Consider the following 72089-nt stretch of genomic DNA (forward strand, 5'->3'; position numbering starts at 1 on the left):
TGGCCAAAAAGGAGTAGAATCAAAAACAATTATTTTTTCCTTTGCTCAGTCCAATCAAGAATAATCAGTGTCTACACATCACATCAGATGGGGAGTTTTCGCGGTTTTCATGATAGACAGGTGAAGGGGGTGTGGCCGGAAAAATTTCTGATTAATCATGGAGGGTTGATTGCAGCAATTGAACAGAAATAGTTTTGAATAGCTTTACGTTATAGCGCCCATGCGCTCCTACGTTCGGGATATTTCGCTTAGCACTTTTACCATCAATTAGACATTTATCACATATATACAGGCCGGACTAAATAAACTGAGTATGCGATGACATACTTAGATTGCGACGATTGCCGTGTCTCGTCAACTGCACGTGCGTGCGTCATGGGTGACCTTGCACATTCTCATTTCTCGAAGTGACGTTTCTGTACTTCGCATATCTTACAAGCTTGCGATTTTGTTCTCAATGTCAAGCGCTCAACACACGTGTAGTTTTCTATTATAGACACGTGCAAAGTGAGGGAAGTCCACCTGTCATATTATAAAGAAATGCGTGGCCGATGGTGGGATCCAACCTCTGTCTTTAAGCAGTACAGCCGAACGCCCTAATCATCAGGCCACAATCGCACTCATGCTTCTTCCGGGCCAAAGTAGCTCGTTGAGGTGTCGCGCGCGTGTGTTACATGCCAGTTTTTCTAATTATTCCCTCGTGACAGCTATTACATTGAGACGCCTTGTTAGACTGACTGCCTCGGGATCGGCCGAAGTTTTCCGTTTGATACCTTCAAAGTCAGTGAACTTCACGTATGATGCTAACGCATAAAAATAAAGAAAATAATTGAAAACAAAGAGAAAAAAGATAAGACGAAGGCGTCTGCGTATACTAATAATTCTCAAAATTTAATAATGCCTATTTCGCCGTTTGATTGTAAAGGATTTTCAAGAACTTCAGTGGGAAATGTGTGCCTGGCAGTTCCACATACCGGTACGTCGGCAGTGCCATTTTCTTTCAGCAGAAATTTTGGCCCTCAGGATGTCATTGCGCCAATCTACGAATTCGTAATTGCTAGTATGTCTCCCAAATGTTAGAGGAAAACTTTTGCGTGTCATATTTATTCTTCAGGAAATTCAGTTCGGCCATATTTAATTGACATGAAGACAACGACGAAAAGGTCACAGTTTTATTGCTCAACGGAAGCGACAGCGAAAATTAGAGCCCATTGTGGGAAAAGGAAATAACGTATCAGGCACTACAAATCCAGAAGAAACTGTAGAACGGGCACAATACCTCACAGCATAGAATTATTTTGAGAATCTGCCACACCAGGGGCTGCAATTTTTGTACCACGCATGTAAAACACTTGATTGGGGTAACAAGACAATAAATATAGTATATCACATACTGATGATGCTGGTTATATTCATTTTCATACTCTAGCTTTAGGACTCTGGAGGGTTGGGCAAAATGGTTTTCGATTACGCACGGAGTCGTAGAAACGTTTTCTCACAGCTTCTGTCAGAATAAAGCTAGCGATAAATGGATACGAAGAAACAACTGCTTATATACAGTAGGAGCTAACACCGACTGGTAATTTCGGTGTTACTACACGGGGGCTCTGGTCTAGAGTTGTGATATAAAGGAAAGTTAATAACAATGTATTCCGTTTACAACAAATCTCACTGACATCTCATGTTTTTTATACTCTAGACTATACGTGTTGGTAACGCTTAAGGTAAATAACTGACGGAGTACGGTGCTACATTATTGAACATTCCGAAAGGTCCGTTTAGGAGTGTATTAGGTATGGGGCTGGCAAGAAGGTCAGCTCATCGAGTTTTGCAGGCGTGAAGCTACCTAAGCCTTGTGTGACAGACTGTTTCGCATGCGGTGCCACTTGACGGCCTGTTGCAAGTGGCCGTAGCCAGATCGGACCACCATGGCGTCGATGGTGCGACGAAGTTGAGGAGCGATCTTCGCCGTGGAGATGTAGTGCACTTCTGGCATGGGAAAGCCGTTGAAACCACAGGCCAGCACTAACGTGTAGGCGCCCATGTTATCCATTAGCAGCCACTCTTCCACGGAGACTTTGAAGAATGGTACCTTGCTCAAAATGCAGTCCATGGGATTGCAGGTGGCACCCCACAGAGTGGTGAGCACTTCTGGAGGCCTCTCATAGGGTGGCTGAAACGCATGGATTGCAGAAATTCGAAGGCCAGTTCAGTTAACAAGACCGTGGAAGGAAAGAGCGCCTAGCAGACATACATACAAGGCAGCAGCAAAACGTAAGAGCTGTGACGGCTAAAAAAAGAGGTAGGTTGACAGTAATGCCTTTCTGCAACGCAGGAGGTTGTTTTTGTTACGTGCATTCAGAAGGCAGTGGCTACTCTGAATAAAATTTTCTTCCTCATTAGCACTTCTGTCTTACTTCTCAGCTTCTTGTGCCCAATTCTTCCACACTTATAGCAATATTTGATGCTTGTGTTTATAACGCATAACACAAAACGATGAAACAACTATCCCGAACTTTAGCATTCAATAGCTCAAGTATCCGAGATATTGGCTTAAGGAGGTACAGCCTTTGTCAAAAATATATGCGCCGCGTTACCTGCGACCGCGAAGCTGACTACAGACTTTTTCAGAGAGTTCCTGTGGTCTGCTATTTTTTCCGACGCCTTTGAGAAAGAAGCCAACGCTCGTACTCACCACCTGTAGATCTCGCGCATCGGCAGCGCAACGTGAACCACACCACACAGACGAATGACATGTGGTGAAAACGCAGAGCAGCCCGTATACTTTCGACAAAGGCTGTACGTTTACTTAGCTTGGCGGACTTTGAAAGAAAATTGGCAGGTCATCGCAAGTCTTTAGCGTTCAGATAATTAGCGCAGCTTCTTGTCGTCCAGCTGGACAGGGGCAACTTTGCCAGCCGCCATAAAGAGCGCGCGCACAAGACCGTGGGAGGCCCGAGAACTTTCTCTCTCTTTCTTTTTATTCCTTAGTCCTTTGGTAACTTTAACTTGTGATGAAAAATAATGCGGTTTTCTGTTCGCATAGAATATATGTTCAGATCAAGCATGTGGTGCCACCCGTAACCTTTCACATTGGGGCGCACAGTGATAGATGGGTTATTGAGATGTTAATAGCGTAGAATGTTTTATTTTGGAGCACTTTCCATCAACATCATATCATCTATGATCTTTTAACATCTACTGGTCGGTGGAGGCTTCCGGTATCACACTAAATTCTAGCCTTCTTGGGAGTTAGAATGGCCATAGAGGAGCCTTACTGTCAATGATAGGAACGTGGCACAAGACTCTGGCTACATTCATAAACACGGTTTTAATAGTTTGATTTCTTCAAGTCGGTTAGCGTAGCTAAAGCAGGAGCATAAATAAACTAAAATTATGAGTTTTGCAGAGCACCAATATGACCAGGCGCACTATTCCCCACCCCCTAACGTACGATGATGATGAAGAAGAAGAAGGACATGTTTAATTAGCATCCCCTTTGACATAGGGTGGTGAGAAATAGTCACCTAGTTAATCAGGTGTGCTGTACACGCTTTTCATTATAGCCTTTTGTATATATATCCGCAATCTTCTATCTCTTCCTTAAAACTTTTATATCTATCTTGCAGCGCTACCTATGCCTGTAAATATTCGGATCCAGATATCCTATTACACCTGCACCTCCTTTTATTTTTCTGTTCGTCCCGAAGAAAATTCAGTCTCTCTAAGGCACACTATCCACCTCGAACCCTTGCCAGTCACCGACGTGTTTGTAAAGCCGATTAGAAATATACTGCAGTAGATACATATGTAAAAATAACTGGACGTGAAATCTTACGCTATTTTAGCCTTTTAACCACATATATAAATCTCCTGCTTGATGAAGGAAGCGTGCTGTTTGAACAAAAACGTATGCGCGCAGGTGCCTGAAAATATATAGAGAAATACTTACATCAAGTGGTCGGTAACTTATGTCCATAAACTCGTAGAGGTCCCGAGGAATGCAGTTGTATTTGCTTTCATTTATGTACACGTTTTCGTGCCTTTGTGTTAGGCCTAGAAAATACGAAAGTAGAGAACATGAACAATATGTCAAATTCCGTCTAACCAACAATTTTAAAGGTTCCTTAAAAGGCAAGCTTTTTGTAGGTAATATTTTGACAGAAATCTGCCTGAATGGGTGACATATTAAATTGGACTATGTATTCTGCAACCAACTTACCAAAAGAAATTTTTGAAGTTACAATGCCGGTACGGCCTCTTTTTCAGGAAGGACTAGCGGGCCATCGCAGGGACAACAGCTATCAGTGCCTGCGATTTCTTTTCTGCTATTTCGTTGTTCTCGGCCTTGTCACGAAAGGCCTTGTGCCCACATGCTACGTAGTAACTACGAGTGACCTGCTCATGCTCCGAGACTTCGATACAATCTGCCAGTATTCTAGAAACAGCTTCCGTACATTGAACTGCAGATTCGTGCTAGAATAAGGTGGATGAAAGTTCTTCCCTTGAAGGAATTAGTATTATTTAGTTTCAGTTTCAGGAATTAGTCAAACCCCGCAAGCGCCGTGGAAGTCAAATGTCGTGGTCGCATTTTTTTCGTAGTGTTCTATTAGAGCGCCAAGCTCGGCTTCTAACTTCTGCGCATTCTTTTTCAGGTATACGGGAGCCTTTCAACTAAGGTCTTCTTTTTGCCGGCATGCGTGGTAGGAGTAGGGTTGCAAACCGTCCAGAGTTTAGGGGGACAGTCCCGACTTTCGCGTAAATGTCGCGTGTCCCTACTTTATCGAGTGGCGACGGCCGAATGTCCGGACTTCTGCTTTCTATTACTGGACTACAATGAATGGACCAGATGTCCTTGTTAGAATGCCTGACAGCTCATTTACACATTCTCTTTTTGTTGCGCTCCGTTGTATTGTAAGAAACATAATCACCGTTTCAATATTGTCGAGGTTCTCGTTGTGTCGTACGCCCTAACCGTTTACAGTATTTTGTTAGATAAGGCAAACATACTGCACCTTGTCGCAAATGGCGGCACGGTAGGACTAAAAAAGTTGTTCAACTTTGTTGCACAGGCACACAGGCGGCTCCTAGCACTGGCAAGGTGGTCGTTGCCAGCGGGCCCACGTTCCCGAATTTTTCCACTCGAGAGTTGGGAGCCCTAGATATGTAGCCGGTGCAAAGCACCGCCCCGGGGAGGTATTTTTTTTCTCTGAAAGTGGTCCTTAGGCGTCGGCTTAGGTCCTTAGGTCCTTAGGCGTCGGTCCTTAGGCGTCGGCCATTATCGGGTTTCTGCCACTTTGAGTCGGACACCTTCCTTCCAGAACGTCATTAAAACCTGTTTGGTTGTCGCGTGGTTGTAGGGTATGACAATGAATAAATCAGTGCAGAGGAACCTTAATGGCACGTGTAAGCATGGCACGCACATCCGAATGTTCCGGGACGTGAGCCTGCAAGTCATTCCTTCCACAGCCACACTGGGCTACACATTATTTTTTTCAGAACACACGGCACGCATTTATTGTAGCCCCCCAAGGCTTGCCGTTGTCAGATTGGAAGGGCGATGCCAATGAGCGGCGTGATCGTCTATAGAGAGGAAAGCTTAGTAAACTTTACTGCCGCTCTGCTGAATGTGGAGGGAAATGTTTACAAACCAGTTCAGACATAAAAAAATAGACGTAAACTAACCGTCAACGACGAGTTCCTTCGTTTTCTTTCCGACCACTTTTGTCAGCAAAGTGTATGCGGATGTGACGAAAAATTGTCCCGGTTCACCAATAATCTCCACGCCAGACGAGGCAGGAAAAAACTTGTCGAGAGAAGATCGCACAGCTTCGCAAACCTATAAAGAGCACAGCAGTGCAATAGAAGCATAACTGGCGATTCGTCCCTGGTATGTTAATAGTAATAGTCGATATAATATCAATCAATCAATCAATCAATCAATCAATCAATCAATCAATCAATCAATCAATCAATCAATCAATAATTTGTTAATGTGCCCAGGAGCAAAACTGAGATCTGGATGCTGGTGCACAGAAAAAAAGGTAAAAATATAAAAGAACTGCGACTAAAAGTATGGAGTAAAGAATAGAATGAGAAAAACCAAACTAAGAACGAACTCGATAAACAGCTACACAATGAACTATAATATAGCAATAACACTTAATTGAGAAACGGAGAACATCTACAAAAGGGGAAAGAAGATATGAGAAGTCTAGTGTAGCTAGAAAGAAGACATAAGAGAAAGTTAGAAGATCAGAACAGAAAGAAGGCAACACGCTTTGAAAGATATCCAGGTGAAGAAAATACTGGTGCCCATAAATGTAAAACTAATAAAAGTAATACGTACTTGTGCACTTAAATATAATACGCAAGACCTAATGTACCGAGAAGAAAAATATGGTAGACAGAACAATATGAGGTAGAGAAACAAATACAGAAAAAGAAAATGAGGAAGCGGGTGTAACAAAGAGTTCATCACACAAGATGTTCATCTACGCATATACGAAACACAGGGAATTAACTCCAAAATATGTCAATACAGGCAGAGTACTTACTACATCTTTTTTTTGTAGCCGAGCAGGCATAGCACAGTCGCTGCTAGTACAAGGTCATGCAGAAAACGCGAAATGCTGCCTGGTATACTTTTGCGGCACAAAAGGTTCTGTATCATTCAGAAGCTTTGGCCAATGTATAGCGTCATTGACCACTTTGTAGAGGAAAAAGATGTCTGATTTAAAATGTCTTAATTTTAGGAAGGCGAATGGACGTATGATTGAGAGGGCTGGACTATGGTTGTCAGAATGGCAAAATCGGTGTTGCAAATAGACATCAATTCTTTCGCTGCGTGTTCAATGAGGTCAGATTTAGATCGGCACGTCCCGCCCCAAACTACAGATGCATACTCCAGTAGTTGAAGGCCCATAGCGAAATACAGTTTCAGAAAGGCAGCAGGGGAGTGGAAGTCATGCTATGTACGACAAACAATACCAAGAGCGTGAAGGGCACATTGCTTCACACATTTAGCGTGTGAAGAGAAGCATAGCGTTTGCTCGAAAGTACACATCAAGATCTTTAATTTCATCGACCCTGGGCAATTGAGCATGATGATGAGTGCACGAAAATCGCACGTGGTGTTTTTTCCGCGTATAACCTAATACCATAGTTTTGGAAGCACTTAAGACTAGCTTATTGGTCTTTGCACAAGTTTGAAAGGGAGAAAGCAATCAATTAATAATTTACTGACCATGTCGAGGAAAAACACTGAGGTCTGGATGCTAGTACACAGAAAAAGAAAAAGAAAGGTAAAAATCTGAGACAGCTATGACCAAGAGTTATGTGATAAAACAATTGAATTAAAAAGAAAGAAAAACAATAAAGGACTGGATAAACAGCTGCATAATGACCAACGATACAGAAATAACACGCAGTTGAGCGACGGAGTACACCTATACGGAAGAAACTATGAGAAGACAGCAGATGATCGTAGCTAGAAAGAAGGTTCAAGAGAAAGTGCACTGCTCGGAACAGAAATAATTTTCAACAAGTCTTGAAAGATATCAAGATGAAAAAATCACCATTATAAACACTGTGCATTGTGTGGAGCTATAATACAAATAAATAAATAAATATATAAATAAATAAATAATTTACCGTTCCAAGGAACAACCCTAAGGTCTGAGTGTTGGCGTATGCATGCGATAAAAACAGAGACAGACAAACAAACAAAGAAAAAAAAAACTACAGGAGAATATAAGTAAAAATATCAATAAAAAGAAGTTTCGACAGAAGAGTGTACATAAAACAAAGCGCTAGGTGAATACAAAAAAGAAAAAAAATTGGTGGAAAAGGGCAGTTGAACAATGTATAAAACTATGACACAACAACGCAAAGCTTGGAAAAGAACAGTGCCAAGGAGTTATGAAAAATATCGAGATAATGAAAATAACCGTTATACAGACTCTCCATTCTGTGGACGGTTGAGTGTTGACGATGATATGCAGGAACATAGAAATATCTAAGTTTTATGGTGATTTTGCGTGGAATACGAAAATGGTATGACTGTTGAGTTTGGGGCCGGTGTGGACACCGGGAAGCACTTTGAAAATAAACAGAGGTTCAGCGTAATTATGTAGGCCGCGAAGTAAAGGCAATGACAATAACCCAACAGTTCAAGAACAAGTTTCAGTGCCTGTGTTAGCAAAGCGGTGATGATATATTCTTAGAAACATTTTCTGGACCCCATCTACTGTTGTATAATGTAACTGTTGCTTCTATAAATGCCCTTTCAGATGACCGATGCGTATTCGAGTTGAGGAGGACAGATTGTTGTGTACAACTTGCGGAACGGTGTAGGAGAATTGAATTTTCTCTATAGTCTGCACACAGAGCCAAGACAGCGCATACCCTACATTGCAACACGTTTAGTGTCAGCTGAAAAGTGCAAGGTTGTATAAAAAAGCACAGAGAGATCATTGATCTCACAAGCCTTACACAATTGTACAGAATCTAAAGAATAAGAAAAAGAAATGCTTGCTGTTTTGCATGTGAAGGTCATGACTTTGTTCTTAGTAGCATTCAAAGTGAGGTTATTTGCACCATTTAGAAAAACAAAACAGGTCAGACTGCAGGATGCGACATTAATAAACCGTGTGAATTTCCTTAAAAAGCGTGTTGCCATCCGTATCTATGCAAAAAAGAATTCCGAATAGCTGAAAAAGCTTCATTATTGTTATTCATCATCTTTTTCTTTTTCTTTTCATTATTATTATTAGCAATAAATTACACATTTTTTATAGTACCCATGAACAGCTATGAAGTTTTGGCACTGATGCACTTAAAAACTAATACATAAAACAGTGTGTACAGAAAAGACAAACGTGGTCGACAAAACAAGATTACGTAGATGAACAAACAGCAGGAAAAAAAACGAGGGAAGCGAGTTAATCTTTCAATATGATGGGTAAACAACATGATTCACAAAATAGCTTACAAGTGAATGTGTAACAGTCAGTGACATTCTGATGAATCGCCATTAACGTCCTGCGTACTTACTCCAAGGTTTTCCTGCAGTGATTTCAGCAGGTCGATAAAGCCCGTTTCGGAAACTACATTGCTTTGCTGGAAATTGTGCAGTAAAACCAAAGTCCGGCATGCAACTTGCAATGGTTGCTAACGAATGGTTCGTCTGGCTGTTTTGCTCAAACAAGTTAACTTTTAGGTAATGGAATTGTATTAACTTCTGAGTTCAATTTTCTTAGAAAAACAGAACCATTTTACCAAATCGGCCGCTAGTTTACGCGCTGCTTGCTTTCAAGGGGAGAGGTACTTACATACAAATGTGAGAGACTCGCGAGTCATCATTCGCAAATTAATATTTTGCGATGTGCCGGTTTTACAAACACGCTATATCGACGGCATCTGCACACAAAGTTTCATTCCCACCATCTAATTTATGATAATCTGTTAAAGCATTGTCTGAATAACGATCAGCGAATATGTTTGAGCTGCTTTGTACATAAAAAACACACACACATTTTCGAATTATCTTTTCTTTAAAGTTTCTTTTTGTATTCAGATGTAACAAAATGAAATATTTATAGTGTTGTAAATCAAATATATTTCATAAATATGGTTTAATTATTTATTGGATTTTTACGTGCCAAAACCATTTTCTGATTATGAGGCACGCCGTATTGGGGGACTCCGGAAATTACGACCACCTGGGGTTCCTTAACGTGCACCTAAATCTAAGTACACGGGTGTTTTCGCCCCACTGAAATGCTGCCGCCGTGGCCGGGATTCGATCCCACGACCTCGTGCTCAGCAGCCCAACACCATAGCCACTGAGCAACCACGCCGAGTAATAAACATGGAGGCCACTGCAGCACTTTGAGATGCTTGTACTATGTAGCAGAAAAATTTTTCAAGCTCTCAATCGTTACTTATTTTTACAGCGAAGCTACGTATGGCTAGGGTACCATGCATTTTTGTTCTCGGTGAACAAACACTACCATCATCAATAGCTGATGCCCCTGTAAGCATTCATACTCCTTCCCCTAAGCGAGCAAAAATGCGATGGCTTATACCCCCGTAAGGCAGTGGCTACAAGCACTCAGCAAGTGAAGCGAACAGTGCTTAAATTCTTTCTAATCACGCATAAAACATACAGAACAGCATGTCGAAAACTGTCATCATCAATTGCTCATACCCCCATGAGCAATGGCTCATACCCCGTGAGCACTGGCTCGTACCATCGTAAGCAAGCAAAAAAAAAAACGCAATGACTCATAGTCCCGTAAGGCATATGGCTACTAACTGCGCAATTTAGCTGCTATGACACTACCCCTGTTGTCGTTGTCGGTGATTTTCAATGAGGATGTGTACGTACCGAAAAGGGAACGGTTTACACGTTCCGTGCTGATGACATATCCCTTGCGACGTCACACCGATCCGATTTCACGTTATCAAAGAATTTCATTGCAGTTGCGAGTGAAATTATGAGCACCCATCAAAACAACAAATCAGTTCGTAGCTTTCTTCAAAATTATGTGTCATCTCCGTGGTAAACCACCTACACAGAGTGGGATGGCTCATGTTTATTTTGGTTTCGCCTTCTTTAAGCGTAATTACCAGAGGCAACTCCTCAGAAGCTCTCACAAAGTCGTGAATGCTGTTTTGAGATTCCGACGTTCCGATATCAAATCAGCCAGAAATTGCCAATTTCTGAGAATGATGAAAGCTCGGCATTTCCAGGTTGAGGGGCATATATTTAAATGCGGCTGGCGCTTAACAAAGTAAGAGTAGTAAAATGCCTAGGTTGACGTTTTCTACAGCATTTTTTTTTAAGTTGAACGGAATGAGTGTGTGAAATAAATGTAAATCTTCATGTAGGAGGATGATTCACCATCTCGCCTGCTTACTATGCCTCAGATATAGTTTCATAGCTAGCAGGACGAGCTAAGAACTTCAGCTGCTCATTTGCATTTATTTTCATCATAATTTGGTTTAGTAACAGAAGCCATTTTTTCCTGTAGAATATCATATGAAGTAGTTCTCCATGCTCTCTGTAACGTTTCGGCATTAAAAAAAAAAGGAGGAGAAAACTTAACATCACGAGCAGAAGGAAAAAGAAATGGAGACGAAATGCAAGTCAAGTGATACGAAGGAGCAGCCTTCTGTAATGCTGGCCAAAGAGGGGGAGCGCACGGACGTACTCACGCAGAAAATATGATCACAAGTTCAGCTTCAAGGCTTCAGCCTTATTTCCCAGTAAACACCCTGCTCTCCCACTATTTCGTACGTGAGCTAAAAGAGAAGCAAGCCTCAATAACGCGCAGGGGTAATGTAAGCGAGTGTATGCCTTGCTTCTCCGAAATAATAATAATAATAATAATAATAATAATAATAATAATAATAATAATAATAATAATAATAATAATAATAATGATGATGATGAATGTGAGGAAATGCTTGATTTAGGGTAACGATTTTGCTATGCCACTGATAACGACTGAAAGTTGCGCGGAGTACCGCCTCAAATTTGATTGCTGAAAGGACACTTCGCGCACTAAAAGCACTCCCCGCCATACGCTTAGAATAAGCTACGTTTAGATGTCTGTAAGCCTGACATGTGGGAGCCCTAGTTATCCTCAGCGGGTCTTGCTTGAACTACGTGCTAGAACTGACACTTGGCTTTAGCGACGTTCCTTTAGCAGAGGTGGCCACATTTCCCGGAGAGATATCCTCTGTCAGTGAGCACCATGCTTGGACACCATGTTCACGCCCCGTTAGGCAGATGCATGCTGCCAGCGCCCTCGGCAACTTGTTAGCCGACAGCGATTTCATGGAGGACCTCTGAGTGCCGCTTCAGTATTGTGTGTCTGAGTGCCGTTCCCATGATATGCTTTCCGCTTATTAAGTTTATATACAAGTTTCAATATTTCCTATCACTCTCTCATTGGAATGGCCAGAAGTCAAGAATGGGAAGCTTGTGGGGGCAAATAGACAATTGCGCGCCTTCTTTGCGATTGTATTCGTTTCAGCACAGAAAGAAAGACGCTGTGCTCCATGCTCGACGGGCTCGACAGCTGCCTCCTTAGAGAAAATAAAATTCTTACACCCTGGTCCGAGCCGAGGCGTGCCCGAGTTGCTCTAAACGCAGTAGCGTTATTTATTTAAAGCATAAAGACAGACTCAAAAACTATAATCGTCAGTTGCAGTCATTGTGTTTGTGTAGGGAGGTTTTCCTAATATCTTCTCTTCTTTTTTTCTCATCTTTTCTGACCTTACTGCACCCCCTAGTGCATAGCAACCAGCAGGTCAGTTAATCTGGTTAAGACCTCGGCATGCCATTTCTTATTTTTTCTCTCTCTCTCTTTGAATACAGCATATATTTGATAAGATTCGCGTGGCATTCTCTGCATGTGATGATATCATGACTATACCAAACAACTAGATTGCACTTCCGGTGCATGCTCGTGCCCGTGGTCACACTATTTGCATGATTTGATACTTATGTTAGTGGGACCTGTACCAAACAAAAGGAGCGTGCTGGGTGCTGGTGCCACGTATAGCTACACTACTTGCATGATTGTGACTTAGTATGCGTAGCGTTTATTGTTTTAGTCCTACCTCCTCTTACTTCTTTTAAAATATTCCTGCGTACTTAATTTCAGATTTGGGGATAGCCAGCACTAAAAATACGCACCTTTGAATTTTGCGTCAGTTATGGAATAAAGAATTATGCACATCCAACTCACAACTTGAAATCTACATGAAACGAAGCTGTCGGGAAGCGCCTAATCAAACGCTATAAATATGCTCATTTCATTCCTTGTCTTTGACGTAAACGAACGCCCCAAACGTGATCTCGCGCACCCGCGCTGGGAAATGCGACCGACACGGCAAAGATTCCAAAAAGCTAGTTGGCATCGGCATGATAGCCGTATACGTGCGATTGAGGCCTAATGATTAGAGCATCGGGCTTGGTGGACCGAGGTTCAATCCCACCATCGGGCACGTAATTGAACTTTGTTAAGTGTGAGCTGTTCGACAAGACAACAGCAGTGCCCAGCAGCCACTGTCAGGAAAGTCCGCGAGGGGTCATGGAGAAGGTGTCGCTTTAAAATGAAGTCGCGAAACGACAACAAGCAGCCCTATCGGCTCTGTGCTGCTTCCGGAGCTTCTCGTGCTTGCACTTCGACCCCTAGTTTTGTCATACAACAATTCTGCAGGTCACGGTGGAAGCACGCAGTAAACAATGGCCGTAACCTTGCTACAGGCTAATCGCGCAACCGTGTTAAGAGCGCTAGATAACAATAAGGCTGAGTGCCTATTGTGTGCAAAGTGCCATAAAAAAAAGAAAATGTTCAGACTCGCTAGATCTCGTTTCGTGAAGGGCGAAATTGTGGAGGTTACCCCGTGAAGCTTGATGCACGGTTACCTTTTTCAGACATTTGTTCCGTCATACTAAATCTTTACTACTCGAAGGCGAGCTATACGTCATCGATATACACATAGAGCACAAGCAATGTGGGTTTCAGCACTGGTAGCAAGACAAACGCGATGAGGCAGCTCATTACTGCGCAATAAGGTTGATTCCAGTATAGACGAGGCAACCTAAAGTTTGCCCGCGCGGCACCAGCGCCGAATGCTCCCCTAGCGGACCGATGGAAGTTTCGAGGGTCGTCGCTGCGCTAGCACGCACCCGTGTTCTGTAGGGCGGGAGCGCTCGTGCGCGTGGTTTTTGCGATGCCGAGTGCGACCCCATCAGCCAGGAAAGGTGGCACGCAATATTGATGTGTTGTTGATTGCCACAGCAGCCTCGAAAACACGGAAGGTCGTACGCCGCCCGTGAAGTTCTACAGATTTCCGGGGAAGTAGTACGAGAAGGACAGACGACAAGCATGGATAACTGCAGTGTGCCGAGTCAAGTAAGTCTCATACTTTCGCATTCGCGTGTAATATCTTGAAAGCGGTATAGTCATATGCCTGTTTTTAGTGCACGGCCGTTTGTTTAGTCGTGTCGCGTTGTTGAATTGTGGTGGCATCCGCCGTTTGTTAGCGGTAAATGCATGCGTGTTGCGCCGCTAAGCTCGAGATCTGCGACGCGTACTCGATTCCCAGCTACGGCGGCCGCATTTCGATAGGGGCAAAATGCAAGAACACCCTTGTTACCATGTGCTTTGAGTTTTGTGCACGTTAACGAACCCCCAGGGGTTAAAATTATTCCTGAGACTCCCCATTATAGCGGACCTCATAATGATTTCGTGGTTTTGGCATGGTTTTGGCACTTAGAACCCCCGAATTTATTTGATTGCACTGTGCCTTCCCTCGCGATCGGCATGGACGAGCTCAAGAGAATTATTTCCCTTTTTCCAAACGCTGCAACTTACATTACTAGTTGTGCAGGTAACGAAAGGGGCCGTGCGCTACTTTTGTGTGGTAGCAGACCGTATTTAATGCAAGCCGCGGTCATGGCGTGCGTCAGGAAGCAGCCCCTCGAGACGTGCGCGTTATGTTTGTTGTCTGCCCATGTTTTCTAAGTATCTAAGTGTGCAAGTATCATAACTTGCAGTGGTGCCACTCTTGTAGAATAACATATGCACACAATCACAGGAACGTTACGTTTGCAAACATATTATTAGGAGTAATTTAATCCCCACAACAAATAGGCACTCATACTGTCTCATTTATATGCGATGCAGATGGAAGCGGCGCCAAACAGACCAATGGCAATCACAACAGTCTTCTCAGCAGTCAGCCCCAGCGGGACATGTGCTTTCGTACTGCAGCGACACATGCTCTTGAGCAGCAGGAAGACACATGTGAAACAGACCCCAGAACATGCCTTTGTGAAGTGACGGAACCGTCAAGAAGCAGCCCAATGGATCTGCAGTCATCGAGTAGTGTGACAACAGAAGTTCCTGCTGCCAGTGTGACTTATGTTGCAATTGAAATAAAAGTGGCTAAATTTCTGAACATGGTGCGTACCTCTAACTCGAAGTCGTATACGATCTTGTCGGACACCTGTGACACGCACTTGGTTTTCACTCTCACATCACCGTCCACAATTTGTTCAACGCCGTACACGTTCGGAAGCAGACGCTCCCCTATCGTGAGGTTGCCGCCACGAAAAAAAGCTGTCGGTGACGGCAACCTTCTTGAAACCGCACGGCAATCTTTGCATCGCTGTTGCGCAAGCAGGCGATCTCCCACCGTCGAAAACGGAGCGCCGTGAGAATGAGCAGCGAAGAAAAGCGCGGACGGCACAATGTAAACAAAGCGGAGACTGCGCCACGGCGCGACCGCGCTGCTTGACGTTTCCACATTGGGGCGCTGTCAGGAGGCGCAGTAGCGCCGTCTGGCCATGGTTTTCTCGTCTATTCTACTAGGGTGTCAATGTTACGATTTCTTGTACAGCCCTTCACGTAATCGCGTAACACGCCTAAATGCGTCGGAACTCCCACGCTCCACCTACTACACGCCAACACAACACACACATTCCAGAACTGATCAGATATTATTTTGGCACATAAGTATTTCACGAATTAGAGATACTGAATGATATTTATGCTGAAGATGCGTGATTAAAGGCTTATAAAATAAATCTGTCAGTAAAGTTCGAAAAACACATATGTGGTGCCTATTTGCTTAGTTAAAAATTTCTGAGTCGCTGAAAGAAAGCACTGCTTTTCAAACCTTTTGGAAATTGTCTTTCTTTCGGACGCCGCCAGGAAATCCACCCCCGATGTCAAGAACTGTCATTGCAAAGCCCATCTCGATGCCAATGTCGAAAATGGCTCTGGCATCAGCGATTGTCAGTGCGAATATTTCGGGATGCTTGTAAGCGCACCCAACATGAAATCTGCGAGCAATATGGAGCAAGGTGGTATCAAGTCCAAAGCAAAAAGCAGAGACATTGCTAGTGCTTACTTTTGTCGTTAAGTTCACAATTTAAAATGCCCAATGTTGCAAAATTTTAGCGTACAGCTTGAATTAACACAAACGGATGTCAGAAAGCACTAATTCAATACGTTGAAACAGTTTTACCATGCTGTCCGCTTGTTACCTTTTAAGTCTACCTCAGAACGTACAGCAGGTAACGCGCATATAAGTCAGCTACGCCGCCCCCCTTCGCCCCCACCTCCTTTATTTCAGCCTTTTGCAATGCCACTATAGTGTTATTGACATATGCATTGCAGCAGTGACATACAAAAAATTGATTGTGGAGTCTTTTTTTACAGTATTTGGAGTAAGAGTGGCTCAGCTATGCAAAAATAAACACACTAAAGAATACGCATGTCAAAGGACAATGAATATTACTTAAGATTAAAGTAAAGAAATAGGTGCGGGTTCGTAGACCGCAATTTTAATGCCAGATTTGATATTAAACTACAGCTTGTTTGCTTTCACTCATGCCACCAGTACTTCCTATGAGTCTTTTTCAACTTCGCAAACACACAATATCTAGTGATCATTATGTTCTAATGTGCGAGCCCCTAAGGGTTCGAAAAAACTGCAGTTATGCTATGCCTATGTCACAAAAGTGTGCTGTAAACCATTACACAGAAATAAATGACAATAAAGGAAGCAAACAATGTGAACTAGGAGCACTTTGTTAGCATGAAAATAATGTTTGTCATTTTACACGGAACAACCTCAATTTCAACTCGCGTGTGTGTCTTGCTGAAATGCCAATTGCTTTAGTCACAGTTCAGCGAGTTAGCTTTTGTGTTCAACGCAATGGTTCAGACAAAGCACATTATATGTATGATTATTTGAAATTTTCAGGTAGAGGCGTACACAACTTCTGAAGAAAATTGAGTCAATCTGTTGCCTGAAGAACACAACGTTACAATCTAAAATTTTCATGACTCCCCTTAAAGCAAATGTTACAGGACTTGAATTAATTATCCCCAGTACTGAGCCACTGGCAAAATTTGCTACCGTAACTGCCCTTAAAGGTATTCAATTACAATGACCCTCCATTAGTCCATTCCGTTGTGCACACAAACGCAACTTGTGCTCAGTGGATACATAATGTGGCAGTGCAAAGGGCTAATGAATGCGAACGATGCCGCAGCCTTAAGAGGAAGCTTTGGCTCGGGTGCTCCTATGTAAACACATGTAAATGGAGAATTCATTTTTCTCGGCAACCACTGCACCAAATTTGACGAGGTTTGTTGCATTTAAAAGACAAACTTAAAATATAGTGACTGTTGGTTTCGAATTTTGGATTTAAGTACTCATTTCTTTTATTGAAAAATCTAAAAAATTGAAAATTTTCAGAAAATGAAACTATCACGTTTAGAACTCTGTAACCCCGCAACGAGAAAGGATAATATAGTTCTGTAAATTGCGTCTAATTGTACAACTAAAGCGGACAAAATTGTTATGTTACTCGTGAATCTGAAAAAAATGAGTAATATAGAAATGCAGCTTTTGCAGAACCCAAGCAAACAACGTAACCAATTCATATAAGATATGAAATGACATGCCGAATTTGTCCCATTTCAAGGGTCTAATGGATGCCGTTTACAGATCCACGATATCTGTTTTTGATGCAGAGCTGTGAATTTGTAAACTTTGTACTTCTATCTTTTTCAAACTTTCAAACATTTGAAAATTTTCGTAACAAAATTCAGGATCTAAATCGAAATTCCGCTTCCAACAGTCACTAGAATTCTACTTTTTCTCTCAAATGCAACAAATTTCATTAAAATCGTCCCAGGGGTTATCTTTTTAAAACGTTTTTGCGTTTTGTATGTATTTGAATAGGCGGCGTCGGAGTTGGACCCTAGCTAAAGCTTCCTCTTAAGCACCGGAGATGATGGCTACAGCTGAGCAATCCACCTTAAGGAAAACAGAGGGCATATCGGCGTTCTAAGAAGGCAATAAAGATAAGATAGAAAATCAGAATTCATAATTGCGTGCAATGAGTCGCCGGTTTGCCTGAGGATACACTGAAGCACATTAACAACAGGGAAAGTCAAATGTGTTAGCTTTGGTATCTCGTTCACCCGTCTCGTGCAGCTCTTCCAATTTGTTCCAATTTTGCGTGTCTCAATTTCTCCTGAAAAGTGCTGCTCTGGCGGAGCGACTGCCAGTAAGTATCGCATGGCCAGATCCGCCTGCAGTGAACATCCTCGTTTTTCTCCTCCTTGGCGAAAAAATTACTTCATGTTGTTGCTTGAACTTGCATGTCAAGTGAAACAATTACCGTGCTAATCAGCGCTGCATGTATAAGTGTTAAGTGACTGGAGCTTTCTCATTTAACACGTTATGCCCATCTACTACAAAAGTCCATGACTTCTACAATGTCTTGGGCAAAATGAAGGTGAACTAAGGTTAACTGTTATATACCCGACGCTAACTTTCAGGCAACAACAAGAAGAGGAAGTTCCTGTGGCAGCGCAGCGCATGTTACGCAGCCGAAGCACACTTTCTTTTTAATACGCACCTGCACGTAGTCCGCAAATCTAAACATCGGTAGACTACTGAGCGTAAGGGAAAGCGCGGTAAGGATTTTTTCGTTTCTTATTCCAGATAATTTTACCATATTAAATGAAAATCGTGATGTGTAAAGGATTTATGTTTCTCGCTGTTTCAGATTTTCTGAATTTCTGGTGTCCGTGTCTGGCTCCTACAAACAAAGATGGCGTCGCTGGGTTGCAACAAGTATGGGCGACTGCTCGCGAGCTGATCTCAATTCAGCTGTCAGGAGCGAACGAAGAGAGCGATCTGTTGCGGAATGTTTGGTCGGCTGCTCACAATTACGAGGAAAACAGCTGTGTCGTGTGCAACTGATACCACCAGCGCAAGTGCGTCGCGAGTCCGCCAGACGTGCAAGCATAACTAGAATTACAAACAACACAGAAAGGAAACCGACCATTTCATAAATTCCACGGCAATGAGGATTGGTATTCTCACTTGTTCACTGTCACGGATATAGCCACTTTGGCAAGATTTCGCGTGTAGCACTGGATGCGTCAGCGTCTACGGGAGGCAGAGTTCGGGGCACTTGCGACAACAGTTATCAACTTCAGAAATACAGACACTTGCCCAAAGTTCCACCTGTAGACCCATATTTGTTGATGTCTATTATGCGGTTGATAGCGTTCCTTCCACCTTGCGAAAACAGCATGCTTAACCTGTGCCTGGAATGTTGTTACCCGTAGACACCGACATGCCCATTGCTGGGCTCGCCAAATCGCGCGAAAGTTGTTGTATCCCCGAAAGTGAACAATCAACAAAGCCTCCCTTGTATTCCATAAAATATATGAAATGACTTGTTTCCTTTACGTAGGAATTCTGATTACACAGTGCCTCGCTGGTCCGTGTTTTTTTTTTCGAAATAAAAATGCTTACTTTAATAAAAGTGCTTCCTACGCTCCTTCGCAATACAAAATATTTTATCGCAGCCACAGAACATTACTACAGCGCATCGTGCGCTTTTGCAGGTGTAGTTGAATAGCGCGCGGTTAAGCGTAAATTAGAGGTGACCTTGAAGTAATATGTTTTGCAGAGGACATCCACTAACAAGTCCAGTTTTCCTTTCCTTGAGTGCGCCATTATGTATTCATTATTATTTGTGTTTACTTCTCATAAATGTTATACATGTCTGTTTGCCTTGGCGTTAGTTGTATTCATAGTATTCATATATATTACTATAGTATTCATATGCCCAGCGGAGCTCATATGAAAAAGCGCTGGTAAAAGCGAAACTGCCAGCAAAACCCTCAGACTACGTGGCGCAGTAACGTACAGTAGCTCCCAGCTATGTAGCTTTGGCTGCGCTGCTACGGAAAGTTGTCGAATGTACGCTGCGTGAGTGTAACCAAACTTCATTTTGCTAATGTACACTATCCGAGAGACTGTTTCGGCTGCAATGATCTTCAGCGCCATGTAGAAAAACAAACTGCTTAACACTCTTCAGAAGGCTTAAACGACCACAGAAAAAGCGCACTGTCGGTCATTGTCTTGATTGCGTGCTCTATGTTTGGTGTTGCGTCCACACTATGTGAAAAAACTTCCCACCAGCCCTTCCTAGCATTCAATATATCGGTATTGAGCCGGAGAAATACCTGCACGGTAAAGAGCTCATTCAATCATGTCCTCCATTTGCGTTTTGCAGTATTGGAATATGTGAAGTATACTTACGACACACCAACCACATTCAATTCCATATCACGAGCTGCAGAGAGAAGGTTTCTTGCATCATGGAATGGAATCCCATATTTGGCATTCATGGACTGCTGTACGCCAAATTCATTTGCAGCTATACGCAGCAGCAACCTGGATATCATAGAAAAGAGTTTAATTTTATAATCAGAAATGCGTTATATTTTGTGGCTTGAATTAGTTGATGGAGAGCGCTTTATTTTCAAAGGTTTAAATAATACAAGCAATTTCATTTAAGCAGTGAGCTTGTAGACAAGCAAAGTTGGTTTCAGAGTCATGAAAGGCAAGCAGGAGCGACAGCACACTAGGGGAGACAAAGTTGAAATACTGCGTAGATGAAAGCGCAACAACCCTAAAGGTTTTGCACGTCTGCCTTTGTTGCTTTTTGATTGATTGTTGAGAGCCGCCATTGTAAAGGACTCAGCAATAAATTTTGAATGTTTGGGTTTTTTTAGCGTACAGGCTAAGCTCGTTGCCGGAATGTTTTTTTCTTCCGCCGCCATAGTAGTAAGGTCACCGCTGCTGGGAATCGCAGCTGCGACCTCATGCTCAGCAGCCACATCTGCGGGTGATTTTTTTTTCGTGTATCAGTTTCTAGTTTTTAGATTTACACTCCATGAATCACAAACGACTTAGTTTTCATGACTCAGATTTTTCTGCAAGCGCGCGTTTTACTGCAGGCTCAAACAAACGTTTTACCAATCCAATTCAATCTGCACTTAGTCATATGGCATTTTCGTTGCGAAATGTTACCCTGAAGTTTCAGAGTGCTGTCATGCCTATACATAAATCTAAGTTCGCACGGGAAAATGGGAAAACCATAGCGTGGCATTATTATTTACTTTTAAGGAAATTTTCTCTTTTTTTGATGTGGCGTCCGCTTTGACGCTTCACTGAAGCGACAAGTATGCTGACCATTGGTTTAGGCAGTGAGCTTGCGCCGAAGTGATCTCCCCGAGAGTGATCGAGTGAATACGACCATTCAACTTTCATAACGCCGAAGTGGTAAAGGCGTGGTACCCATTCGAGCACACGCATTGCCATTTTGCGAAATACGAAATGTTGTGAAACTAAGACAGTAGTCAATAAAAACTGTTACTGGGCTTGTACAGCGCCTAGAGCTGAACATGCAGCGTTAATGAGCGAAAGAACGTTGGCCACGCTGGTTTTGCTGTATTGTTTCTCTGCAGTGAAAGAAAGGAAGCATGGACCGGCAGAGGGAAACGAAGAGAGGCAGCGAGTGAAGTCGACAAAGAACAAGGGCTGTCAGCGAAGCAGAAGACAAAGAGAGCCAGTTTTGTTGCCATTGACACACCTCGCGTTTGGGTCCTTGATTTTCTCCAACTCTTCCGCTGAATCAAAAGTTATGAGGGTCACGCCTCGTTCTTGGGCGAAGCGCAGATGTGACGTGCACTTCACGGTGTTGGCGTACACGATGCGACTTGCACTGACGCCCATGTCGAACACAGACATCATTTCGGCCTGCAAGAAAACGGTCTCCCGAATTCGTTCCGTCCAACGCACAAAATATGTACATGTCACGTGTGTTGCGCCTCTCTCCAATTCACCCTTTCCCTATGCGTGCCATTTTACACACTCTGCCATTGTGCATGCTTTTTCTGGGAAGGGTGCCTTGGAATCAGAACTTTAACGTTTCTTCAGTGGAGCAGAATTCACTGATTGTGCCTTTAGTGACCCTTAGACGTATTTATCAAAGAAGAGCTAGGTGTTCTTTTATTATTGAGGCCAGCTTTGCAGGAACATTACAAGACATTTTCTTTGAAGCTGAGAACAGAGTAGAATGACTGCGACGCCTTTTAATGAATATAGTCCTGGACGAGTTGTGTCGCTCGCCTTCGTCTTCGCCTAGCGATTAGTTTTCATCAAGAACCAGCCTGTCTTGCTCAATTTTTTGTTTTAGTCTTTTCTAGAATTAGTTTTGAAGTATATTGTAACGTTGAAGCGTAAGACAACGAGGACGACCGTAGCTCCAAAAAATATGAAAGGCCAGCCTGGCTCATGCCGCGCTGACTGAGATAGAAAAGAGCTTGAGCCAGGCTCTTGAATTCTGAACCTACCAGTGATAAACTACCGTTAGAGGACAAACAAGGGATCGTAATGCTTCGATCATTGATGAACGCTATGCGTGTGCTTCTCAATAAGGTAAAACGCCGTCAGCTCAGAGTGAACTTCAGGTACTGGATGCTTTAAGTCCAGTACTTGCAAGCCCTGGGTAGACACCATGGCTCATCTGATAATGTCATTTCTCAGTGAGGTCGGACAAGCTTCAATTTAACATTGGAACGCCAGATTGAGGTCCCGCATCTCATTCTTCCATGAATTTGTTTTCACAAATCGTATTCCCATAATCCTTATTTGCGCACCCAACGTACTTACTCCCATCAAATTGTCAAGGTACGAACCATGTCTTTCATCACTGTGTGAGGAGCAGCAAAATTATCGTGTACATCCGCATGGATTTTAAGTATGCCCACCATGCAGTACAACGACATGATAACAATCAATAATGTCTGCCTACGTGCAACAAATAAGCGTTTGTCAAGAAAGTGTGTGTCAACCCTGGGTCTGGGGCTCAGAAATGGAAATTTCATTTACTATGGAAGGACTGGGCGCCTCTTTGGCTGCTTCTCTACGTTCATCTTTACCAGGGCCCGACGGCATAACCTATGCAGCTCTTGGACAACAGGCCTGGCCAAAGTTGTTGATTTACTACAACCGCTCATGGCACGACGGCATTGTTCTTCAGTAATGGTAGATTAGGAGGCTCATACCGCTACTCAAGCAAATAAAGTCGCCTTTCGACCTGACATCATATTGCCTTATTTCCCTAGCAAGCTGCATAGGAAAAGTAATGAAAAGGATGATCCTTACACTCCTAGGATGGCATCTTGAACGTCAACATGTCTACCTTGACTCCTTGACAGACTTTCGGTGAGGCAGGTCATCAATAGACAATGTTACTAATCTCACAACACTCACACAACCACAAAAAATGCCTTAAGCGCACATCAGTGGAGCTCTTTCTTGTTGCGAAATGTACAATAATGTCACACATGAAGCGATCTTCGATTCATGGGAGGTTGTTGGAATCGGTGGCCGAATGTTTCACTGGATTCGCAACTCGTTGACCAGAAGATCCTATTTTATTACTACTATATCTATGGTGGCGTCCCACAAGGAACGGTATTGAGCACTATTCTCTTTTCTCTAACTATGGTTCGCGTTGCTGAATGATTACCCAACACAGTTCACCAACCAATTTACGCTGATGATATTTGTCTTTGTTCTTCTGCGGTGACTCGTCTTCATGCGCGCGCAAGAATTAAGCTGGCAGCCACTCTAACTTGTTCGTATCTCCGCAAACAAGGCCTCAGTGTAGCCATCGAAAAAATTGCGTTAATCGCGTTAACGCGCAAACCCATGACACTGTACCCTGTTTCTCTCAAGTCTCAGCATTTGTTAGGTGTAATTATTGACGGGGACCTTTCATGGAGCCCTCACTGCATCTACCTGAAGCGGACACTAATTTCGATTGTACACATAATGAAGTACCGGAGCAGAAAAGCCTGAGGCACGTCGGTACGGTCCATGCTGCAGCTGTACAAAGCACTGTTTCTGGGCTTTTTACGATACAGCTTGCCGGTTTGGGCAAGCCGATGTAAAAAAAAAATATTCGTTCCCTCGAAAGTTTGCAAAGCCAGGCTATAAGGACATGTCTTGGACTACCACTATGCACCTCGATTCATGCAACAATCATGATTGCTAGATACTACTTAGTTACAACATTAATCATTGAATACCTCAGAGCACACATTCGACATGTGTTGCGTAACCAGTCACTATATTGCTGTTTTGCCAACACTAGTCTTAGACCTCAAGCCATATTTTCAAATTTTTTTGTGATACATCAATGCTTTCTTCTGTCGGGGGTTAAACCAGCAGTAAGGCCACTGTTCCCCCGATGGTGCCTACGATAGCCTAAAGTACGCCCCGCGATCTACGTATTACGAAGAACACGCGTCATTCAACAGTGGCGCTACGTCAGTTGACATGGTCACAATTGAACGAGACATATGAACAAAGAGCGCACATTTAAACCGATGAATCTGTCTCAGCAACAAGCTCCACAGGCGCTGTTATTATCCCGACCGTACAAGTCACAATTAAGTTCATGGTGTCCCGCATAACGACCTCTACGGCAACAGAATTTGCCGACCTATGTGCAGCTGTTAATTACATCGTACAAAGAAAACCTTGAATGCGGGTTGTTTTTTGTGACTCCAAGGAAGCCCTTCTGAATCTGCAGTCAGCGTAACGACACAAGACCCATGAACACCTAGTGTTTGAAACCAGAGAAGTCCTCCATCAAGCCCTCATAAAGGGACATGACATCATCTTCCAATGGCTTCCGGGGCACCGTGGCATCGCCGGAAATGACCTTGCTGATGATGCTGCTTGGTCAAACCATAAAGAAACCTTGACACCTCATATACCCTTATCAAGGACAGACGCTGCGAGGGGTCTTCGTTTAATTGCTCAACCAAAACAGAAACTTCGTGGAATACCGCGATTTTCTCCGACTGCCGTCTGCACCGGTTGGATCCTACATTGAAGCTCCATATTTTATAGAACTTCTCCCGCCATGATTCAACTTTACTGTGCCGCCTCTGCTTAGGGGTGGCTTTTACGAAAGCCTACGCCTTACTTATGGGAATGTCCGACACACCGATCTGTGACTCATGCAAGTTTGAAGAGACAATCGAGCACTTCTTGTGTTTTTGTAATATCTATGAGGTCGAACGCGATGTTCTTCGGAGTGGGTTAAGCCGATTAGACAGCAGACGATTTTCAGACATTAAGATTCTTGGGCCATGGCCCCACGCGTCGCAGGCTTACAAAGCGACACGGGCATTGCTACGATTCGTGAAATCGACTGGCCTCAGTGACCGATTATAAGCAGGAAGTGATGGACAACCAAACGTGTTCAAACTGAGAGTACCGTCTTCCCTCCTTCTCCTTTCTTTTCATTCCTTAGGCCACTTATCGCGTGTAGGGTAGCAAACCGAACATGTATCTGGTTGATCTCCCTACCTTTGCTTCTTTTTTATTCCTCCCGCTCCTCATGTGTAGTGGCACCGACACCAATGCCCTGCCTATCACCTGTTTCTTTCTTGTTCGTTCCGCGAAGCACTTATGGTAACCTTTCAGGGTTGGCCTGTGACAAAAGGGCTCGAGAGCAACAAGATAGAGGCGCAAGGACGAGCGAGACGCGTGAACAACCACCACTCCCCTGTTCCCCTGTTTGTTAGAAGACTGGAGGGGTGTGCACGCGCGTGCTGGCTTTTGCTCGAAAGCAGCTCATGGTCTTGAAACAATAACCCATTGTCTGGTGTTTATGGGCTGTCGCGCTGGCTGCAACGTCATTGACTGTGTCAAAAGGGGCTTCGAGATATTGCGGGCTTCCTGATGCAGGCGACTGAATAATGTTTGGCTTGCACGTTCGCGGTAGCAGTGCCTTTTTCTTATCGTGTTCGTGAAGTGTCTCGTTTTTACTTCAACCAGGAATCTTTCTTTCTTATTTTCACCTGTAAGCGGAACACCAAAACACACTTCCTGGTACTTTTGGTCCATGACATCAGAATGCAGCATTCTCGACGCTGCACCTTACCTAAGCTAAGGTAACATAACCGAACGTTTTTTGTGCTTTTACCGCTCCCTAGCTCAAGCGTTATTGTGAGTCCGGTGCAGGGCAACTAGAGCAATTTTGTGTGGGCATAAACAACTTCGATTGCGTTATTTTGCCCCACCGTAAATGCAAAACCAGCCTTCGGAAATAAACAAAGATGAGCAGCTTTGACTTCTGTTAAAATACAGATTACAGAAACTCGGTAATGGAGCGATATCTTATATTTACTGGAAAAATTTAAAAAGTAGTCAACTTAAGTGTCCTTATGTGATTTGAATGCGAAAGTATTATCTCTTATCTAATAACTGGTTTCTTGCATGATATGTGTGGTCATGCATTGTCACGTGTCATTAAAAACTGTACCTTATCAACCTTTATCTAATTTGTACCAACCTGAATCCACCTTAACCCACCCTAATCCACCTCAATCCACCTTAATCCACCTTGCCGTAATTTTCACCTACCTTAATCCACTTTATTCCACCTTAATTCCCCTTTCTCTAATTTGTATGACCTTTAATTCACCTTAAACCACCTTGCTATAATTTGTACTAACCTTAATCTACCTTAACGCCCTTTAATCTATCTTAATCGACTTCGATTCATATCCATTAGCTTTACTTCACCTTAATTCACTTTACTCCACTTTAAGACACCTTACTCTAACTTGTTCTAACTTGAAGTGTGTATTATTACTGAAGTCATACAAGACGATGATGACGTCACTGATGATGATGATCTTTGGAACCATTCATTGCAACAACGCCGGCGTTTCTGCCTCACGGGACATATAAATGCCCCGAGGAATGTAGCAGCAGAACTTGTTGAACTCAGACATAGAAGGGATGGTATAGACGCAGATGCACACTGTCAACTGACTTCTTTATTGAAATTCCCGCGCATCTTATTTCGTCGACACACCTCATTCCTTTTATCTACCCGAGGGTTCTCTCAAAAGGCGTCTTTTTTTTCTCGTCAAGACCACTGACGGTGTGCGAACACATTGCACTCGTGTTTGACTTATCTAAAATGCCTCAGGGGTTCTCTCGAGTTAGCCTATCGTCATTCTTTTTCAGGACAGCACATCATGCAATTTGGGGGTGCACGTGCGCCCTTGGCTATCGTTTCTTTCCTGTTCATTTCTCAATGTTTGTAGTGCAAGGCTAAATTGCTGCCAGGGGTCCCTGAAAGTTGTGGTTCGTGCTGTCTTGTCCGATCATTTAGACATCTTACTGTGTGCCCTGTGTATTGTACACCTTTGACGAAATCACAGTATCTCGTTTCATGCGGGATCTGGCATTGTGGTTTCTTCGTTTCCCGGTTATAACAGCGTTTGACTGCATCAATAAATTTTCCATGCTTATTTTGGGTCTGTCAACATTTTTCTTGTTAACAGACTGCGTAAGGACCGATGAAGTTTTGGCGACCGCTGAAGATGCATCCCAGAGGACTGATCATGGCCGTCGCCCCTCAACCATCATTTTCGCCTGAGGCCTATTAGTATATCCGGCCTGCGGGCAACAAATTACTAGCTGCAATACTTGTAATATGGCATAGATGTCGCCACATGCAAGTGCTTGGTGCTGTCACTTGGTACTTTTAGGTAGTATATTTTTAAAAAATTGCACCCTGTTTTTGTAGCGCCAAAAAGTATAACCAGGGCACGAAACTTTACGAAAAAGAAAACTGATTGGATATTTCTGTGCAGGCGTTGAGAGTTTGGGGTTTAAGTAAAGGTATTTCCAGTTGGGAAATTATTTTGGAAATAATTGCCCAACTAAGACATAACATTTAACAAAAATACACATATGTGCCCGAAAGGGTAGTGAATAATACTTGGTTTCATTCGCGTAGTCACACCTGCTCTTTAAGAACTAGCTTAAAGTAGCCGGAACACCTTGTAAGGCGTTGCCGCGTTGAAATGGTAAAAAGACAAAAGAAATATACACACCCACTAGTTTACACAGTGTCTCAAGTGTCCTGTGCAATTAACATTGAGATTTGGCCATTACTGCACGCGGAGGCCTACTTAAGTGAGATGTGGCCAAAAATACAGTGTTCCGGCATTGTACAGAAAGAAGCGTCACAAGCTAGTCTAGCTAGTTCAGCTGGACTTTGAACGGCAAGACAGCGCAGGAAAGTGTCTGTCTCCCTGTTTTCGTTTCCTGTACTCTTTCATTGTCAAGTTCGTGTACACAATGAATACGTTTTTTACTTTATTCCTCTACATATGTTCTCGAGAGGTAGGATTATCCTACGAAAAACTCTGTGCAGTCGACACTTGAGACATCAGGAAGTGGCAACCGTGGTAACAAAAGTTTTGCTGACGTTGTTTTATCATAAGTAAAAAAAATACCTTGTTTGAACAATCGAAATTCACTCCGTGGATGTTCAGAATTTGAAGTATTACAGGATCTGAGCATGCCTTGACAGCTGTAAAAGAGGGAATAATAATAATAATAATAATAATAATAATAATAATAATAATAATAATAATAATAATAATAATAATAATAATAATAATAATAATAATAACGATTATTTTTCATCATCACACTGATGACAGAAGCTGTAGGTAACAGCTGTTCGTTGTAGAGGCAGCTGGACAAAGGCCTACAGCGACCTTCGTACAAAACAGTCAGCAGCGAAAGTCACAATAACATGCAACATACAGCAAATCCATTAAAATAAATATAGAGGATCTTTTAGACTTATATACAGACAAAGCACAAGAACACGTATAAAGGTGAACAGAGAGCCAATGCAATTTAAAAACCTAGCATATGCAATTTTCGCAATTCGATCGGTGTACGTTTCAGAAAATCTATGCCATCATTCAAACATTTATTAAGTAGTGTCGGTATTATGTAGGATAACTTATCTTTGGAATAATTAATTTTCGGGGTTACCACTTTCCACATTTCTTTATATCATCTTTTAGGCAATATTAATGTTTTATTCGAAGAGTAAGCAAGCAGCGCTAACATAAACAAGTCCTGAAAACTACTCACCGCTTACGGCTAGCAGTATTACTTGTTCTTCGGGACATTAAAGTAAAAACTAGTCATTAAAACCTTTCTCTTCGGACCTACCAGGAAAGGTAAAGCCGAAAATTATGGACCTTTGCATTCATTCCTAAAGTGTAAACGAGGGGGATTATACGAGTATGTATCTTGTCCCGCGAATACGGATACGTGCTCGCGTTACTCTGAATAGGAATGGCGCATCTACGCGTTGACACTATTGTTGAGAACCGTGTGTGAAAGCCGAAATGGAATGTGCATAAATATGTATGGTGGTGCTGCTCTCATCAACGCTTCTCTGATATTTGTGTGTGCACATACATTAAATCTGAGATTAGTCAATCACTGGTGACGATGGCAACGGGAGGCGGCAATACGTCGGCGCAGGCTGCGAATCCACGGACGTGAAAAGACTTGCGATAGCTCATAAACAGGATGCAGTACCTACTGAATTTCTTTTCTCTCCTTACCTATTCTTCCTCTTTCCCTTCCCCCAAGTGTAGGGTAGCCAACCGTGCACTTCCAATTCGAAAAAAAAATATGTAAGTCATGGTACTGGTGCCCGCCATTAGTTTCTCCAAGTTCGCTTAATTCTAATTTCATGGTTATTTCCTCGGTTTTAAACTGATTTAATGCTACAGCGGCCACTTTCGCGATTACTCAAAACTCCTGCAAAACTCCTGCAATCTTTTGAGATCTCGGCCACATGTATATGGCGACGACAACACTGCGTCAATGGTGGGGGTTTCACGACGGCGCCGGCAAGACAATGGTGGTGTGGCGAAGCCGGCGGCATGATCCCAACTACAGAGCGGCGGCAAGATGGCGGCATTCCGACGGCGATGCAACAAAGACGAATGCTACATTATATCACGACAATGACGGCACGACGACGAAAACAACTTCATTGACTCTGATATCAGAGGAAGCGAAGAGTAGTCTTTTCGAGAGGAAATACTGCTGCCTCGCGCACCAGCTATGGTGCTTGAGCGCATTGAATGCTGTTGCTTCCGAAATACATGCGCTGACGCCTTGAGTCTCTTAGTTGCCGTGGCGTTCGCTATCAAGTCAGCACAAATGTCTAGGGACACAAGAGACAGGCCAGCGTAGTGTTTAGCGCGTCTGATTAGTGATTGAACATCACCGCAGTGGTGTGTTTTTTCTTTCTTTTTCCTTGCTCGCCATATACATACGTGCATTTACATAGAAGCGTGGAGCCCCCCCCCCCTCACTCATGCAGAAATTGCAGCACTCACTTGGCGAACATATCGCGCATGAGCAAACGCTTGTGTTTAATCCCTTTAAATGCTGGAGCAGCACTTTGGAGAGCTCACAGGGTTTTCATGTATTGGCTCCAAGCCCAGGTGATGGAGGGTATAAGGGCTCTCCAACCCGTATGTCTGGAGAGAGGCTTTTTCCAACCGCTAATGATTGTGGGGAGCGGAGCAGACACATGAATGAATTGCGGCGCGCGTGGCCCGACGGAGCGATTGTTGGTGGAGGAATGATAGAGCGAAATTCTGAAGAAATTGTATGAGGTGAAATGTGTGGTGTGGAAATAAGTAGACTTCCCCTGCGCCCAGTGCATATTGAGAGTGAATGAAGAAGACCATTGAACATAGCGTATGCCTTTTAAAATTCATAGCTTCTTGGAAACGTTCTTGTGAAACTGCACAGCGATGAGCGAGTCAGTGTAGATGTTCACAACACTGATGGTCTACAGTGTATTGGCGGCTTCGACTGCGTCCTTCAGGGCCTGCAGCTCAAGCATTAAGAATAAGTAGTGCTTTATAGCGTTCCAAAACTGCACAGTGGTTTATGAAGGACGCCGTGGTGGAGGGCTTCAAGTTAATTTTGACCCCTTGGGGTTCTTTCACTTTGCACCCAAAGCATAGTACACGAGTGTCCTGGAAGTGCAGCCCCCACGGAATGGGGCCGTCGAGGCCGGGAATTGAATCCGCAACCTCGCGCTCGGCGGCGCAACGTCATAGCCACTAGGCCACCGCGGTGCGTTAAGTAGTACGGCTTAGCATTTTCTTTACTGTAACATAAAATAGGTTGAATTCAAGAGTTCGTTGGACTGACGAAGTCTACTCGGCCTCCCCGTGAGTCAGCAGCCGCAGCTGTGTACTCTTAGTTGGTGATGCATCCCAGATGCATCACCAACTTTACCAGACAATGCGCTGTCTCCCCGAGGTGCAGTCATGTTTGGCACTCTGCGAAGTTCACCACACCGCTAAGGCTTTGTTGTGGTTGTGATAGAAGTGCAGCCAGTGGTGCAAGATTGAACAACGTGGTAACCAGGGGCCTAGAAGGGTTACTGCATAACCCTTTAATAAAAATACCCCTCCATTCCACCCTTGAAAAGTGGAAGCTGTGCATCCACTTTTTTGCACGGTTGGCACACTTGCGCGCCTCTTGCACGCCTGGCACTGAAATGTGTCCCAAAAGTAAGAGCGCCAAAGATTTTTCAGAACCCTAAGGATGCAATCCGCATTAACTTTAGGGCGATCCACCAGACTCCACACCCAGCCTGTGTGACCCCTGGACTTACGGTAGAAGCAACGCTGTTCTACCGCATCCGAACGGACTCCGCGTACAGCCCGGCTTGGTTATTCAAGACTGGACGAAGCGCTTCCCCGTTCGGCATCTTTCGCGGCGATATCGTCGACATCGAATATTTCATTTGGATATGTCCGCAGTTCGGCACAGAAATGAAAGCGATGGTCGACAGCCTGCTAAAGAATGGTCTTTCGCACAGGACCTTTAAAGACGTCGTTTTCTGCGGAGGGCTTGCGGCAATGAGGAAGAGGGCTCAACGACTGCTCATTGCTCTCATGCAACACATGGGGCTCTTCGACACCTGGTTACAGACACAGTGACACTCATAGTAGGCTCAGGCGGAACAACTGCCGGCTATTTACGCCAGGCTAACCCCGCCTGCTGCAACTTTGTACTCATTTGTCTCATTTGTAAAGTACTACTTACACACAAGCTTCAGATATGATAGCTTCGAATAAAGAAGAAAACATAATTTTGTTACGCGGAAACTCAAAGTCGTTTTCCAGCTGCCGTTTGAGATATATCCGAGTGGCCATGGGTGCTAGGCGGTGGTACTGTTTTTGAATTCGCACGAGCCCACGAAAAATCCCGACGAACTAGAGCTGAACAGCTTCGCCGTGAAAGGGGCCCCTGACGGAATGCTGGGTGCGCTCTTGGAGTGAGGCGTGGCAGTGCCGCCACCATCCCTGTGGCAGGTTTCTTTACTACTTCGCGAGTCTCGGCCATCATTGCGGTTTCAACCGGTGTCACTGCGGTTCGTATATGAAATCAAATACGGTTCGTCAATGAAACGTAAAGTTGGGCGCAAAAAAGTGGGTGACCGTGCCATACATTGGTGGCCAGGAAGATGACGTCACCTACCTCGTTCCTAAAATGGCAACCGCCCACATTAAAATATGATTAGATGCAGGCATAATACGAAACCCGAATGAAACAATTTTGCCACTTACACGCGGCAACCATGAAACCGCGTGTGAGGGCTCTTCAGTCCGGATTCGCAAGTGCGTAATAAGGGGTGCTATAAAGCTATCCCAAACTTTTCTATTTCAATTCTGCAATCAACCCTCCACGATTAGGCAAAAAAATTTTGAGCCACCACCCACTGCCTCTGTCTATCACACGACGTCACAGAAACCGCGAAACCACCCCATCCAATAAAATATTTGTACAGTGATTATGCATGATTAGACCGAACGAAAGAAAAATAATAATTTCCGATTCCGCGCCTTTTTCACCATCAGCGAAAAAGGCGTCGTTTAACCAATTGGTCAAACTTTCTCGGGCTGCACCCACTTTGCTTGTATGTCACACGACGTTACAAAATCGCGAAAACTCACTGCGTCAAAGTGACGTGTACACGTTAAAGACGCATTAATATGCCAAACAAAACCGACTTTTTTTCTTAATAGCCGGAGACTGCCCTGTTCCGAAAGGAATAGAAGCAGGCTGCCAGCCAGTCGCTGTGGCACTGGCTACTCGTAGCTATCGAGAGCAAGAATTTATTTGCGTATAGCAAGAGATCTTGCCTGGCACTAGAACTTTATTGAGACCTTTCGGCACGTGTACGAGATTACTCTGCCAACTATACTTTGCTGAGGATCCATTTTAGCGGCCTTTCTAACCTTCCGTTGCACGCCGTCGCGGTCTCCGACCGTTCACAGCACGCTAAATAAGGGGAAGATGACCGATCGCAGACGCCGGCACCACCCTCCTCGTCCTCTTATCTACTTTCACTGTGTTAGCTCGGCCCTACCGAAACTCTCTTCATTTGAGTGTGCTCTTCGCCTCTTCTCAGCCAACTAGATAAGAAAAACTACTCAATGTAGGCAATGCTATTCGCTTTGAAAAGTATGTGACATCCTATAAACGAGAAGCGCGTTTGATTCGGCTTTTCAAACAACGCTGCGGGTGACTGCCCGATGCTAGCGTCGGTGGTTACGTGAATTTGACATCAGGAGATTGGAATAAGAACAGATTAAGCAGAGTTTTACGTTATAGGGCCCAAGGTCACTTATTAAACTTTTGTGGAACTTTTTCAGAATATAGAGAACCGAACCTCATTAAAGGCAACTTGCCGTAAAAGAGTACATTAGGCGCCTCGAATGCCCTCTATATATTTTAAGTCAACAAGTTATTATATAGAAATTCGTGTGAAATATCCTAACATAATATCTAAGTAAGCAAGTTTCTGACATGCTAAGTTGACTGTGATGGATGTGTGTGCCTTCTGCCTGCTTGCGACACACATTACGTTTTGCTCTGTCTGTAAAAATGTATGTGAAATATCAACATGCTGAAAATTTGTAAAACTTACGGTGACTGGTACCGTAGGTGTCAGTACCGGTAAGCGGTGGTTAGAATTGTTTCAACGTGCAGCGAAAATTCTGGGGTCTTACGTAGTGAAACCACGATCTGATTATGAGGCACACCGGCAGCCTTTCTAGAGTGAGGGGTTCAAGTGTTTAACATCATTGAGCTCTGCCATTCGGTAAGCACGCACACGCACAAACCCCTCCCCCCACACGCGAATGCACATGCAGAGAAAGAGAAGAGAACGACAGAAAGACACACGCACAGACAGACGAGAAAATAAAAAGAGATGAGCTGATGCGTGAGGTGGTCTAGAAGGAATGCACCAAGTGCTGCGAATCGGAGCGAAGACAAAAAAATGACAAATGTGCTACAATATCCTTGAAGACTCACCATAGAAAGGCGTCACACGGGGCAATTCCTCACGCCATAGCTTTATCTTCGCTTCCAAATCACGTACATCACAAACAAAAAAGGCATCGTCTGCGGGCTGTTAAGAAAACGTTGGTTACATAGGGTATGACAAAATGTACCTAAATGCAAATAATTCAATATATTTACAGAATTGGCGTACCAATACTATGCAGTCTCATGTAACGCCAGTTTATTCTTTGCGAAATTGTTTCGAGTGCCGAGCGCCGACAAAGAGCACATTCAGCAAGCCATTCAGTAATTTTGAACTATGCGTACAGGCCTATATGAAGTACCAAAGTCTTTCTAGGTGAAGATTTTACGTTTTGAAATTAATTTTTTTTCTTGCAATGATACATTTAAAAAAATTCGAGGCACTTCCGCACTATACACGAAGCTGCTGTCCATATCATTCCTAACTACCTTGCGAAACATAGTGCGTCGTTAATTTCCTTCTATAATGTAGTGATGGGTATTCTCAGGGCACATCGCCAAATCAGCACTGTACAGCCTCATGAAACCTGTGTATTGCGTTGTTAATAAACTCACGTTGGCATCCACAGAGGGTCTTGCCCCCTGTAGAAGGGGGCAGGACACCTGTAGGACACTCGTCAAGCTGCTTTAGCTTTTTGTCCCGTCTTCTCTTTCCACATCGAAAAGAAAATAAAAGTGATTGATTGTTTGATTGATTTCCTGAGCAAATATGAGAATTTAGGGCACTTAGTGGCCAGCTAACTCAGTCTGATTTAAGAATACTATGAAATAAACAACAAGAACAGAAACATTTTCAGATCTACTATGCCACTGTAGCGCCTAGCATCAAAGGACGATGTTCTCCGATCAGGACACGCGCCAATTACAAGTGGCGGCGCAACATGTGGAAGCGTCTGTCAACAGAACGCACGTGCGCATCAGACAAGACTAAGTGCACAAAGATAAGAGGTGCGGCGAATGCTATCCCCTAATCTCACACAGTGTATCTCGTCGAGGAACGTGTCCCGCATCCGCTGTTGGCCACGACTGGACTTAGTGCCCACTAGGAGGAAACAAAACAAGAAACCTTGAGAAAATATGAAAGCTGCTTTAAAAACAGCCGTTCACAAGGTGAAGATGCTATGATAACCCAAGCATCACGAGCCTGCAGGCTCGGCGTCGAGCATAGTTGAATTGACTCCACTATGGAAGCAGTGTCATAGCCAACCTCCGATGCTCACCCCTCCCCCTTTTTTTTACCTACGTTACATAGAGTGCACGTAATCATGTCTTATGGCCTTTAATTATCTGCGAATGTCGGTTGCGTTTTCGGTGATTTTATTATATGACGGTGTATAAGCTTGCTTTTAATATTTAATTGTAAGGTTTAAGTGCTCTCAGTTTGTGGCAAGTATTCTGTGTTGGCAATAATTAAGCTGTTTTGACGTTGCAACAAAGACTGAAATTAAGAAAAAAACTAAAATTCCGTTGTTGAAGGCGGTTGCAATATTGACCACACTTTTCTTGTACACAAGGGGATCATTAAGGGTGATGAGTTCTTCCTACTCGATACGTATTCATGCAGAATTATTTGAGTTAATTATGGCCTAACAGAACGTTTTTGTATTCTTTAAAATTTACATTGTGATTTGGGAGTTCCCAAGGGTTATTAGATTGCTCGCCATTTACTAACAGTATCCTCTGCAAGTAAGAGCAACCTTTTTTAGCAGAACACCTGTTCTCCGGCATGATGCAGATTTTTTCCACAGTTATCACTCTGTTCTCGCTAACCAACCGCAGTTTAAAGATATTTTTAGATTATGTTACCTTCCTTGGAGCCAGGGTAAGATTTTTATTTATGTGGCAGTGAGATAGAACTGATACGTTTAGTGGCACTTTCATGCCATCTCGAGATTCGTGTTTTACCGAGGAAATACTTTAAAAGTGCGCCAATGCCACGTAGCCGGACGGAACCAAGGTAATGTTGTTTGCCATCGCATAGATATAATCAGATTAACTTTTTTCATTGCACCTAATTCTGTAATTAGTCTTATATAATTAATCAACTTCTCAAGTATTATAGTTAGATGAAAAGTATCAATGAGAAAATTGTAGAGCGACATCAAAAACTCCCGATACAGCTTTCTGCAGCTCAGTACGTGCTACATAAAATTGTTTTTCTCTGCGTGAAAGCAGCCCGCGATTACACGCCTTGTGCCTCGAGCGGCCAGTCGCGTGGCAATTTTGGGTGCATCTGCGGGATTCTTTCACGCTCGGAAAAACACTTTCTTGTAGCACGTACTTAGCAACAGAAAGCTGTATCGGGAGTTTTTGATGTTGCTCTACAATTTCCTCATTGACACTTTTAATCTAATTAATTATTTGAAAAGTTGATTATTTAATTAAGACTAATTATTTAATGAGGCGGAATTCGAAACATACTCTGAGTATCCCCAAGCGACACCAAACAAGATTACTTTGGGTCTGTCTAGCTGGGTAGCATTTGGATATTTTTAATCTCGGTGCATGATAGTTGGAACAACTGTGTAGGCGAATGTTACATATGTTCCGAATGCCAGTAGCCCCAAATGCGCTTATCTAACCTTTATATGCTGAGCGTCACATGGTGCTATTATGGCATGCGCACATATGTTGTGTAAAAACAAATAAGTTCGTACCTAGAACGTAAACACATAATTTCGGCTCATCGGTATGCCTCCAAAGCAATGCTATCTCGTAATGCAAGACTCCAGTATACTAAGCAAATTTTTTATTTGCTTGATTTTCTTTGATTTGGCCACTAATTATGTGCCAATTGGCACTTTCTATTTCTTCATTAGTACTCCACATTGAGTATGTGCCACTGTGACACAGAAGGCATAGAATGCCTGAATATTCCTTGATATATCGGTGTCGTACTTCTTCGTGCCATAAATCGTTCATCACCATCCTTCTCGCAACGAGCACCACACATCACGTTCACACTCACAACATCGCTCCGTAGACGCCACACACTGTGCATCCGTATAATTTGGTGTTCGCACTTCCGCATAGCTTGTGAGTGCTGTAGTACATAAATTGAAAGATTGGACGATAATAATATTGTCACCTTTGTGGTAGATAAACATAAACATTCCGTGAGATAAGACGTGGCAAAGGATGAAACTAAACACAGTTGTAGGCATCGCTGCTAGTTTCACTGAAACTTCGCTACACATAGATTCAAATATGTAGGTCGGCTGTGTATATTTTTTTCGGTATTAAGCGTTGGAGCTCTGTGCCCACGTAAGTTCGCCAAAAAATGCCCCAATCTATTTGTGTTTGAACATCAAGCGCACTCACTGCTTAGTCACATCACCTACATCACTTAATTTATGAATAGTCACATCACTGTGTGACGCTGTGCCATTCCTTGCTGCTTCTCGAAGCATTGTTATTCTGTTTATTCATTGTAATTACAGTGCTCGAGCGCACGACTTACAGCAGAGCACGACCGTACAGTACATTACATGTTACATTGTATAGCCAACGTAGGAGAAATGTACCGGCAATGCTGCTCACGAACTCAAAATGTACTAAACAACTGTTGCGAGTACAACGAGAATAACTTAGATTGCCATACATTATGCTATATATGCATAAAAATGCATGAGCTACATAGAGGATAATCAATTTGACAGTGGGTTGGCTGTCACGTTTCAAACCAGAGTGCTCCACAGAAAGCAAACTCATGATTTTTGAAAGATAAGAATCAGCACTGACGAGGTCATGTTTACCGCAGGCAAGCGCTTGAACAGACTTCAACATTACCTGCGATTGAATGACTTTTCGGGCGACATCCGTGACTTTTTCATCAACGTGAACCAAATCCTCGCTGTCCTTTGTTTCTCCCATTGCAAAACCCGCGCTGCTCTAACTGCGAAACAAAAACGCCAGTGCTCCTTCTTTTTAACGGAACGCCGAAAGAACGTCCTTAAAGGCAAGGACAAAGTACGCAGCCTCCTGACGACCACAAGAACACGAATGCAAGAGAGAGATAAGAAAACCACAGACACGCAAAGAACGAGAACAACAGAAAGCAGCACAATCACGTAGCTTCGCCTCGTAGTAGCGAAAAGAATATGAAGCTGTGTCGAGTTTTCGTAAAGACTTCTTCTAGTGTCGAGAAAATAAAAATTGTTAAAAGCCGGCGGCCGTCGTCATAGGCGACGCGCTGCTGATGACCAAAGTGAGAGATAAACTTTGAACGTCTCGACAAGTGCGTGCTTACCGCAGCTCTTTGACTTATCCAACAGTGGCTCTTACCTCTCTCGCTTCGAGTGCAAGTAGAGTCACCCTACTGTTCCGCGCACAGGCACTCTACGAAGAACCACCGTAAAAGTGATGAAGCGTCTGTGACTCTGAAGATTTAAGTAGAGTGTAACAAGGAGGTCATCGGCTACGAGCTTACCGCAAATACAGCTTAAAGAAAGAAGAAAAAACAAGCAGCAAAACTTATCGCGTCCAGACCGTCTTTCGTTTTCATTTTTTCCCCTCTTTTCTAGTCGTGCTTAAACCAGGCAACCAGTGCCTAATCATTACTGGCGTGCATATTCGACGAAGGATCCTGGATATAGTTCCGTAGCATAGGCCCGTGGTTACGAATAATGACAAGAAAATCGAAAGAAACTCTAGAGGAAGAATTCAACCTAAGGCTACAAGAATGAGTTGCTACAGGGTAGATTTTTGGCGCAGTTGCAGTGCACACCCCCTTTTTTTCTTCAGGAAATGGCATACAAGGCGATGAACAACTTGCGAAAGAACACTGCGCCCTAAATGGAGAAAATTTCACCTCAGAATTTAGGAGTGTGTGTGTGTGTGTGTGTGTGTGAAAAAATTTATTGGAATGAGGTCCGGAAGCTCGACTTCTTAAGTCAAGGCGGGCCGCTCCGACGTTGGCACTGTCAGGCCAAGCCTTTCAGCGACATCATGGGCCCTCTGGACGGCCCTTAGTTGGTCCTGAAATAATGGGCTTTGAATCCTTTTCTCCCACTGTGTCCATTCTTCAATGAGGTTGGGGAGAGTCGCGGGGCACCCCGCCAGCATATGTCTGATTCCAATGATGCCATTACAATCGTTGCAGTCCATCCTAATCTCCCTCTCTGGATATATTTTATTAATGGTGTACGGTGTGGGATATGTACCTGTTTGCAATAAGCGCAGTGAGACTGCCTGAGCCCTGTTCAGTTTTGAATGTGGCAATGGCAATTGCCTGCGTCCTAAATAGTAGTGTTTGGTAATGTCATTGTATGTTATTAAATGATCTCTAGATTCCCTGGCTTGATGGTGAACGGCTCGGTTGTGACTGTCACGGTTAGCAAGTCCTCGTGCCAAGTCATGAGCAACTTCATTGAGGTTTATCCGAGTCTCGTCCACTTTTCCCATATGCGCAGGAAAGCATCGAATTTTAGTTCTCATAATCCCAATGTTTTCAAAAAGTTTCGCTGCAATACCAGCTACGTAGCCTTTATCAAAGCACTTTATAGCGGATTTCGAATCACTGTAAATGCAGGCCCACTTATTACCCCTGATGGCTAGAGCAATTGCCACTTGTTCCGCCACCATGGGGTCCTTGGTAAAAATAGTGATAGCATCTTGCACCTTCCCTTGATAATTTGAGACAATGGCCGTATATGCTTCTTTACCTTTCACACAGGCTGCATCAACTACAGCTGTCAATTGGTTCTGCTGTTCTATTTCCTGCAAGAGTGCTTTAGCTCTTGCCTTTCTCCTTTCGACATTATATTCTGTATGCATGTTTCTGGGGAGAGGGTTGGTTCTGATCTTGTTCCTAACGTCAGTCCTTAATTCCACTTCAGCCTCTATTGGGCTCCTTGATGTATTCAGTTCTGCACCTAATGCCTGTAATATGTTTCTGCCAGCTCGTGATTTTGTCAATCTTTCGTGTTGCGCTAGCTGTTGAGCCTCCGCGATTTCTTCCATTGTGTTGTGCACCCCTAGACTCATGAGTTTGTCAGTTGCAGCGTTACTGGGTATCCCTAGGGCTACTTTAACGAGCTTCCTGAGCATCACATTAAGTTTGTTAAGTTCTGCCTGCTTCCATTTGAATAATCCAGCCATATAAGTGAAGGGACAGAGAGCAAAGGCGTGTATTAGCCTCAATGCGCTGTCCTCTCCTAAGCCTCTGTGTGTATTGGTAATTCTCCTTAGTAACCTAATGACTTCATCTGTTTTATTTGAGATATGTTGTATTGTTCTATAGTTAGTATTGTTTCCGTCTATGTGATACCCATGAACCTTGATTGTTTCAACTAGCCTGACTGCGGATCCTTCGTGAGTGTATAAGCACACTCTTGCCTCATCTTCCGGAATGTAACCTCTTAATTTAGGAGTAAGATTAGAAATTGTTTTATTTTGTGCGGAACTCAAACAGGAGCTAACTGGTGATGGCATGAGAGACCACGAATATTGGGTAAGCAAGACACCAGTAGAAATCACTGGCGAGTTACTATATAATGGTCACTCAATGTCCTTCTTATTTTAAATTCAATTAAATAAATTTATTAAACACATTGGCGATTCTAGGTGGCCCTGGTTACATTTTGTCGCAAGACATGCAAAAAATGAAAGCGGAACGTCAGCACTGAGACAGAATGAAGATCGTGTAAAAGCATGAACGCCTCCATGGTTCATCACACGAGTAAAAAGAAAACACAGAATACAGTAGAGGAGCACACAAACATGCAGAATCCCCTAAAAAAGTACAAGTGAAAAAATCGGAGAACACGTACGAAATTTACAGTTTTGCGTAGGAGTGAACCAACGCAACTGCACATCTTGCAAAACATCACAGATAACTTCATTTATCAAACTTAAACTTGCATGAATAATATGCATTCTGTTTTATTCATACATTTAGACATTTGTGATGCGGATGCTTCATGGATATACAGTGTTACTGACCTGTAACGTCTCTACAATAGCAGAAACACCTGAAACGACTCACTGGAGCCTTATGCATTAATGTTGAAGGCGCCTATGACAGTGTAGCTTATGATATAATTCTGGACACCTAAGATACTTTTAAGATCCGTGGACATGTCTTTCGCTCGATGCGCACCTATTTGTGTGAAATATCTTTGACTGTTTTAACTGAAGACAAATGAACGCCGTCTAGTAACACCTCTCGTAGTGTACTGCAAGTCGGAGTACTTAGCCCTACTCTGTTCAATCTGGTATTTTTTGGTGTCTGATAACCGTTGCCGCAAAAACTCCATATATGAAGACAGAATTTTCATATCGGCATCACAAGTGACACGCGTGCAAGTCCTCGCAGGACTTCATAACCTTTCAATGGTAGTGCCAACAAATCTAGGAAGGCAAGGCATGAAACCGTCACCTGAAACGTGCGCACTCGTTGCTGTTACTCGCAAAGCACTGACCCCATGCACTTTGTGAATCAATATTAAAATTATATGAAACAGAAGAACGCACCCTTTTCTTAGTGTTATCGTCGATAGAGACTTGTCTTTTTGCCAAAATAATTGGAATACGTCAGGCCTATTTGCCAACACAATTCACGGCTGCTACACGATTATCAGCACCATTGTGGTGTCTGAATAGGCCTCAAGTGTAATTGACGATTCCTGACATCGGAAAGAAAGCTAAGCTAGAGCGCTGTTGAAAGCTTTAAGGCAAGTAACTTTGCAAAACCTTGAACAGCGCTGCGGTTGCAGTCATTATCTCGGTGAAACGTGAACAAATCAGGTTGAAATCATTATGTAGTAGTAAAACTTCTTCTTGAGCAAGTTGGTCCTCTTTTTTATCCGTGTTTTTTTTTGCGCTACAATAGCTTCAATACATTATGCATGACCACATCGGCGGGTGAGAGCATGCTGCCATTCCATGCAGTCCATGCTGCCATTGAATTCACAAGTCAGGACCACAGCAACAATCGACAGTTTTCTGCAACTGCAAGGCCGCCCCCCAAAGCATACAAAATGCAATGGCCCATGGAGCCAACGAAGTGTTCTTGAAAATTCGACAGACCTATCACCGGACAGTCGTGACAAGGGATATGAGAGTTCTTTCATTGGTTTCCAAATGTCAACGGGAATGACTACTCTGATGAAGCGGCCTGGGGCGCTATAACGTAAAACTATTCCAAACTTTTCTATTCCAATTCTGCTATCAGCCCTCCGCGATTGGTCAAAAACTTTTTTCGACCACCCCCCATTTCACCTGTCTGTCACGTGACGTTACAAAAACCGCAATACCTCCCCATTTGATATGATGTGTGCACACTGATTATGCATGATTTGACAGAAAAAAGAAAAACAGTTATTTCTGATTCGACCCCTTTTCGCCATTAGTCCTCGGCTATTGGTAAAAAGTTTTCGGGCTGCACCCACTTCACCTACCTGCCACGCGACGTCACAAAACCGCACGAACTCACCGCGTCAAAGTGACGTGTACGCGATAAAGATGCATTAATATGCCGAACAAAACTGAATTTTTTTCGGAATAGCCGCAGGCTGCCCCGTTCCGAAAGGAATAAAAGATAGCTGCCGCCGATCACTGAGACGCTGGCTATTCGCACCTGCCGGAGAGCATGGGTGTATTTGCGTATAATAAAACTTCTTGCGTGACCGTGTAACGTTTTTAAGCGCTTTCGACACGTTTACTACCTCATTCTGCCAACTCTTCTTTGCTGAGGGTCAATTTTAGCTTCATTGTTAAGCTTCCGTTGCATGCCACCGCGATTTTCGACCAGCCACCACAAGCTAAGTAAGGGAAAGCCGACCAATCGCAGACGCCGGCACCACCCTCTTCATCCGGTTATCGGTTTTCAGTGCACTGGCTCTGCCCTAGTGAATCCCTCTCCACTTGAGCGTTCTCCTCACCTCTTGTCAGCCAATTAGATACAACAAGCTGCTCAGTGCAGGCAATGTTATTCGTTTTTCAAGCAAACAAAAGGGACCTCCTATGAACGAGGAGAGCGTTTGATTGGTCTGTTCAGACAACCCTATGGGTGACCACCCGGTGCTTGCGTCGGTGGTTACGCAAATTTGACGTCAGGAAATTGGAATAGAAACATATTGGAATAGTTTTACGTTATAGGGCCCCTGGTCTACGCCTGAGAGGGGTGGATGTGTTTTGATTCTGCTTTCACGAACTGACGTGGCGGCTGCGCTGAACTCGAGGTCCCTTGAATGGACGTTGCCGCAATGGGACTCGAACATTTTCACCATGTGTCGTTTACGGTCGTTGTCTCCCGATATACAGCTGCATCTACCGCCTGGATTGCCACGACGCGAACAGACCATGCTGCATTGTTTGTGGCTTGGCGTCGCATTTACTTATTCCTATGCCTTCCTCATTGGAATGGCCAACAGCACCACGAGTAACAAATGCAGCTATGACAAGATTCTCACGCACATGAGCTGTGTCACCCGCGCTATAATGCTCAGAGGCAAGTGTTGCGCACAGTACTGGACCAACCGGAAGATCGTTCATTACCAAAACAAGACGTTCTAAGCTGGTGCTCTCAAAAAAACTCCTCACAGAAGGATTAATTCATCGTATTCGGCTTCCTGAGGCCTACAGGCCTTCAGATAGACTGCTTAAAAAGCACCGTCACTTACAACTTTACAACTCAATGGATATTTTAAATATGCATTCTTTCCAAGTAGTATTCACGAGTGGAACGGTTTGCCCGAACATCTTGTCGTCGCCTCACCTACAACATTTTTTTACTAATTTGCAGCGTCTCATGTTCGATATTTGAATTTTGTTCCTTATACCATGACTGTCCTATCTATATGAATATTTCGTGTTTTTTAATTTTCCCATATTGTATATCTGTGGATATTTATACTATCATTTTTGTCAATGAATAAATGTGCTTATTTTTATGGTGACATTGCTGACTTGTGAAGCTGATCCGGTTGCGCTATTTCTTTGCTACCGTTATGTACTGCACACATGTTTTGCGCACCTGTGCGATATCCTGTACTGAGCGCATGTCGTCATTATCTACTTGAATCATACCATGTCAACTCTTGAATAGCTATAATCGAATTCCATTTCTGTACACCCTCCCCCCTACAATAATGCTCGATAAGAGCGATGTGGGCGTTGGAATAAATAAATAAATAAATAAATAAATAAATAAATAAATAAATAAATAAATAAATAAATAAATAAAGTGTGCGCGTTTACTTTATTGGAGCTCGTCTCTCTTTCCTTCCACTCACTTGCTCTTTTTATCCACCTTTTTGATGAGGAGAGTACAACTGGAGCACACATCCTCAGACACACAACGGACACCCTCACATTCCGGAGCCCATCTACAAACATCACGCACCATAGTCAGCAGATCCGGTGGAGAGTTCCTTCCCACTGTGGCAAACTTAGGCCCAAGAGCGAGAGGCCATGTCACGAACTCCGGAAGGCTCATACCTACATCTGTGTGAAGCTGTGTCGCTGCCTTAGGGGTAGAGGCCCCGCACTGGTTGGGAAGACGAAACAATTCCTGCTGCCACCTATGCTCCACACTGCTCTCAATAGGCACAGTCAGCTCTCGTCGTTTGTCGACCTTGAATCGACGGCTCCCGGGGCCGTGATCCACTTTAACGCTGTGAGTTTGGCGATAAATCCTTGCCTGCCTCAACCATACGGAGCGCAGTATTTTACATACTCTTTCACGATGCCCTACGGACAGAATAAATCCACTAAAAGCCACAAGGACCTCAGCAGGCAGTTGCTCATTTCGGCTTCGAACGTACTAAGTCAGTATGCCGGCCTGGAAAAGGGTGAAAGTTGTCAAGGTAACAAAAATGGACGGATGTAGACAAACAGAGTTAGCCATGTCCGACTGAAGCAGGGTTTGAGTACAGGCTAGTTCGCCTTTCATTGCAAACTTGACTTACAGCGCATACATAGACAAGAGGACCGAAAGAACGACGAAGACAAGCGCAGACTTGCAAGTGAAAATTTTAGTTCCAATGACTAGCAGACATGACCAAGATACCAAGACAAAAGCGCCCCTTCCAGAACACGAAGCCAACATGAGCAAGCACTCAAGATGTAAACGAATCCCAACCACCTTCTTAAGACGATCAAGAGCTCATGTGCGATCTCAAGTAAGCATGTTCTTTAGCTCTTCATACAACTGACGACTTACTGATCGGGTCAGCCTCAGCGATTGCTGCTACTTCAATGAGAAGTCTAGTGTTTTCTTTAGGATGCCACCCGCCGTGGTTGCTCAGTGGCTATGGTGTTGGGCTGCTGAGCACGAGGTCGCGGGATCGAATCCCGGCCACGGCGGCCGCATTTCGACGGGGGCGAAATGCGAAAACACCCGTGTGCTTAGATTTAGGTGCACGTTAAAGAACCGCAGGTGGTCAAAATTTCCGGAGTCCTCCACTACGGCGTGCCTCATAATCAGAAAGTGGTTTTGGCACGTAAAACCCCAAATATTATTATTATTATTTAGGATGCCTAGCTAAGATACTGGTCCTTTTACAGAAAAGAACACAACCGCGTTGTGCGCAATGGACTCCAAGGAACCTGTCCACGCCATTTTTGCTCGTTATTGCTATGTTCTTGCGATACAAAATTTAGAAATATACCTGTCTGTCCTACATAAGGCAAACCGCATTGCAGCGGTACCCATGTGCTTAGATTTAGGTGCGCGTTAAAGTACCCCAGGTGGTACAATTTTCCGGAGTTCTCCATTCCGCGTGTCTCATAATCAGAAAGTGGTTTTGGCACGTAAAACCCCATAATTTAAATATAACTTCGTGTCCTTTCTCAGTCAGGTTGTGCATGACCTATGTAATCTCGAACACAAACCGCTCAAACGGGCCGTGCCGTACATCTGACAAAAAAGACAGCCAAGATAGTCTAAGAATGAAGGGGAAGCAAAATGCAACTATAGTGAAACAGAGAGCACTTTGGGAGTGCAATAAATATGAGTTCGTCCGAATAATCTGGAAAGGAAAACAATAGTGCAAGCGCTAGCGTTCGAAAATGCCATTCTGTGCTTAAAATCAGAGATCTTGTCAGCTAGGGTGAGGAGTTAACCAAACGTAAGTGAGCTCATTGTTATTGAGGGCTCACGGTGAAACCACCAAAGAGGCAGTAGGGGTGACATAGGTTAAGTCTCTTTTGAAGTCAGAGAAGCGCAGAGCAAAATGAGCTTTGAAGAATACTCAGTAATATGTATGAATAGAAATGGGTGGCTAAAGTGCTCAAATATCTGTACCTCAACAGCATGGACACGCAATGGAGGAAGAGGTAAAGAAAGTTGGCAACCAAATACAGGCAAATTTAAAGTGTATATAGAGTACCGGAGCCAAAAATAAAGTGAGAGAAACAGAAACGGTAAGCTGGATGTAAAAGAGGGAATCACGAAGGTCCATGGATATTTACAGATACAACAAGAAAGAAACCAGAGCAAGAATCAGTTCGAGAACGCAATAGGCCATGCCTTGCCATTACCGGCCCAAGCTGAGGTGAAAAAAAAAACTAACGGAGAAAATATTCGCAACCGCATGAGGTATGTGTCTGCTGTAGTAAAAGTCCGGAGACGACTCGGCACATCGTATTGGAATGCCAAGACATTCACCGAGCGAGAACCGTTGCGGACGTCCACCTTCCAGAAACTCTGGGATTCAAAGGGGATGCAAGCATTAACTGGTCTGCAGTCGAGATAAGCAAGAGGTGGAAAAAAATGCAGGAACGAACTTGATAGAACCAGAGAGGTTGGAGGTTTTAAGGAAGACAAGGGGAAAAGGTAAAGAATAGATGCCACAATGCTATAGTGTGCAATAGATGTATAATACTTGGTTAGCTCAAGCAGGCTAGGTGGCTATTTGTCGCCACCTCGTTTCGAAGGGGATACTAACAGAAGTCACCAATCGCCATCGTATCAAGTCACCGGGCTCCTCGGTCCGCCCTCACATGCTTGACCTCACACCTGTAGCAGATCACGGAACCTCTGACAAACGGTAGTCAGGCCAAGCCCTCAATGTGGACCGTGCTCCTCGTACTTGGGACAGCAAGGCTGCACTGACGGTGACGGCAAAGACGCGCCTCGAGTGTCCATATCATTGTTATCGCAATTTTCCTTGGCCCGGAGACCGAAGTCGGGACCAGACCAATGCCTTTTCAGTAAGGTCGCTCTGCTATCTAAGCTGAGAAGTAGGCTGGTGAATTGCTGCAACGGACCGAAATAATGGAAAACTCCAGCTGTAAAAACACTAAATAAGCAATACAGTTTTGTGGAAATTAGTCGGTCACGGGAAGTTTTGCGAAAGATAAAAAACAGGATTTTTCTCTTGCATATGAAGACGATGCATGTTTTCATTGCAAACGTGTTCTTTACAGTGCTTGATGTTTCCGGAAACGCATCTACTGTAGGCATCCGAACACAGGTGCACGTATGCTTCCTTTTTCATGACTCGATGAGATTTGCAGAAAACGTTCGCTTCACGACATCGTTCGGTATACAGGCACTGTCCCGCTCATATGCTTTATTTGTGTGACGCTGAATCCAAGAAAAGTCGGAAATAGTAAATGGAAAAGTAGCATGTTAATTTCGGATCGTGGCGTTTATATCCTCTTTCTTTCTTGCTCACGGCAAACATAGTATACATGTTGTTATGAGAAATATATATGCCAAAAAATTCTGGCAGCCACAGGGTAGAAGACAGAAAACAGTGACAAATTTTACAGTTTTTGTTTGACTTGAGTTGTTTTTGCATCAGAAAACTGACTTATACTAAATATGGTTTTGTTGATTCAATCAACACACAGGGTGTTTCCACGAAGAAATGAAGTAATACTTAAGAATAGCCGTTTTGATATAAAAGGACAGCTCTTTCGGACACATGCCGTCAGTGGTGGCGACCACGGCATGATGTGTGAAGCGGGATAATTATTGCCTAATTAATGAAAACCTATTATGTATATTTTAAACGTTTAGGTTCAGCGGGCTCACTGTAATTGGTAAGTTGAATCGAGCTCTCCCTACAAGCCATATCAACTTTTGGATCTGGAAAAAAATTTCTAACTTTATAGTGGGCAAATATTGTTCATACTAGTTGGAATATTGATTAATTTGTTTCTATAAAATGTCGCAGTTCTGTCCGAAAGGCGAAGCATCGATTGCGATATAAGATTAGTAGACAGCTATACGAATTAAGGATAGTAGCTTTATCGGCCGTATAAACTTGGAAACATTCGCTTGCTAACTGAATTAACAAGCATGGTGTCATAGCGCACAAGCAAACTTGAACACATCATACACGATGAGTGCGGACAGTCGCTGTCAAAACGCTGGTGTGAGCAAGCGCGGCAGCAGCAGCGAGCGAAGTGACCTTCGTGCGCTCTATCGCTTGAACGCAAGAGCGGCGAGAACACAGCGCGCACAAAGGTACGAGTCGTCTGCAAACCCTGTTCAAGATACGGCCTTGTGAAGTACGTACTTGTTGGCGGAGTCGAAGCCACCCCTCCCCTGACTCCCGCGCTGCCTCCCCGCTTTACTCCACATATGGCGCGCCAGATTGAGCCGCAATCGTCAGTTCCGCTTGCACCCGGTCGCGAAATGCGCAGTTGCTGTCGCAGCGCCAACGCCGCCCCACCTCCCACCCTTCCATCCCCCACGGCCTTTCGCGTCACGGAAGACGGCGCGTTTGCTGTCAGCTTTCTTCCTTCGCGCGCGCCAGATTGAGCCGCGATCGTCGGCTTCCCTCGATCGATTTTACTTGCACAAACAGCACACGATCCGCGGTGACGGTGCTATCACCCTTGGACTTTATACGAAACATGAAGGCTATGCCGAAGGCGACTGGGGCGGCAAACATGCGCTTGAATTGTCCATATAATTTCTATCGCAAAAAATTCCAATGCCCGCATAACTGTCGCACGACGAATTTCGGCTATCAGAGCGCGCGACACCAAAACTGGGAGGCTGCAGGGAGCGCAAAGCCGCTCCCCTCGAGGCGGCGTTGCATTTACGTCACCCAGCAAGGGCCAGCCAGTGCTGTGCGGCTCCGGGCGCACCCCCTTATTGTCTTATTTGGCATGTTACTCATCTTATTGGAGCGCTCGCAATGATCATATTATCAAAGTCGATGCTAACCATCAGGGACACCTAGCATGCGCGCCTGCGCAGATCGATGCAGTTGTTCGTCCTAGAACGACCGCGTGCCTATCTATTTCTGTCGCTTCTAACTGCGACAGAAGTTCTGCCTATGGAGACGTCGACACACATGTCTTATTTGCTGAGAAAATCAAGTAACGTAAGTAATAGCGGTTAAGATGGAGGAACCGAAAAAGAAAATGCGTGGTGCACGTGGTACAACGCGCCGTAATTCCTGATTCAGCACCAAAGGCCATTTTTGCTATCAAAACTTACGCGTGCAATGCGAATATGTGGCCACCTGTATTGCATCTAGGTGTTCGTCACTTGCAAAATCCGGTGAAGGGACTGATGACGAGCCTCACTCACGAAAGAAGAGAAGCATTACATAACCACCGATTCTAACGGCTCTTTGGCTAATACGTGTTTCTAAGTGGACGTTTCATTAAGTCGCGCCATTCTGCAGCAGGAGATGCGATAACACAGAATTTATCGTATTTGTTGGGAACTTGTATTGTGGCCGCAGGAAAAACAAATTAAAGGCACTATTGCATGACCTAGCAGCAACGTCTAGACTCCTGAGTAGACACCGGCGTAATGGAATTCACTCAGTGCCGTTGTTTCGTGTTATTAGACCTGATAGAAATAAACCGTGAATAAGTTCTTTCGATGCGGTCCCAACATCAAAAGCGTGTTCCGGAATACCCAGCTCAAGGCTCAAAAGACTAATAGAAAACTTGTCAGTTTGATTTCAGCGAAGGCACTCATGTGAGTCTATTACGCACTTAGTTAAAAAACAGGCGGCTTTGACCGCTACGCAGACCATTAAAGACGACTGCTCCTGTCTATGCTACTGTCTTTCCCTCACAAAGAATTTTACATTCACACTAAAAAAAAAAAGTGAATCCTTGCGAGAAGGGGATCATGCCAACACTGTAAAGCGGTTCGTCTTTTAACCTCCATAAGGAGCTGCTTCGTAGCCTGTCACAATTGCTCCCTAGACAACTTGAGCGAATGCGTGACCCACACCACATGGGGAAATGCGACCGAGTCATAGATCCTTGCTAGGTGCTTCAGGTTTCTCTCACCTGCTTCTCTTCGGCACGATTTCTTCCTCTAAAGAGCATATGTAGAGCTTCTAGTGCTCAATTAAGTTACGAACTATCACCCTCGATACATTAATTTGGGGGGGGGGGGGGTAGAATAACAGGAGTAGAACAGGGTAAGTGAACAGAGAAGAAGAAAACAATGTAAGGCCCTTAGTCGTCCTCAACTAAATTTACAAAGAATAAATTTTCGCAACGTATTTTGATTCCATTCGTACTGGCCGTATATGAGGGCTGTTTGAGACAACAGAACTACAGATATGGTAATATTTGGTGACGGGACGAACGCTATGACGCCCGAAGACGTGCTTAGAGGCGACGGAGTTAAGAAAGCCAAAAACATCCCCTGTGTATAGATTTAGCACAAAGCTTACACCAACTCCAGGTCGCTCCCATGAGGCTCTCGGTTCGCAAAACGAACAGACGCAGGCGCTGCCCTCTCAGTAGCGACTGTTGATAAGTGTTCTGTACTGCATTCCGAACGCATGGAGGTCGCGTGATCTCGAGCGTGCGCGTCTATCAGAAACAGCTGAAGGACCGGCCAACTTGTGATCACGAAGGTCGGCTCATTTGACGCACGCGGACGAAAGCTTCCCTCCCCGGGGCTTGTTCTATAGGCTTTGTCCGAAAGTGGGTCAGGCACCTGGGAGAGGAGAACCACGGCGACACTCTAACGGAGCTTTTGTGCCACTTGACGCAACGATATAGCGCAACGCTGCGGTATGCGACAAAAGAGAAAAGCGGTTTTCTTTCGCCATAGCGAGGATAGAAAATAGCAAGGCGTCAAATATATCAGTTCACGTAATTGCAGAACGAAAATAAAAAGCTGTGGAGACAGCGAGGGCCGCCATTCTCGAGCTATAATTTTCACGTACGCTTCTATTTTGTGAAGCGCAACAACGAGCGCGATACCCCGCAGCGCAGAGACGCACGTTCGATGACGTCACTACGGTTATGCTGCCCGTTCTCAAAACGCACTGAAATGTCGCGTGACGTAAATAAGACGTTGATGAAAAATTGGCCAACCAACCGCATTCCTTTCCTCACGTCCGGCTTGCCGCGTGTAAGCTGGTTGGGGCACGCTGGGCGTGACATCTCTAAGTGTTGTCGATGAAAATATACGGGTCTGAAGAAAACCTCCATAGCATTATGACCTACAATTATTTCAATAGCCCGGCTTGAATTCCGTTTGACTATACAAATAAAACGAATAAAGCCTCGCGACATTTAGAGTATTGAAACAGCATTAATCTTCATTAGGTTTTCATGGCGGCAAAGGGTTTCAGCTCACACACGTGGTATCTCTTTCACCGACGCGCTGCGCGTTGCGCTTGAACTAAAGGCTAACATTTTAGGCAAGACAACGTGCTCTTTAAAGAAAATGTATTGCACGCACGGCTGCTTTTTTTCGCACTGAAATTTTGCAACAAGATCGTGTTCACTGGTCAGCATTCTTTAGCGAAGCGGCATCTCTGCTTGCCTGTAGTTTGTGCAAAAAAAGAAAAGCTCCCATTGTGCGCGCGCCGGGCCATCGAACATGCGAGCTGCAGCGGAGACATGGACGTGTATCGCTGGCTGTGGACAAATGAAAGTCTCGGTGAAACAGGCGCGCGATGACGTCAAGTGTTTTACTGAACGATGCAGACCAGCGCACGGAATCTTATTGTAATGTTTAAAATTAATATTAGATTCGTAGCTTTACGGGCCGAAACCACTATCTGATTACAAGGTACGCCGTAGAATTTCAGAATTACAAGGCACGCCGTAATTTCAGAAACCCAAGGGGCGGGGGTTTTGTCGCCCCCCCCCCTGAAATTTGGACCCCCTGAAGCTCTTTAACGTCCCTCTAATGCACAGTACACGAGCATTTTTTTTTTTGCATTCTGCCACCATCTTAATGCAGCCGCCACTGCCACGTTCACACCAGTGACCTCGATTTCACTTGTTTAACCCCCTAGCCACTGGGCTACCGCCGCGAGTTGGAAAATTTGAGAGAAAACAAAGTAGTAAGCACTAAAATCTTCTTCTGATTTGGTTATTATCACGACACAGATATATAGAGAGCGGAGCGCTTTAATGAATCCAGGAGATATTTACCTGGTGCCATAGGTAGCAGATCAGAGCGATCACAAATGAAATGATACGCCCAGTGAACGTCACAGAACCATACCATGCACAACACAAACCCTAACACGCAACACACAAACTAATTAACGTACCTCATTTAGACCAGTCTCTATCAGTAAAGAGAGGAGAGAATAAAAGGAAATGGCAGGCATAATAACCAGAAAAGCGACCCGTTGGCTACCGAATACGCTGGGGGAGGGTAACAGGAGACTAGAATGATGAGAAAGAAAGTCGAAGTAAAGGCACGATGAACTCGTAGACATGCGCTGACGACGCAACTTAGTGGAAGGCGTTCACACAGGCGAGTCAAGCGCAAAAGTGGCTTTACTGCCCTGCGGATCGACGACCAATGAGGCCGGTGTTCAAATAGTGCCTGCGCTGACAGCATCCGATTATCCAATAGTGGCAATGCTTTGGAGATTGATTGCTTTTGTGATTGACTTTGCGAGACACTGTCGCAATAAGTGGCCGTTGTTTTCTTCCCAGTCGCAGACATCGGACACAACACTGCCATGCAGGCTAGTTAGTGTTGTGTATGCCTTCGTGAAAGGAACTCCTGACCACAGCTGACACAGATGTGGTGCATGCCTCACCTCACGAAGTCCTGGTTCTGGGTCGTAGTTGCACTAAAATTTGTGCAGTCTGGTGCGCTTTATATTTGCGGTGTTCCACTCTGCTAATGGGAGTGTTCATGCCGGGTGGAGAAGCTTCCTCACAGTGTCGGTTATGGAGAGTGGGATTAGAATGGCTGCGCTCTTCTTGATAGGACACTCAAGCGGCTCTGTCTGCATGATCATTACGAGTGATCCCGCAAAGGCAACGTAACCACTGCAAATGCATTTTGTGTATTTTCCTTTTCACTTGGCGATGAATTTTTCAATTTTGCACGGCAAATGGACGTAAGCTTAGGAAATTTCCATCTGTTTCCGTTGCATGACATGCACTGCCAGCGCTCGTATCATAGTACGTATCATAGTTCTATGTACGACACTCTAGATTTTGATGTATATGGAGTGTTTTTAAATTACGCGGATAATATTACCAATGTGCTTTGCGTGCAACACATGAGAAGACAGCGCACTTAATCTCCTCCTGCAGTATATTTACATTAAAAAGAACATCCCCAATGTCTACACTGAATAAAAATGCAGGTCAGCCTACATAATCGCTCGATAAGACCAAACGGCAATCTTCCACGGAGTGCGCATGTCCGTCTGCAGAAAGCAAACCATGAAACTGCCAAGAAATGTAACCTGTAAATGCTGTGTTTCCACATCGGCTAAATGAATACTGCTGCGTGAATTTAAGCGAACATATGCAGTTATCGTATGTCATGCTTCTTTTTAATACAAGCCATTATCCCCTTTAGGACAAGTGCATGCCTTTAGTCGCACTCATTGATGTATTCAAAGGCAAAACATTGTGCCGAGATCGAAAGGCGTATAAAAGCTGTACTGCCACTGGTATGCCCGGCGGTGTACCGGACAACGCATTTATATATATATATATATATATATATATATATATATATATATATATATATATATATATATATATATATATATATATATATATATATATATATATATATATATATATATATATATATATATATGTATATCTATATATATATATACTGCTATATCGTACAATTTTCCATTAAAAAAATAAAAGAAGTGACACTCGGCAAACACATAAAAATGCGCCCGAAGGCTTCCCCTGCTCACAGCATATCGGCCAGATGGTACTCGAGCTCGTTGACACTCAGCGTTAGGCGGTTCCTAGCCAGTTCCGGCATAAAACACTTGTAAGGAACGAAAAGCACATGTACGACGGGGCAACCGATAGCGTAGAAGTGCACGCGTGGAGAGAATCCTCCGATAGCCCCCACCTCGGGGCTACTGCCCCCGTAGTGAAATAGGGCACGCGAGGTATTAGCTCCCTTATATGTATAATGCGCCGGTTTACTTTTGAATTATTCTGAGCGCAACTAAGGGGCCTGACATTCGAAGTTCTGCCATTGATATTGCATCACTGATCGTCGGAAATACGGTGCCACAGACTTTTTCTATGAGTACGTCCCGCTGGTCATTTTATTGCGGTAACAATGCGAAGCGGCCTAGCTATGGCTATTTCCAAAGTCTTGCCACCACAGTGTATATATATATCGAATTAGATATCTTGTGGCACAAAATAGATCTTCACCAAGAAAATAGGGTCGGTGTTTGCGGCCGACGCCCGAATTATCGCTCTAGTTTTGTTAATCAAGTATGCCATCCATTATTCTGCCCTTCTTTTTTTTTTTGAAAGCCCACTTCAACATTCATAATATCGAATAGAAATCTGAACTTTCTTTCTGAGTCCTAGGGGGGGGGGGGCGGTATTCGGAGTTTTGAATATGAATCGAGTATTACACTATAACTATTCGTTTTCGTATTCGAAAATGAACTATTCAGCATTTTCGAATATTGGAACTTACCAAATATGTCCCAACAAGGAATTGTTAAAATCTAGTTCCACCTGCTCAGCATAGTATCACAAATAATCAAATGTGAACAACGACAAAGGCTTCCGAAGCAATGCAGTAACGAAAATGGGAAACAAGGCTTTTTTTTTTTCAGTTTCATGACGGATGCCTACGTAAATGACAAGTGTGATTTTTGTCTGTCATCTAGTGTATTTGGCAGCCTAGTCATGCAGCAGCTTTACACTTCACGCTTCAACCAGTGATGTTTTTTTTTTTGCAACGGGCCATTTTACTTGTGGTAACGGTACACAAATCCTTCAGCAGCTTTCAGCGAATACACATAGAGTGGTCTTCAAATGCATTACTCTGTGGTAAAAGCAATGCAGAGGAAATCCTTTATTACCTAATGATTCCCGTTTTAAAGGAATGTTGAAGGCATTTCGCTGAAACACTCGTCGTATATACACATGTACCGGGTCTTCAAAGTTTTAATAACGGTAATCTTAATAAAAACTCTCTGCTACCTACGCAAAAATTTCCTTCCACATGCGTTTTATGCGCTTTGGCGGACACAATTTTCGCGACAGAGTAGTCACTAGAGAGATACTAATTTACAAAATCTTTCGAATTTACTTTTTTTGCTATCACGATTATGGCACATGCTTATGTAAAAACCGTTGAGACAATCATATTCGAAAACAACTTTACTTTGATTCTTTTGGAGTGCTTCGGTTCCGAGGTATCCATCACCAAATTTGAGATTCAGTCAGCTAATTTTGTCTTCAGGGGCATGGGTATCGACAGAACGTCAAGCCCCCAGTGTGACGTGGCGTCTTGCGTGGGACAAATTGTTTGCAAGCAGGTTGAAACTAATAACATCGGCGCTCTTACTTTCGGCTGGCAAAAATAAGCAACGACTGATTTTTTTCCTTCCCCTACTGCGTGCTGCAGCATAACTGTCAGATTTCTTCCTGTAGCAATGGGGACCTTACGTTGTTTCGGGACCCACGCCCCTGAAAGCAAAATTAATTAATTGAGTGTTAAATTTGATGATGAAAAACTGCAGCAGATCCAACGTGCCCTGTTGGAATCCATATACAGCGAATCTTATGAGACATGGTTCACGCGCACGTTGTCATCTGGCTCAAGGATCCCACGAAAAAGAAGCTCTAGAATGCAATGAACCTTTGAACGCAACCACCGGGATCGGGGTTGAAAGAGGCAAGCACGATATCTGCGCCATTTCTTTGGGGTACCCGACCTCCCCTTAGAGGAACAGCTGCGATCGTCCACGCGGTTGCCAGGCGGCACAACACATGCGCAACGTGAGGCCATCATCTCCGGTGCGCCCTCTCCCGTTTCAACGCGGGTCTCCGCGTATGAGCAGGCCGGCTTACCCCCTTTACCTGCCGCTGCTGCGAACGAAGTAATGTGAGCCATCGCTCCTAGATGGCGCCGGTATATGGATAAACGAAAGCAATAGATATATGGAAACACAGGAAAAAACAATAACAGGAAAGGGGAAGAGAAATGCAGCCATAATAAAACACAGAGAGCTATGGGGATACAATAGTTACGAGGTGCTCCAGGTTATGTGGAAAGGTGTGATGGTTCCAGGACTCACATTTGGGAATGCGGTTGTTTGCTTCAAATCAGGGGTGCAATCAGGCCTTGATGGCAGCCAAAAGTAAGTGGGACGCCTCGAATTGGGCTCTCATGGGAAGACTACAAATGAAGCTGTGCAGGGTGATATGGGCCGGACTAGTTTAGAAGTGAGCGAATCTCACAGGGAAATGTAGTATGAAGAACGGCTGAGCAATCTGGAAGAAAGTAATTGCGTTGGGAGAGTGCTGAGGTATTTGTACAGGAAAAACATTGACGCACAGTGGAGGAAGATAATGAGGAAGCTTAGCGGCGAGTATGCGACCTGTATGGTGAGCAACATAGGAACAAAAACGTCAAGCGAAAGTCAGGGAGGCTGAGATAAACTCATGATTGGCGGCCATGGAAAAGAAACCTGCCATGAGTAACTATACTTCAGAGGAAAAAAAAACGAAATCAGGAAAGAAACATTTTATAATAACTCGAAGGGAAGCTCATTACTTCTCGAAGCGAGAGCAGGATACCTTAGACCGCGCCCTTATAAAGCGAGCTATATATGAAGGAAGAAGAAGCATGTGCTTGCTGCGGTAAAGTTAGGGAAATGCTGGAGCGTGTTCTATTAGACAGTGAAAATGTCTCCGCAGCGATCGATTTAGGAATCACTGGCCTCCTTGAAGCCCTTGGATTCAGCGCGAGCAGGCGAAAAGTAAACGTGTCAGCAACAGAGAATAGTAAGAGGCCATTGGAAGAGTGGCGGAAAAAAAGTAGTGAAATGACAAACAACGGCGGCGTACAAAAAGGAAGTTCACAATAGGGGTTCAGAAACTTTGTTTATGGGAATTCATCGTGGTATTTTCCCTTTTTTTATTTTTTCACATAGGTAGGACATTAGGTAATAAAATAACAAGAGCTTGGTGGCGCAACCTACCGCCTCGTTCCAAAGGAGACGCTCATAACTTCCATCCATCGATAAAGTCCCTAGATTAAACAAGTTTATGAGGTAGCGACCCTGATTGTTCTTAGCGCCGGCCTTCTCACTCACTTGCTTACTCTCTCTTTTCTGTTTTAGTCGAGAAGGTAATTGGTGCATTGCTTGCACGTGATTTGCTAAATGGCTAGAGGTGATATTCAATACATTGTAAAAGGTTAAAAACTAGTGCGCATGCGCTAATGCCCCTAGATTTTCTGCTAGCGAAAAATACTTAGGGACTTTAGCGCTATTTATCTGGTAAGAATTTTGCTGGAAGAAAAGGTGTAGCCAAGACATAGGACGGTGTTTTCTAGTGTGCTACGGCAGCTGGCATAAAAAAAAAGCACGCGGCGCTGTAATAATCTGCATGAGAAGCTGCTTCCAGCTCTGACCATGAGGAAGGCGAACACATCAAAATGTTTTCGTCCGCGTTTTGTTGCCTGCTACCGACGCCTGTAGCGTCCTAAGTGTCCGCTGCAGTACCCATCAAGGCATAGTAGGAGCCACGCGAATTATATTCATCTTGTGCAAGCGCCTGCGTTCCCATGCCTTGCAGCCTTGGTTCTGCTAAATACCGCTTATGAGACAGAGTACACTTCAGTGAAGACAGGGTTTTTATTTATTTATTTATTTATTTTTTATAGTGAAACGCCCCCCGCGTCGGTGCCCCGAAACAGCTCTATGACCTGACCAGCCGTCGTTGCGAAAATGAAGCCGGGCACCGGCGTCGACGATACCTCACAAACAATAAATGCGTCGGTGCTATAACTATAGGCCGCATTTGCTTGAATGCTGGGGCTTCGTTTAACTTGCAGTACACTTTTTTTCAGCAGTTCCTTCAAGTTGGCTTAGCCGACAACAACGGCAAACATTCTGCTGAATATTGACACGTGTACATGTTTAGTTCTCTCGGGTGACCACGTTTCACGGCTTAACAAATGTTTTCGCACAGCGCAGGACGCGCCTGTATGTATAGGAAGTTTCTCGAATGTTATCGATGGTTCCATCCGCTTTCTGTCACCGAACCTTGTGTAATCTGATTGAATGTGTGTGAGACGTGAATATGTAGAACTTTGTGGAAGACACGCGGGTCCCAGCGATTTGTCTGGAACATTTGACCATTGATGTGTAAAAGCCGACACGCTTGAGCCGTTGATGAGATTTTTGACGACCGCCGACCGTGTTCGCCGCTATAATTGTGCTATAAGTGTAGCCTATTTTTGTGGGCACAGGTTCGCCCAATAAAAGTTACTTTTGTCTTTCACATTACTGCTACCGTGTTCTTCAACGTCACCACCACGTGACAATATGCTCACCCTCACCGCGTCGTCTGCTCGGCGTCTAGTTGGCGCTTGCTCCTCGACGTCACCGCGTGCCGCAGAAACGCGGAGTAGAAAATAATAGTCTAATAAACCACTACGCTGTTAAAGCGTTATGCATCGTCAACGCATCATCAGCGCTAAGGCTGTGGTGGCATCTGCCAGGCTAAATTAAAACCTCTTTTATACCTTGGCGGCGTGTAGGCCTAACAGCTTCAAAACAAAGTTCTGATCTCAATAACAACGAGAAATCATACCTAACGTCCTGCCCTCAGCATGAGATGAAGCTAAGCAATGGCTGATTTCATCTTTTAATTCTTGCCGTTGGAGTGGAGATCAAGTAACAATCGTGAATTTGGATAGAAGCGGGCGCATGCGAGGGTGCATGCGAGGTACCCTGGCTAGTGGTGTAAAACATAAAACATGCCCATCGGTGCTAGTTGGACAGCACGCATTACGCTTTTTCTAATAGTGTACTTTACACTTTATACTAAACAATTGCTCATTCTATGTGGGATTTACTTCTATCCAAACATATATAATTAGATTCGGCGTATTAACTTACACCAAACATTCCATTTTTAAGTACGCCGTCATTAATTTAGACCCTCATTAATTTTAACCAGCAGAAAAGGAGGCGTGGCACTACCTTGAAAACTTGTTTTATCTACGGACCTTAGTAGACGAGCGTGGGCTATTCGGCGAGACAGGAGCAGCAGCAGACGGCAGCCACGGTCAGCAAGAGAGGCGCAGGAGAGTTCCCAAAGAAAGGTTCGCTTTACATCTCGGAACCGAAGCCGCCGCTGACGGCTCGTCTCTGAACTTGCTCATCGGATTAGCGGCTCCAACCAACTGCGCGGCGCAGCCTGACACCATGTGCAATGTAGCTGTTGAGGCGAAGAATTATGTATAGAAACATTGAGAATTACTTCTACTGAAATTACTTTTGCTTAAAATATACGTAATTAAAAATTACTTCAACTGCCTAGACTCAAAGGAGCTCCCATTTCAGGCTCATGCCCGCGACGACTGACATCGATTCGTTAAGACTCACAGGTAGCAATGAGACTAAGCGAGTATGAGTCAGTCGATTCAGGAGTGAGTTTGCCAACCCTTGCCGAGGCCTCTCAACACTGGGAACTGCATCAATGGATGTAGCGCGTTACAGAGCCTTAACGAAAGTATCGGACATCTCTCGTACAAGCGCTTCTGGAAATCATCATGAACCTATCATCTGTAGGTCTTTCTTAATTTACATTCTGCGCATATCGTGTTTAGCCGTACAAAACAAATGGTTGGTAATGCGGAAGTGCCACGTCTGCCTTGTACATAACCGTTCTGAGAAAATGCTGAATGTTCAAGCCCGCTCCCGTCAGATTCGCCTGAGCAGCATAACTCTGAGCGATGTCAGGATTGGGGGCTCAATCCCATCGCTCGTGGTCCTTTGCCAAGATTGGAGTACGGCATGAATTCGAAGGTAGCTGGCCCATGCCGTCGTCCAACTTATTTACGCTGAGATCGTTGATGAAGTGAAGAACTGTTTCTCATCGAGAATGAGGGAAAGGGTTTATTTACAGAAATTAAATCAGTCTAACATGACTGCTTGAGAAAAAGAGTATCAGTCCAACATGACTGCATGAGAGAAGTGACTCAGTCTAACATGACTGCTCAAGAGAAGTGTCCTCAGCATTCGCACAACCACAATTTTTATACACTCGATCCGCCGGCCATACGAGGCGGCGACTGTTCGTTTACTCATCACCAACTCGCCGCTGCTCTGCAGATCAGTTTACAGACACAAAGGCACACACATTCCGATGCCCAAACGACGGCGTTGGCGGGGTGCCGTTCCGGGAACTATCGGCGCCGATCGAGGGTCGCTCGTTGTTTTGCGTCATGCAGAACCGTGAGAAGCCCCAAAATACGTCGTTCCCGCGGCAGCTTGTCCATGCGTGTCAAATCAGCTCCGCGTTGGGGAACTCCGGAAACATTGTTCAAACACCGAACTCGTTCCGTCACAATGTTGATGGGGCGGGTGGAAGGCGGCGGATTCCAGCGCAAAGGCCGCTTCTTCGAACGCCTCCCAGCTGCAGCGACGGAGAGGGGGAGGTGCGCGTCGTGTCGCCCTGTCGTAACTGTGTGGCAATCTTGTTTCGCAGCTCGCCATTCTTAACAGCGATAATATCCTCTTTGAGCATCGTATGCTTGCAATCGCGCTCACTGAGATCGGTCATCCTCAGCGGTTCTCAAGCGTTACTGCTGACCATTAGCTTTACTAGAATGAACAAAAGTTGTCAAAAACTACGTATATAAAGTGTAGAAGGTATAGAAAGGCGACAGGAACATTACGACGAAAATGGACTTTAGCGACTCCCTAGCGACTGTGCTATGCCGGGCCACGCAGTAGTAGGAAATCAAGCCTGCGCGACAGATATTGAAAATCGGACGTCTAACCCCTATTCAACAGAGTTATGAACACCATAACTGGCGCGAAATATCTGCCCAAATATTGATGTGTGGTTTGAAAACGGTGGCAAAAACTTTATTTCACACTCATCCAAAAGTATAATTTAATATGCCACCAACCGTCCGCCGGTCTATCGAAACAGATATATATTAACTGTTTCTAGCGCTATGTACACAAGGCGTTGCCTCCAGTGTAGTGCGCGAGCCGATAGTACGCCAGGCTCTTGCCAGGAAAAAGGGGGTATCCAACGCTTCCTGTTTCACTGCACTAGTGATGCGAATCAAAAATTAGTTCACTTTAGCAATTCCCCAGGTTCTTCAGCGCACCAGCCATATACTCAACACTTCTCTCATAGCGACAGCTTTTCGCTACTTTAGATGCCTGTCAACAATGGGTTGCTGTCACTGTCATCGTCGTCATGGCGTCGTTGTCGCTGCAGTCGTGCTTTTTATTTCTGATTTTGATTCAGGATATTTATTCAGGCTGCTTATTCAGGATATTATTATATTTTATTATCATATCGTAAAAATGTGCGTTGTCCCCTTGAAATGTGGATGCGTTCTGTTGCTTGCATTTCAATGAAATTACGTAAAGATGTACTTTCTTCGTGTTTATTAACTCTGAGGGTGTGTATGTCGTATACATCCTTAATAATTTTTTATCTGGCCTAAGAAATGTGACGCACTCACTTGCGACAAAATGGCGCCCTTCTCTAATTCCTTCTTTAACGTAATTATTTGAAATAATGGATATAAGGGCAAAACAAAACCTAACTATGATGGCTCGTTCCTGTTAGCAGTGATATGGCGGTCACCAACACGACTACGCAAGTCGAACGTTGCTTGTACTTCTTCAGTGTTTACTTATTTGAAAGAAATGTTTTAAATGCCAAGTGGCTGGACGAGAAGATTCAAGTTTGCGGAACTAATGTTTGAGTGTACAGTAAATAAGTAGAGTCAATGGGAGCAGTACTTAACGGGCAACGCCTTTATATACTCCGCAGGTATCCGCCCAAGGTCGCAAATACGGAGGATTGCGATGTACAATGCGCTTTAAGCCCCCAGAGCAAGGATTCCTCCTAGAGTAGGCCAAGAGGCTGCGTACACAAAACTGGTTGCGTACACAAAACATCACTGTCGAGAATCGTTCAGCGCACTGGCGCAGGAAATGAGTTCTTGGAACAGCTGCCAAGAATCTGGGTGGCGGCATCAATGGGGAGCGCCTCATTGGCGCGTTCGTATTTACATCGCTGCAACGGCAGTCGTATGTAAACGGACAGAGAATAGGCCAAGTTTAAATAAGAAAGCCGGTGGAAACAAGGGAGTAGGTTGGAGTTCATGTAAACAGCTTCAGGCAGGGATATGGGGCTGAGGGAGGTGAGGCGATGCAGTGTGAACTCATCAACCTTCGGGATTCTGGTGTGTACGCACAGTCACTGCCCAAGATACTATTTGAAGATTTCTGGAATGGTTGTAACTGTTGTTCAAACGCTGTGTAACACCAAATTAAATTAACCAACGCTGCATAAAAAAATTTGCTTTTCGGGCAAGTAATGCTCTGAAGCAAGCGACTGTATAAGAAGGAATTAAGCGAATTGCCATGACTTTAGCGCATAACATTATCGACTTACATGTAACTTCTTCCCTTAAATCATATTACATAATAGCAATTAATGCGGAGTTAATCTGAGCAGGTCGCGTCATCATCCGCCACAAAGCGCCTTGGGCACTTGCAGTACCACAGGAGGTGCTAAAATATCCATTTGTTGTATTTTGCTGTTACATTTTGAATCATGCAGAACCAACTAGCACAGTACGTCTTTCTCTAAGAAATGCAATCGCATTTGTTTTCGAATAGCATGCACGAAATGATACGTGAAGACGAGAACACGGTCAATAGCACGCCGTATCACCGACTTCCGTTACAGCCTTGCGAACTCCGTATGCCGGAAACCTTAGATAAACAACCATTGCTAGATTTGAATATTTATCGCCTATATATATAGGAAGCGAAGGCCGGTCTGGCGTCCTTACCGCACAAAATTGTGCGTCCGCTGACCTTACACAAGCAGCTACTCAAAGCCATTGACAGGGGAGATAAACGATTGTTTTATGATATATTCTGCCGTTTATGGTGGGTTATCTGAACTACAGTAGTAGTTGTCTTCCTGTTTTTCAGCGGTAAATTAAAGTACTCTTTGTTGTATTGTTCCCAACGCACATTAAAGCTTGTCGTAATAAGCATGAATATCACCATAGATAGTGGGAACGAATAGGTGTAGCTAAAAATAACATACACGATCATGATTCGGCAACTTAGCTTCCGGCGTCAGAAGGCAACTTCGCAACATGAGCAAAAAACTATACCAAAACTTAACACTCAATAAGCATGCATGGTGCAAATTTCACACCCGGCGAGCATACTTCATGGTGTGCGGAATAATTGTTCAAGCTCTAAATGATCCAGTGATCCAGCGTCTCAATCACGCGTTTTGTTCTTGTAGAGGAACGTGTAGTACGCATGTAGTTGTGCTGGCCATAGGCGTAGCCAGCTGGGGGGGGGGAGGTTAGATGGGTCGAAACCCCCGAAGTTTTCTGACGAACCTTTGCTCTACCCTTCCCCCCCCCCCCCTTTTCCTAGGAACAGATAGTTTCAGGATGCGGCCGCCGAAAGGGTGACATGGATGAAAGGGCAAGCTTGAATGTGAAAGCAAGGCCAGGGCTAGTGGCGGTATGAAGGTTCGGGGAGGGGAGGGGGGTGGCTGTCACGCGGTGATACATCCTCCCATGCACAGAAGATTGTGGCCCCACTCATGGCATGCACCTACCTCATTCCAGATTGTGCTGACCATAACTGCTGAGGGGGGATCAGCGCTAAAAATTCCACCCACAGATAAAGATGGGATCACCGCGTACATAAAACTTGGTGGCATTGTTGCTCATCACCAGGCTTTCGTGTCGTCGAAGAACTCATTTCTGGTACTTGAGCGAATCGTCAACCACGCTGTGCGGAAGAAAAAAAGATTACGAAAATAATGCGACCTGAGGTGCTATAACGTAAAACTATTCCAATCTGCTTTTATTCCACTATCCTAACGTCAAATTTACGTAGCCACCGACGCAATAACGGGGTGGTTCCGCTTGGACCAGGGTCCTGGAACTTTTTGTTCTGTGAAGGGGCGATCGTCCACTTTTCTTGACGGGGAACGGGTAACGGGGCCAGTCACAGAGGAGGTCCTTGATCGTCTCCTCGCAGCCGCAGTTGTGGCAAGCAGTGCTGTCGGCCATTCTAATGCGGATCAAATTCCCTGTTGTCCCACAGAGTCTGCGTAAGCTAGCGTGCGAGGGAGCGAAGCCTTGTGGCTGCATCTGTCCTCGACAGTGATATGGGTGTAATATGGGCACCATCGTGGGTCAATCGGGCAGCGTTATCCGCACTCTGATTTTCCGAAATTCCGCAGTGACCCGGTATCCACTGGTAGATGATGATGTGCCCTTTGTCGATTGCGTGATTGTGGAGTAGTAGGATGTCTACGACCAAGTGCACGTTAGGTACGTGGTTGAAAGGGAACAGCAGACGCTGAAGAACTGCCTTCGAGTCATAAAAGATGGACTACGACTGTAATGATTTGTGACCAATAAAATCCAAAGCAGCACGGATAGCTGAAAGTTCTCCAGCCGTCGATGATGTAATGTGAGACGTCTTGAATTGGATGGTGATAGATTTTGCGGGAATTACCCTTGCTCCGTGTAAACCGTCCGTGTAAACGTGGATGCGTTCTCTGTGTTTATCATATACTGCGTCCCTGTGTTTATCATATCGTATATTGCGGCGTCAATTGCATATGTGCAAGCGCTCAAAGACGCCAAAAAGCACTTCCAATCACATGTTCTCCCTTCAATGCTTGCCACTAATGTTAAAAAATTTGGCGTGCAATTATTCCTTCGACTGACAACAGCCTTGTCTTAACCGACTCTTCCGGTGTTTCAATTCTTTCCCACCTTTCTGCCACCATACTAAACCATACATTTTCCGAAATTTTCACAGCCAAATCTAGCACACATATGCCAACTACACAGCACTATAACTATGTTACCATGCCTTCCATAATTGTTGCTCAATCCGGTGTCAGTAAGCTTATTGATGGACTATGCATTCATTCTGCTCCCCGATACGATTGTATTAACTAGAAATTCTTAAAAAAAACATTTCATATTATTCTTCTATCATACTATCCAATGTTTTCCAGCAATCCCTTGACCATTGTACGATACTTAATGAGTGGAAAATAGGCAAAGTAATTCCAGTGTATAAATCCGGCAGCAAAGCATCCCCTAATAATTATAGCCCCATCTCTCTCACCAGTACGCGCTGTAAAATGCTCGAACATCTTATTTTTACCAAGCTGGTAAATTTCCCTGAATTGAACTCATTTTTTACGTCAGCATAACCCGGTTATCGGAAATATGACTGCTGTGAAACCCAATTAATATCCTTTACACATGCACTACGCCATATTCTTTACAAATCCTCACTATCTGATTGTGTATTCTTAGATTTTTCAAAAGGATTCGACAAGGTGCGTCACAAACTATTCCTTCATAAACTAAAACAACTTAACATTGACGGTAACCTTTTGAAATGGATTCAGTGTTTTCTTCTCAACCGCTCACAATTTGTTTGTGCTAACGGGATTAACTCTGGTTTTACAGAGGTCCGTTCAGGTGTTCCACAGAATTCTGTCCTTGCACCCCTACTGTTTCTAATTTACATTATTCATCTTCCCTCGCTTATCAACTCTCATATCCATCTGTTCGCTGATGATTGCGTCATTTTCAGGGAAGTTGCCAATGCTAGCGATATTGAATTACTTCAGTCGGACCTTACCGCTATCGGGAACTGGTGCAATGAATGGTTAATGGACCTAAATATTAACAAATGCAAAGTCATGCGTGTGTCTAGGAAAACATCTGCCATACCATCGTACTACATTGGCAACATGTCGTTGGAATCAGTTTCTTCATATAAATATCTTGGCGTTTACATCACTTCTAACCTCAGCTGTTCTCTTCATACTGAGAACATAATTAAAAATGCTAATCACATGCTTGGCTACCTACGTTGCAACTTTTTCAACGTACCTACTAATTTGAAACTTTTGTTATATAAAACTTTAATACGACCCAAACTCGAATACGCGACTCCGGTATGGGACCCTGCTCATGAAAACAAAATCACTGTCCTCGAGATGGTTCAAGATAACTCTAAGTTTTATGCTTGCTAACTACAACCGCACAGCGAGTATAACTAACATGAAATCTAATCTTTGCCTCCCATCACTGGCATCTCGCAGAAAAGTGTCTCGTATTGCCCTCTTTCACAAATTGTACCATCATCATACTCTACGAGATCACCTCATCCCCCATCTAATTTATGTATCCCGTCGCATTGATCATCAGTACAAACTCGGCATTTTGTCATGCAACACTAAAAGTTTTTCACAATCATTCCTGCCGCGAACCTCACGTGACTGGAACCATCTTCCCGCCGAAGTTGTAGGCCTTATTAATTACGAACAGTTCCGTGAAGCCTTAGCTATAGTATATACAGGTGCCATTTAAACACTCATGTAACCAACTGTATTTGTCTTCATTCTTTTGTATTTACCACTCCCCCTCTGTAATGCCCTTGGCCCTGAGCGTTTCAATAAATGAAATGAAATGAAAATGAAATGAAATGTAGGAATTAAAGCACCGTTTATTCGAGGGCGAAAGATGACATCGTTTTCTTTTTGATTCCGGGAATAACAAGAAGGGCCTGGAGTGGATGCAGGCAGCACAACGGTAGAGATGGTCGTGCTGCAGGCGTGAAGTTTGACGGCAAAGTTCTATGGTTGCCGGCAATAATCCTGTTAAACGCTGAACGAAGTTGAGCGGCAGGAAGGGAACCCGGATGATGCTATGGAAGTCGGGCGAAGTGCCTGATGTGCATCCGTAAAGGGACACTAAAGCGAAACAACATATCAGTTTAGACTAATAAAGCATTGTTTGAGAACACTGCAGGCAGTCATTTCAAAATAATACTTTGATTATTATATGAGAAAATGAAGGTGGAGTATTGGTATTTGAATTTCGCGCAGTGTGACGTCAGGGATTCCAAAGTATGTTTTCGCTTTTGGGCCGCGTCGGCTGAGTAAAGGTTCCCGAAACTCGCCATGTTTAATATTTGGTTTCTTTAAAACACAATGTAGTCAATCTATACCGCTATATAATTAAGTAGGCCCTAGAAGATGCTATCAAAATCCATGACGCCACAGCGACCAGGTGCGAGAACTTCAAGAAGTCGTCGCCACCCGGCTTTCGTTCTTGCGCTATTTCTGGCTTACGAAGAGTCTTACCGTAGTAAGAGTGGTGTTTTTGGGGTCCTAGAGAGGTAATTTACTGATGCAGAAGAAATCATTTTTCTCTTTAGTGTTCCTTTAAAGCGTCGACTTGCATGTACGTAGTGACGGGGCGGTCATGCGCGATGGCTATGGTTGCTTCCGTGGATGCACACCTGGGAAGGCCAAGACATATTCGCAGAGCTTCAGCTGATACAATACAATGCAGTAAAAGTAAACGAAAAGCACTGCGGCCAAGTTATGGTTGGCAGACAAAATAATAGGGCAGAAACCGCATAATAAATTATGGTATATTTATGGCAACTATCTCTGCGTGGTGGAGTCTCAGTGACCCCTATCCGCAATAGTCTTCTAGCTTAGAATGACCATAAGCATTTTCCAGGATGCTATTTTCAAATGAAAATTACTTATGGCTAATATTCCACATTTAGAGCCCTGACTTAGCCTTCATTACATTCAAAGGAAAGAAAAGAATGCCTAGAAAAAGTGCGATGTAACCCACGTTACATTGTATTACGTACAGGAGTGATATTATTACGCATTTGCGCGTCATTTCGTGAATATAATGAACCCGACTTGGCTTAGCTTTATTGAGGTTGCGTAAATGCATTTTGTTAGGCCAATTCGGGCAAGAGGTCACACCATCGTGTTATCAGTACGAAGTCTTTATGGGCGTTGGAAACGGCAAGGTGAATGCTCCAGGTGTGACACGTAACTATTGTGCCGTTGATTAGGACACCTACACTCAGCAAGCGACCTAAAGATGTGGTGCTACTTCCCTTGTTGCTACGTAATATGCTTCCTTTTTACGACGGAAAAGGCATAAATTTAGTCTTTCTAACGCTACCGAACAATGTGTACGTACGTAAAAAACAGCTCGAGAGCTGGGAAAACAGAGACAGGACTTGGCTAAACGTTGGCACAAGACTTCCTTGATGTCGCATAAGCAGTTCAGCTTAATGTAGCCAAGTATCTACGGCATGTGAGAACCCTCCGGCAACACCAAATTTTCGCGTTATGCCTCCACTCGCCGAAAGGTAATGTCACTGCCTCGTAGCTGTGCTCCGCGAAGGTCATTCCAGTGTAGTTTGATTACATGTTGTATAAAATGCTCATTTGCGTGAGCTAGGGTTGCAAATAATGCTCGCATTCGAAAAATATATGTGAGTAGTTAGTGCGCGTCATTGGCCGGCATTTCCTCACTAACCTAGTCGATGTCACCATGCAGTGAACATCACCCGTTTTAAAAAGAGCAAAATAAAGAAGAAAAAAATCCTGTGGACGAAAAAATTTGACAAATTAGGCACGAACTGATTTGCGCGGCCTGCCTCTCATACGATTGCAGGGGCTACTAGCCTTCAAGTAATGATTCGAGGGAAGTGGTGACAAGCACATCTACTATAAAAGCATGCCCTCCTGCACAGGATGAATGTTGCGTGCAATTTCTTCTAGGCTAAAATATTGGCAACCCTGCAAGTACGCGGAAAACTGCGGCCTGTCGATGGCTCTGCCTAATGGAAACCTCGCCTGTCATCCTGCTTACGTATTTTGCACGCTTATTCTACGGTAAAGCTCTCGTATAGGTCGAATGTATTCTAGCAGGCTTTCGAGGGATCTTCCGCCTGCAAGGCAAGCTAATATAGAACGTAAAACTAATACCCTGGGGTGAATGGAAATCCTTCGGGCATATCTTTGTGCATCATCGCCAATGAAGCTTCAACTGAAACATCTGCTTAAAGCTCTACGCAAGTGGCAACGCTCAAGCACGAATTTAATGCTCGAATACGCCAATTGCGGCTTTGTTCGAGTCTAAGATGTCTAGGAAATCTGCGATTGTCTGGGAGTCGCAACCACTGTACCCTGGAATCACTGCTTGAGATCTCTCCCCCGAAGCCTGAAACACATTAAGGCGCCGTGTGATGGTGTTGCAGATAATTACTCAGCTAATTGAGTGCGCTATTTGTGCCAAATGCTGCTGGTCCGACTTTAGCCTACGGTATACGTTTAGCAATACATCCAATATTCCACCCCGCGACGGTTCACCCATAATATGCGCCTGCGAGTAGTAAAAAGCCACATTTTAGTAATCTGCATTTTTGTACCATAATGACAGTTCTTGGTGATGCCTGAGCACCAAATCCTCAAAGATGTGCAAAACGAACACCTGTTGCAAGATGCATGGTCAGTGATCATTTCGGCAAGGAGAAAGGGAATGCGGTGTAAACAATGGTTCACTCGCCAGAGGGCAGCGAAACTGTTCATTGGGTGCCATTGTCACGGATGTGCCCAGCTGCAACCAGTCGGCGAGTGAAACAGGGGTGGTGGACGCTTTCAAACACTGACTGACTCCTGCATAGCGTATTTCGCAATCCACTGTCAAAGACGAATGCGTAGTCTTTGAGCTAGCTTGTCCAAGCCTTAAAAAAGCAAGTGTGAGCAACGCGAACGTCGCCTACTCCGTATTGTTTGCACTAGTTCTCACTGTCCTCTTGAGTAACTTACTGTTTTTTTTTTGTGTGTGTGATGTAAGTCATTCATTACCAAAGAATTATTCAAGCAACCTTAAAAGTATTCATTTAGTAGCAAAACGCCTATTAAAGAACTTGTAGCGCTTACTGAGAATTTTACAACTCATTGCTTGTCACGACGACAGTGGCTGTGATTTTAATTTTTCGGAGCTCGAAAGCAAGCCGAAAATAAACGGTCCAGCTACTTGAGAATGATACCAGGGTGGCCCGTGGAACATCCACGTTCTTCTGATGATAAGGCGTCGGTGAATTCTTCGAATGTATGCCGAGAATCATTCAAAATCTGCGGAATCTCGTCTTGTCTTGTCTTGTCTTGTCTTGTCTTGTATCCCAGACAGTGGCGTTTACCCACTATGGGGGACTGGCCAAGAAGCAGGCGATTTTTCGTATGCTTAAAAGTAAAGTAAAACTAGATTTAAATAGTGGAGCGTGGGACTATAGTACTGTAATTTAGAAGTGTAATGAAGATATAGTGTTAATAATTTTGACAAAATAAGTTAACGTAAAGAAATGAAATAGAAATTATTGATAATTTTAGAAAATCAGCAAGGTACTTTGTTGTCTCTCTAATAAAATTGTAAACTGCAAGAAAAGCATCCCTGTGGCTGGATTCAAGTGAAGTCGCCCCAAAAGAAAGAATGGTTGGCGAGGTTAGTGATATAGCCCAATTTGGGGAATGAGTATTCTAATAGTTTTCTTTGCCTTAGAAAGCGGCGGTATGAGAGAAAATTATGTTCGATAGTTTCAGGTGCCCTGCTAAAAGAACGTTAGAACATACAGGGGACACAGCGAAACCAGACCTGTGTAAGTAAAACTTTATATGAGGTATACAACATCTCAATTTTGTAAAAGAAACTTCCAATTGCCTTGAAGGATACCAATTATTATTCCATGGGAAGCCAAGATGGTGAAATTCAGAAGACGGTGTTTGCATAGATATTGCCAAGTTTTGAGATATAGCGCCAATTCTGTACCTAGCCGTGGTGACATAAGCTGATGTCGGCAACACAGGTATGATATGGCCGTTGTGGGATGCTCGTGGAAGTGAATCAGCCATTTCATTCAAGTGCAACCCATGATGTCCCGGTACCCACAGCAAACATACTTTCCATCAGTACGGAGGTACGATCGAACGAAATGCTCTTTCAATTCTTGAATTTAAAGATGCAGTTAGTGCTGTACATAGAGATAGCGAGTCGGTCACAATAACAGCTAATGGGTCCTTTTGGGGGAGTTTTCATAACGCTAATATAATTGCTAATAATTCTGCCTGAAATATAGGTGTGAAGTCGGGAAGGCGAAGGGAGTAAGACCATTGAAGAGATTCAGAGAAGATCCCCACTACTGCCTTCTCATTGCACACAGAAGCGTCAGTATATAGCTATTACATTGACAGTGGTTAGCTGGTGTAGGTGGCAGTGTAAGGTATTAATTAAATCTCGGCTTGGTAATTGTTTAGCATGATTTGGAAATGTGTCCGCGAACTCAATTATGAGGTCTGTTAACGCATCATTTGAATGACAAACTTGGCGTATGGACACATTCTGGAACTGGTACAGTGCAAAATACAAAGGACAGAAATAAGCCGAGCCGGCCAGATAAAGGAACAGAGCGCTGACTTCCAACTGGATTATGAGCGAGTTGCACTAAATAAATACCTACAAGAAAGCATCAGGACAAGTCATCACAACACTTCACAAAACATCACACCGATAGAAGGCTACACCATCATGGGTCACAGAACGCGCAATTTCGTCATGCAAGGTTAAATTGATCAAGAAATTT

At 44.0% G+C, this 72089-nt stretch overlaps 1 protein-coding gene across 2 annotated transcripts; it reads right to left on the reverse strand.

Annotated features, from left to right (window-relative positions):
* Positions 1–1158: 1158 nt before the first annotated feature.
* Positions 1159–56824, reverse strand: LOC135904812 (ornithine decarboxylase-like). 2 transcript variants are annotated; one of them, XM_065435791.2, is made up of 10 exons: positions 56643–56824; positions 37981–38086; positions 34180–34276; positions 28248–28324; positions 21500–21666; positions 20164–20298; positions 15703–15868; positions 5686–5839; positions 3953–4056; positions 1159–2173 (listed from the first exon to the last, which is right to left on the reverse strand). In XM_065435791.2, the coding sequence occupies exons 2-10, from the start codon at positions 38062–38064 to the stop codon at positions 1847–1849; spliced, it is 1311 nt and encodes a 436-aa protein (XP_065291863.1). In that variant the 5' UTR covers positions 38065–38086; positions 56643–56824; the 3' UTR covers positions 1159–1846. The 2 variants fall into 2 exon arrangements, with proteins under 2 accessions (XP_065291863.1, XP_065291864.1); XM_065435792.2 differs by lacking the exons at positions 28248–28324; positions 34180–34276; positions 37981–38086; positions 56643–56824 and adding an exon at positions 25297–25382.
* Between the last annotated feature and the right edge of the window lie 15265 nt (positions 56825–72089).

This window comes from Dermacentor albipictus, chromosome 1 (genome assembly GCF_038994185.2).
Source record: "Dermacentor albipictus isolate Rhodes 1998 colony chromosome 1, USDA_Dalb.pri_finalv2, whole genome shotgun sequence".
Lineage (NCBI taxonomy): Eukaryota > Metazoa > Arthropoda > Arachnida > Ixodida > Ixodidae > Dermacentor > Dermacentor albipictus.

Bases quoted from the DNA above. Each gene is read 5' to 3' on its own strand.
- LOC135904812 (XM_065435791.2), bottom strand. From the start codon at position 38,064: ATGGGAGAAACAAAGGACAGCGAGGATTTGGTTCACGTTGATGAAAAA. The intron at 21,667-28,247 runs GTATTTTTTTTA...GTTTTCTTGCAG, and splicing joins ATTTCGATTGTTCAAACAAG to GCCGAAATGATGTCTGTGTT. The intron at 15,869-20,163 runs GTAAGTATACTT...TATTGCTCGCAG, and splicing joins TTGAATGTGGTTGGTGTGTC to ATTTCATGTTGGGTGCGCTT.